At 36.9% G+C, this 72,089-nt stretch overlaps 2 protein-coding genes across 5 annotated transcripts in view; one reads left to right on the plus strand and one right to left on the minus strand.

The window, feature by feature from the left end:
* Window positions 1-11,754: 11,754 nt before the first annotated feature.
* Window positions 11,755-34,171, minus strand: LOC109063508 (kelch-like protein 25). Of its 4 annotated transcripts, none has more exons than XM_042752614.1 (4): window positions 33,976-34,147; window positions 31,568-31,672; window positions 27,519-29,366; window positions 11,755-13,773 (listed from the first exon to the last, which is right to left on the minus strand). In XM_042752614.1, exons 2-3 carry the CDS (start codon window positions 31,629-31,631, stop codon window positions 27,553-27,555), a joined length of 1,878 nt encoding a protein of 625 aa, XP_042608548.1. In that variant the 5' UTR covers window positions 31,632-31,672; window positions 33,976-34,147; the 3' UTR covers window positions 11,755-13,773; window positions 27,519-27,552. The 4 variants fall into 4 exon arrangements, with proteins under 4 accessions (XP_042608548.1, XP_042608549.1, XP_042608551.1 ...); XM_042752615.1 differs by having other exon boundaries at window positions 34,052-34,096; XM_042752617.1 differs by lacking the exon at window positions 31,568-31,672 and having other exon boundaries at window positions 34,052-34,171.
* An 11,771-nt stretch (window positions 34,172-45,942) lies between these two features.
* The window catches only part of LOC109069815 (cytosolic carboxypeptidase 4-like), a 151,104-nt gene continuing 124,957 nt past the window's right edge, over window positions 45,943-72,089 (plus strand). Inside the window, 6 exon segments of the mRNA XM_042752827.1 lie at window positions 45,943-46,159; window positions 59,310-59,377; window positions 64,841-64,904; window positions 66,487-66,633; window positions 70,457-70,588; window positions 71,774-71,867. Coding sequence (XP_042608761.1) covers window positions 46,084-46,159; window positions 59,310-59,377; window positions 64,841-64,904; window positions 66,487-66,633; window positions 70,457-70,588; window positions 71,774-71,867 — 581 coding nt within the window. The 5' untranslated portion in view covers window positions 45,943-46,083.

Here is a 72,089-nt window from a genome sequence, read left to right on the forward strand (position 1 = left end):
CTGTGTGTTCAGACAGATTCAACACTGGAATGTCCTTTACTGCAGTTGAGTCATGCAGAAGCGCATCACAGACAAAAGAATGAATGTGATGCGTACTTTTATTAGCTGCGCGCCACAGGCCGTCTGATAGTGCCTAATGATGGGAGCAGATGCTAATCAGCAGGAATGTCTCTGCGAGCGCAGGGATCAGTGCTTCATTGATCAGTCACATAACACAGACTCAATGCTCTCTTCTCATTTGCCAATACGCCATTGATCTGTTTGTGCCTGCAGCCTTTGAAAACCAATAAGAGGGTCAATGGCGGATGAGATCGTCTTCCAGCCATTCACATGATACACCTCATTACACACGTTACATCATGCAGAAGCAGTCAGTCGCACTGCTAACAGAGAAGGTTGGCCAGTGCGTACAGTATTTCACCATATATCTTTTTGTTCTGTGTTGTCATTCTTTTTTTTAATTTTTTTTTTTTAAAGTACCCAAAAGAAAGAGGCTGCAGACTCAGCCATTCAATGATCAGGAAAATAAAATGAGGAGCATTGCATACGCATCCAGACATCAAACACGGGCAAGTCTCTTTAATAAATCAGATGTGCACAGAGTCAGAACTGAAAAAGTCGGCTGAATAAAATGGTTCAGCTATAAAGAAACGACTTCTTTGAAGTAGGGAATGTACCGTGGCAGTCAATTTCAGATCTCTCCAAGTTTCTTTGTCTGTCTTGAAGGGAAAAGTTCACCTCAAAATGAAAACCGTCAGGCATTTATGCACACTCATGTCTTTCAAACCTGTCCTTTTTTTTCCCTTCCTGTTTTTGAAAAAAGTCATACTGGTTTGGAATGACATGGGGGTCAGTAAATGATGGCAGTTTTCACTTTTGAATTAACAGTTCCTTTTATTTTGGATATTCTATAATACTGATAATATACTTTTTAATGTATTAATATTAATTAATATAACATTATATTTCTGAATATTAATATCAGTATCATGATATTATTGATATGCTTACAATAAAAATTTAATGTTACATGCTGTTTATAGAGATGATGATGATGATAATAATAATAATAATAATAATAATAATAATAATAATAATAATCTGCTACATGAAGCTGTAGAACATACGCCGTTTCAGGTTCGGTTTCGCCTCCTAGATTAAAATGATGCAAATCAGACTGGACAGGTTGGAGAGCCTGATCCTGGATCAGCACCCCTGCAATGAGATTAATGTGTGATACGGATCCAGGCCCTCGAGGGAGGCCGTCCTGATAGCTGCATCAAGTTGGCTCGGGGCTCTGCAGATGAGTCATAATGCAGCAAACATCAGCATGGATCTCTGATTCTTCCTCTTGGCTCAGTAAAGGCAAAAATCACTCAAATCTCCTTAGGTCCTTTGTATTACATTAGGGATTGCTGACTCAGTGGGATTTGGTTTCAGATCTGTCCCACTCCTTTGGTCGGGGAGCCTTAATTTACAAATTACAAATTAGATTGGTAATGGACTACAGATTTTGATCTTGAACAACGGGGCTTCCCAGGTGGCCACCATTGCTGTTGCTGTGGAGGTTTGAAAATCTCTTATGCTCAAAAGTAATTATTTCAAACTTTTGACTGGTTGTGTATATTTTTCTATTGGTAAGATTTCTTGAGCATCTTTTTTCTGTCTCCCATATTGATTTTGAAGTGCTCTGGGGCAGGAAAAGGCGCTGTGATGCTCTGAAAGCAGGCGTGAAAGCTTCATTGTTTTTATGTGTAAATTGCATCTTTAAAAATGCATGAATGAGTGCAGATATTGGCAAATCTGCCTGCCGATCCTGCGGGATTCATGGTGAAAGCCCTTGGAGGGTCATCCCGTCAGGCGGATGCTCATTTCCTGCTTGTCTCCCTGATGACATTATTTCAGTTTGACAGCAGAGAGGTGTGAAGGCCACAGCGGGCCCTCAGGCCCCTCCAACCAGACACTTCATAATTACACCACCTGCACAAGCGTGACAGGCTCAAAGAATTTGCTGTCTCCACACCACTATTATGACTCTGTCCTATAATTACAGCACAATCCACAAGGACAGAAATGTCTGCATTGCATATTTGGGATTTAGAGTGGTGTAATGTAAAAGTTGGAAGTCAGTGTATATAAGAAATAAAAAAAATATGTAAACTGTAGATAGAGGAAGCAGACTGGAAGCACAAACAAATACAAGATATGGAAAGTCCACAAAAACATGCAAATGTATATGCAGGTTTGTGTGATGGCTATTTATTTATTTGTTTATTTGCAGCATGTTGTTGTTGTTAAATTATTACTGTTGCTACTGTTTTATTTTTTTTCTGTATTTTTTGTGATTATATTAGTTGTATTTTTGAGCATTTATTATTATTATTATTATTATTATTATTATTATTATTATTATTATTATTATTATATTTACTTAGCTTACTACAACTACTACTGTTTTCATTTTTTGTTTGTTGTTTATTTATTTTAGTTATTTACATTTATTTTCAGCCTTATTACTTTTATTAGCGTCATCATCATTAGTTATTTTTTTGTTATTTATATTGAGCCTTATTACCATTATCAACAATATTTATTTATTTATTTATTTAAATTGTATTTATTTAAATTGTTTTTTTATATATTTATTTTAAGCCATTATCATTATTACTATTATTGTTGTTATTAAACCAGTGCATTTTTTTTATTACCAATGTACATTTATTTATTTATTTATTTATTTATTTATTTATTTATTTATTATATTAATATATTATGTTTTGTTTTGTTTTATTTTTTTTTTTTTTTTGTTTGTTTTTTGTTTGTTTATTTATTTTTTTTATTATTTTTTTTTTTTTTTTTTTTTTTATTATTATTATTATTATTATAGAATATACCAGCTATGTAGCAGTAGCAGCTTTGACATGTTCACAATGCATTTTGGTGGCACATAGACCAGTGACAGACTTGTTGAATGATCTGGAAATAAACAACACGTTGACTTCTAAAGGCACTTTTTGTGAAGTAGCTTTGAATAAAAGAATTTGCAGAATGACTTTTTGCAAAAGAAACTTCATCCATAATTAAAGACAATAAGGCTTTTTTTCCCTTGTTCTCTCTGGTTTCGTTCTCTTTGTGTCACTGCAGCAGGCCCATCTGCCCCTCACCACGTCGTCTTTTCACGCTGAGTCTAAGTGTGCTTCACAAGCCACCAAAATAGCTTTGCTTCATATGGCGTGAGGGTTTGAAAACCCTCTGCTCATGTCCATGCTCATCTGCTGGCAACCTGGCTTACATAACTCTCCCTCACACTCCCAAGACAATGGGAAAGACGCAGCAAACAATGTAAGAAAACAAACGCCTGTTCTACTTTTAAAAGAGCAGCGAGGCAATGTGAACACAGCTCCCTCTCGTCCCCTGGTCTCTCTGGCCCTGCTTCCCAATTTGCATATTCATCCTAAATAATGTGCTAGATTAGAATCAGCGCATTCTAATTGAAAGGATGTTGAATACAATATGCCAGGCAGGATGGTGCAGTTATTTTCAGTGAATTCCTGAAATTTGCCATAACAGGACAGGCAGAGAGTTCACGGACGGCCTTAATAGCCATGACAGGACAGTCTGAGAATTCAGAAACAGCCTTCTTAGCCATGACAGGATAGGCAGAGTTCACAGAGGCCTACATAGCTGTAACAGGACAGGCGAAAAGTTCACGGAAGGCCTCCATAGCCGTGACAGGACAGTCTGATAATTCAGAAACGGCTTTCTTAGCCGTAACAGGACAGGCAGAGAGTTCACAGATGGCCTCCATGACCTTATCAGGACAGACAAAGACTTTATTAGTGGGCACTCCTGTCTTAAAAGAATCTGAAGCAAACACCCCCGCCACCCAGGTTCTGCAGCGGATGCCGCCTTCTACTAAACTGGAACAGACTCAAGGACTGATTCAGGGGCTGGAGCTTGCACTAGACTCTGGTCTAGAACAGATATCCTCTCTGAGCCAAACTCGGGATCAGGAGCTCTCTTTGGGCTAGACTTGAGATAAGATTCAGGGAGTAGAGTGGGCACCACCACCTCGGGAGGTTCTGCAGTGAAGGCTGCCACCTCTGGGGAAACTACAGTGGTGTGTGCAGCCCAAACACAGAGAATGGCTGTAGCCATTACTGGCAGGACAGAGAGTACATTGTCTATTTCCCAGACTGATGGTGCTGTGCCTGGGGAACTTGGGTGAGTAGTGGCCAGCAAGCTTAGGAGTGTTGAAACTGTGTCACTAGAGAGCGTGGAAACTGCATGGCTTGTGAGTGTAAAGACCTTTGGAATACCAGCAGCTTGCACCGACACAAACTGAGAGTCCTCCACTCTGCATGCCACCCTCGAATACCTTGGGCCTGACTTGGTGTCTTCAAATGCAACATTTGTGATGCTCTTGAACACTGGAGTGGCATTCGTGATGGCTGAAGACTGTGGCCTGATATCTCTAAAGGCCGGAGGCTTTGGCGTTGCGGCCCTGGCGTGAACAGGCTCTGGCTTTGCAGACTTGAAGTGAGCAGGCTCTGGAAGGATCATTTGAGACGTGTTGAGACTCTGGAAGTTCAGTTGAGACATGATGAGACTCTGGAAGATTAGCTGAAACATGCTGAGACTCTGGAAGTTCAGTTGAGATGTGACGAGACTCTGGAAGATCAGCTGGGACGTGATGAGGCACTGGGAGATCAGTTGAGATGTGACGAGACTCTGGAAGATCAGCTGGGACGTGATGAGGCACTGGGAGATCAGTTGAGACGTGATGAGACTCGAAGATCAGCTGAGATGTGACTAGGCATTGGAAGTTCAGTTGAGATGTGACGAGACTCTGGAAGTTCAGTTGAGATGTGCCAAGACTCTGGAAGATCAGCTGAGGTGTGACGAGGCTCTGGACGATCAGCTGTGACGAGACTCTGGAAGTTCAGTTGAGATGTGACAAGGCTCTGAAAGAGCGGCCATCTTGCAAAAAATCTCTGGATTGGCAGCCATTTTGAAAAAAGTTTCTGGGTCGGCAGCCCTTTTGGGCAGACACTCTGCTTCTCCCACGGTAAAAGGGGAACCAACTAACAAGAGTGCAAAATCCATGATGTCCCTCAAACTACCATTAAAGTCCCCTCCAGGTAACAATGATTTCTTGAGTCTCATTCAATCACTAGCAAAGTCAAAAAGTATATGTGCTACTTTTAAAGTCCTTCTAATGTGAGGCAGCTGAACTGATGATGAGATCTGATGAAAGATTGCAATTGATGATGTGTCCAGGTAGAGGATTATGGGAAATGGAGTCTGGGGTAAGAGGTAAAGGGTACAGGATGGGGTTCTCTAAAATGGGAGGAGGAGATGAATTGTTGAATAAAGTTTTTTTTTTTTTTTTTTTTTTTTTTTTTGCTCACAAAAAGTATTATTGTAGCTTTGTATAATTGCAGATGAGCCACTGATGTCACATGGATTATTTTACAGATCTCATTAAGTGTTTTCGTAGTTTTGTAATTATATAATATTATACTGATGTATGCAGGGTCAAACAGCTCTCAGATTCCATCAAAAATATCTTAATTTGTGTTCCGAAGATGAACGAAGGTCTTACGGGTTTGAAACGACATGAAGGTGAGTAATTAATGACAGAATTTTCATTTTTGGGTGAACTAACCCTTTAAGTGGTGTATTCATGTCTTAGCTTCCTCCTTTATTCATAGCAGAGGGTTAATACATGCTTTGCCTGTCGGCAGACATACAGATGACATCAGGGGCCAGTAATGTTAGGAGCACCTGTGCCGGAGGGCCCTGTATTTACCGACACTGACGGCTCAGACTATGGAATGTTGTGTAAACACTGGAAAGAATCCGGGGGATCCCTTTAAACCTGAGGGTTAAGACTGTCCTTAGGCTGCCAACACCTTAGCGCTCAGCTTGTTTGAGCTTGAAAATATGCAAGGCGGTGATTTTTCTTTTCTTTTTCTACTTTGCCCTTTATGTGTTAAGTATTATAAATCCAGAAACTTCTACCACTGTGGTTGGTTTTCACACTCACTAGATTTCCATAAATGCAAGATCAAGTTTTATTCAGCAGGAATAAATGTGCATAATTCTTGACATGCATTTTTACATTTTTATTATTATTATTATTATTTTTTTGCTGTGTCTGCTAAATCCTTTCAAACGTCAAAATGCATCTAAACAGTTCAAAAGCCCAAAAACCTGTTAACCAGCTGATGCCAGCCAAGACTTAGTAATATCTGAAAACAAAACATACATTTCAGTATTGTTTAATTGCACTAAAGCATGACATATTGACAGGTATTTTTTATTTTAATGTCAAAATAATTGAAATTTACTTACTTCTTGCTGTATTACAGCTATTTTATTCATTTTATTTAAATGTAATATTTATTTTCACATTTTGGTGTTGATTTTTGAGGAGAATCTGTGAATTTATTTATTTAGCATAAAAAATTATAATTTTTTATTAATAATAAATGATTAATATAAAATATAGTGTAATATGGGAGAGAAAAAAAATTTTTTTGTTATACACTCTTAAAAATAAAGGTGATTCACGATCCCATAGAAACTTCTTTATTTTTAAGAGTGTATTGGGAAATATTATATTTCCCAACAGAATGTCCCTATTAGTGTAATAGCTGTCTGAACAAATAATTTTGAACAATATTGTTAATTTGTGAGCTCCAAGAATGCACTGCAGCATGAACAATTTGTGTGTTTATAACTGGCATCAGACAATAATATATAAATTTACCATTGCACACTTGTTTGGGGTCCAGTTTCGGAAACCTCCAAAAAAAGTGAGATGGAAATGAACTCCAAGTTTTCCCAAAGACAGGGATTTAGATTGACGGCGTCCAAGTGAACGGTCCTGACAGTGTTTACCCATAGCTCCATTTTCATACCAGCGCAAGCATGTTTTATGTTGTTTGGGTTTCTCATTTGATTCTAAAGTCCGCTTTTGTTGACAGAACACTGACCCGCAGAGTATCCTGTTTTCAGCATTTTTCGCTGTCAGCCTTGACCTGAAACCATTTTGAGTCTTTCTCCACCCTGTTCAGCTTGTAAAACTGACAGCAAAAAATCTCATATAAAAATGCCTTTTTTGAAATTGACATTTACATTCTCACAGGGTGTGCTTACAACATGCTTGTGCCAAATAATTGTTAAAAACCTTTGAATATAGCTGGATTTGTTGCCCTAAGAAGTGAACAGCCCTGCTTGTCATAAACAATGCAAGGAGAGACACAAACACTTCTAAAAATCTTTTAGAGAGTCAGTTCAAAGACTAATTCATGACCTCTGCTTTCGCCATAGTCTCACTGTGTGTGTGTGTGTGTGTGTGTGTGTGTGTGAAAGCTGCATACCACAGAGCTTCATGCCATGTTCAGGCTCTTAAAAGCAGGATAGTGCAGGCTGCTGTCGATGGCATCGCTGGGGAAATTAGCGGCTGATGTCGTCGGCTTATTCTGTCACAGACGTATTGGAGCTAATGGAACATATGGATCAGGCATGTCCACTTTGATTAAATGTAAATGAGTGATGAGCTAGTGGTATCCATGACGGCTCGGATCACATAGAGGGTGAATCCAGTGAAGACAGTATGAATGCTGCTTTGTGCCATTTTATCTCTGAGCTCTCATACTGTACTCGTAAATTAGCTGGGACACTGCCAGCGCTTCTAGGATATGTGTGGGTGGCTGTAATTATAATTGATATTATATAATTAAAGTTGTCTTGCGGATGGGAAATTCTTGCAACATGCTGTTGTCTCTTTCTCTCTCATTTAATAACACCCAAGAGAGTAAAAATACTGGGCCAGACATATTTTATATATTTTTGCATTGTTGTGGCTGGCATTATAAAATTACTTTGTCAACCTAATGGGCAACTGTCTGTCTGTCTATCTATCTTTGTTGCTTAATTATTAAAATGAATAAATAATAAAAATAATGTAATTATATTAATCAATAATAATAATTTATAATTATCTTCATTATTATTATTATTTATTATTATTATTATTATTATTATTATTATTATTATTATGTGCATTTGTGTATAATTAAATATTGACTTGATATATGATATAATGTGTATTGGCAAAAATATTTGAGTAGTTTAAGCAATACTGACAAGTTCTTCCAATACAGTAGAAAATAAAGCAGAATATTTAGTAAAAACCTATTAAAAAAAAAAAAAAAAAAAAAAAAAATCAGCCCGACTTCAGCTGTGAAAGCATGATAAAGGAAAAAAAAAAATACTTTGATAGTGAGAACGAGGAAGTGTGATGGCAGCAAATGATTATGCCTCCAAACTGTTGATATGTTCCCTAAAGTGAGAACGATGGTTTTGTGCTCTTGGCAGACCACTAATTGACTCAACTTTGGTCGGCACAACCTTGTTTATCCTTGTATAGTATTAACCCCAATTTTGTGAGGTTTTTGTGGATGAGGCAATGTCACGTAACCCTCAAGCATGGTAAAATGGGATGAAAGTGAGAACGAGATCTCATTGACACTGATCACCCAAGAGATGTCCAAAAATTATGATTCTAAAAGAATTTTTAATTTATTAATGTGCTCCTAATTTTATATTTACTTTCTTTGTTTGTTTGTTTGATGTTTTTTTTATTTTGTTGTTTTTTTTCTTTTCAGGCAGTAATTGTTTGTTCAGACTTTGGTCAGCACAAACCTTGTTTATCCTTGTATAGTCTTATTTTCTTTAACCTGCCATAAATTTGTTGATGGTTTTTGTGGATGAGGCAATGTCACGTAACCTCAGCATGTTAAGGTCTGCCTGCTGAAAATATTTATTATGAAGTATATTCTTTATTCTTGTCACCACAGATGAAAAAATTAAGGCTGAAATAATGTAAATGACAAAAGTAATGCTGAAATCTACATAGCAAATGCTTCATTAAATTTGCAAATAATTTAATAATAATAATTGTTTGTTTGTGTTTTTTCTTATGTTTTTTTTTTTTTTTATTATGGATTTTCAAATATACATGAGCGAAATGTTTTACAGACTCAATTATGCACCAGTTCAGACAGAACCGAGGCAAAACACATTTCAGCATTTCAATTAGCAAACTGTCTCTGCATGAGGTTGCCAATGCTGATCTTTTAAACAACTGCATTCAAACACCAAACATCTTCCATACACAAGGGGAGGCTAAACGTGCACATGAGTTTGAAACTCGTTATAGTGCACATGTGGTTCAGACTGCAATAAATGCTATTTTTTATATTCCTCAATGAATCATGAAACAAATCACAGTCAAACTTTCCACACAAATATTAAGCAGCACAAATGATTTCAGCATGAATAAGAAATGTTTCAAATCAATATATTAGAATGATTTTTGAAGGATCGTGTGAAACTGAAGACTGCTGAAAATTCAGCTTTGCATCACAGAAATAAATTACATTTTAAAATATATTCAAGTAGAAATCAGATATTTTATGTAATTTTTTAACAGTTTTTGTTTTTTTGATCAAATAAATGCTGCCTTGATTACCATAAGAAAAACAACAACAACAACAACAAAAACATTAAAGACCACAAAATTTTGAACAATATACTAGTCAAAGGTATTGGAATAACTTCAGTTATTTTTATAAATCCTCCTATTCTCACCAAGGCTGCATTTGATTAAAAATACAGTAAAATAGTATTATTGTGAAATATAAAAATATCTTTATATATTTTAATATTTTTTAAATGTAATTTTCAGAATAAACACAAGTAATGGCTGCTGAAAACTCAGTTTTGCCATCACAGGAATAAATAATATTTAAAAATATATTAAAATGGATAATTATTTTAGTTTAATAACATTTTCAAATTATTCCAAACTATTTTTTTTCCCATGTTTTAGTTTTTTATTAGTTGTGGTAGTTGTTGTTTTAGTTGTTTTTATGTGTTTGTCACACACACACACACACACACAACAGGTTTGAAATTTCCACAAGTACAAATCTTAATGTTTAAGCATATGAACCTCTGGTGTGACGTTAAATGCAGAACTTGAGCCATTAGAACTTGACATTAAGACTCATCACCAAACACCATATGGGTACATTCATTTTAGACACTTCCAAAACTGTTGAAACAGAGATGGAAATACAGTTTTTTTTTTCTTTTTTTAAATACATGAATTGTTTCCATCTTTGTTGCCAGTTTTGGAAGTGCCTTATCTGTTCTAAAGAAGGGGGTGTCCCAATACTTTTGTCCATATAGTGTATATACAAGTCATTGGTGTTAGGTGATGAGTCTTTGGCTCAAGGTCTGCATTTAAAGTCACACCAGAGGTGTTCAGCTGGGATTAGGGCTTTGCTTTCTGCAGACCAGTCAATTTACTCCACACTGACTGAATCAATCATTTGTTTTTGAACCTTGCCTTATACACAGAGGCATTGTCATTTTAGAATATAAAAGTGTGCTATGTCCAAACTGTTGCTATGAAAACTGTGTGTATATATAATCTTACTTTTGAAATTTAACCTGGACTTCCCTGGACTGACTGGCTTCTTAAAATGTTCATGTCGTAGTTTCTTTGGTGTGTAAGTAGCAGTCAGTGGCTGTTATTTGAGCCCAGTCCTCAGGGCTAGCAGGTGGCCTGAAAGGCAAAATGAGTGGCAGGAGGGACTGGGTTCAACATTCTTGCCTGGCAGAGGATTTACCTTCCATTCACCCAGGGTTCTCCGTCTCCTAGCGCCTGTGCCCTTGTCTGTCTGTCTTTGGGGGCCTTCTCACCCCCTCCCACAATCCACTGGGCTGTCAGCCACAGTACCAGATTAGAAGCTTGAAAGGAAATTGCAGAGAGTCTTGTCATGATCTCCTATCTAAAAGGACAAAATTATTTAGACGTTGAATATTTCATGTATGTTCCACTGCCAAAGTAAGTGGTCAGTTTTTGATAAATCCAAATTGGAATATTCACACTGCTCCATCTCATTCCAAACCGACCAGTGAACACACTTGCTGCAGTGCACCAATGTATCCGTCAGATGTGCTAATAGCTTCTTACAGGCTTAAGAGTAAACATGAACTCGATTAAAAACTTTGCAAAGAGGTGCCTCAAGGAATCATTATGAAATGCCAGCCTCCGTTTCCAGACGACTGCACCATTTCCTGGACTCGGTGCCCTCTCCTATTTTAGGGAATAAAGCGGATGTTTAAAAAACAGCCACAATAAATCTGCGCCTCTCGCATTGCTGTTGAAATAGCCGACCTACAAAAGAGGCTCAATGCATGCCTACCAATAATCATATTTGATTTTGTTTTCTTCACAAAGATATATTTTGATCAGAACAAATGACATTTCTAGAGTCAACTGTATTATACATTGCACTTTTTTAATGGAAATATTGTAGAATGGCTATTTTGGTTTGTGTCAAAAACTTATCGTGTCTTTATGTCCTTAAGAAATTAAATCCTAACTAAAATATTATTTCAATATGAACTAAAATTCTACAATGCAACCACAAATCTAACACATAAATTCTCTCTGTAGGAGCAGGAAACCTCATGCAATAGATAAAATTACTAATTTAAGAGGCATTTCAAAAAAATCCATGTGGATTTAGCTTGAGCATTATAAGATTTGGCTAATAGCGTAAAGCTTGTTCCTGTTATGTCAAAAAACCTTGGATATTTTGTGGAGGAGTTTTCAGAGAGGAATCTAGGCACTTCTTTTAAACCTCCAGGGTGCTTATGAAACCAGTCTGCAAGCATCAAAAATCATTTATTCAAACCCTTCAACTGACTGAATGAGCAACAAACATCTACCAGTATTAGGCACCAGGAATTCAGTTCACAAGGACGCCTTTGGGATCTGCTGCATAATCCCAGAAAGTCCCCTTCAAATGGAAATATTTAGCAGGGAGTCATTTACTACAGAAGATAAACTCCCCCCAAAACACAATTCAAATTCAAGAGCTTTAAGACTGTAAGTGAGCAATAAAACCAACCTTCAACAATAATGGTTATTCTGAAAGAAATTTGCTGGGTTCAATACTAATTAAACTCAATCAATTAGGGATAAAAATGACTTGTCACTCCTTTTCTTTAAAGGGTTAGATCACCCAAAAATGAAAATTGTTATCAAATACTCACCCTCATGTGGTTCCAAACCCGTTACACCTTTGTTTATCTTTGGAACACAAATGAAGACATTTTTGATGAAATTTGAGAACTTTTTGACCCTGCAACTGCCACGTTTAAGACCCAGAAATGTAGTAAGGACATGCACGTGTCGTGACAGGAAAGAGAAGAAATCATTGAATTAAGTCATTATTTTTGTTTTCTTTTCTTGTAGCTTCATAAAATTACTGTTGAACCACTGATGTCACATGGACTATTTTAACAATGTCCTTACTAACCTTTTGGGCCTTGAACGTGTCAGTTGCATTGCTATCTATGCAGGGTCAGAAAGCTCTCGGATTTCATTAAAAATATCTTAATTTGTGCTCTGAAGATGAACGAAGGTCTTATGGGTCCTTTGGGAAAAAACTTCTAACTCTTTAAAAATGAGCAAAAATGGATGTTACAGTTAGGCATTTAAAATGGGGACTAGGTGTATGGATGTAGAAGCAGAAATATGCGAGCGTATTTTACCATATATGCACACATTTTATTGTTGTTAAAATGTGTATTTAACTAGAGCAGTTTAAATTGTTTTTTTTAGGGCTTTACAAAATTCAACAAAGTTATTTACACAAATCATTTTAACATGCACATTTACGTCTTGTGACTGTACTATTAAAGTAGTGAGAATTTTAGTGTTTATAAAATGGCCCCATTGTAAGTACCTCACTGGAACCCATGCAATTGTTTTGCATTTTTTAAACCGAAAGGTGAACTAGTTGAAATTCATCAACATTATGCCACAAAGGCTGTCGACAGAGAATAACTTGTATTAAACCCAGATAATTTCTTTTAAGATTATCCAGCATTCAATTACAAAGGAAAATGGTATCCAACATCAACACCCTCATCATCCATCATGTACTCATCATGTGCAATTTTTCCCTTTACTGCTTTGTTTAGTCACAAACACATAAATTAAATGCATTTATCAAATGTTTAAACCTTCAAGAAATCTTAAAACGAGAGGAAGTCCTTGATAGTACATTGTGCTGTAGAATCTATACAAGTTCCAGGTTAAAATCCATTTCACAGATACTTAAATAGAATAACCACAGGCATTTTACATCCTGCTTGAGTAAACTTGCACTTTCCCATGGGGATGTTCTGCATTTCTGTAGATGTTTCAGATGTTTTGTTTTAAACGCAGTGTCTGTAAGGCGTTTTGGAAGCAACACGAACATGCTGTACTGCCAATCAAAGTGAAGAAGAAAGTTTCACGAAGTGAAATCATGCTTTAGTTGTCATTTATCATAGTTCACTGGAATGTTCTTGACCTCGATGGATTGCAAAAGAGTTTCCAAAGAGTAGTTATTGGCGTAAGAGTGTATTGTGTCCTTTTGCCTCTGATTTGGCAATGAAAAAGCATGGCATGAGTTAGCGTTGTGCTGTAGGGAGAAGGCCTTTGTGGCCTCTCTTCTGGAGATTTTTCAGTTCATCTCTGTGGCTCCTCTCAGCAGTGGATAGATGGTTTGTTTTCGAGAGTGGCCGTGACCGACCGCAGCCACACCACACTCACCCAGCAGAGGTGTTTCAAGCCAGCCAATGACAATCCAGCCCTGCTGTCGTCCATTCAGTGTGGTTAGAAGACCAGGTCACCTGCAATGAGAGACGGCACAATATAAAACCAGGGTTTCTCAGAGCTCAAAGCCAAACGCTGTAATTTGAACCCAGCCAATGCAGTCCAACTTCATGCAAATGTAAGAGGCTGTTTACATTGACTTGGGAAATGTCAGGGATGAAAGAATAGCACATTTCTGGTGCCTCTCTACCTTATTATCTACTATCACCATATTGGGCTTAATCAATCCAAGCAAAAAGTTGAGGAATGGAAACTAAAGCATAGTTTGATTCATAAACTATGCATGAAGAATGTACTCTAATTCACTAATTTCTCTGAGTGTTTTTTTTTTTTATTTATTATTATTTTTTTTTTTAGTAAATCAAAAAAATACAGCATAACCAAAGTAAACTGGTTCTTTAGATGACTCCTATGAACTGTATGGGTGTCTAAATTAATCGTTTTTACGATGCATCGTAATGCAGACGTGGACTATTCGGTATCGGTTCAGTAATAGACCATAACTGATTATAACGTACTGATGCTTTTCTGAAGTCATTTGTCACATAAGTGATTTGTCTCGGTAGCATACAATGGCGGAGGGAGGTGAGACGCGAGTAATTAAAAATGCTCCAACTACTTTAAAAGCTAAAATCTGGGCACAATTCGGCTTTTATGAACAACCTGGTAAGCACGACCTGGAAAAGACACACACTGTGTGTAAATCATGTCACAACCAAATAAAATATGCAGGAGGTAAGACCACTAACTTGAGAAACCACCTCAGCAAGTTTAACCCTGAGCAGTTAACGCCTGTCAGCGCCAAGGTGGACCCAGCTCAGCCAAAAATGGATCAAATAATATCAACGTTGCCTCCTAACTCAGAGAGAGGGCAGAAAATTACCAGAGCAGTGTCAGCTTTTATTGCAAAGGATATACTGCCCTTTTCTGTGGTGGAAAACCCTGGGTTTAGAATACACTAAAGCCCCCTCACGCAGCCACATTTCAGAAAAGATTATGCCAGAACTCTACCACGAAACCAAAGCCCAAATAATGGCATCAATGAGACAAGCTCATCAAGTTGCAATAACGTGATTCCTGGACTTCGGTTGCGAAAGAGTCGTATGTGACTCTAATGGCACATTACATTAGCGAGGACTGGAAGATTTTGCCAACATATAAAATGAAAAACTTAAATGCTCATAATATTAACAGTAGCTAAAATGAGTTAAAATGTAATTCATTATTATTATTATTATTATTATTATTATTATTATTATTATATATTTTTTTTTTTATTGAAACTGAAAAACTCTTATAATCCTATTTGAACTGGTGGTGTGTACATGAGGTCATGTTTCTTTTCCTCTCACAACTGTCAAAGCGATACTTGTGTATCCCAGGCACAAGCGTGTCTGCAGAGCGAGTTTCCTCGACAGAGCGAGTTTCCTCCACAGCAGGAGAAGTGGTCACTGCTAAAAGAAGCACTCTTAAACAAAGCATGTGGACCAGTAAGCGTTCCTATAAAAACCTTCAAATTCCCAAATGCTGAGCAGTAACTAATGCTGAGCAGTTTGTGATGTTTCAGGAAGTTCCCTGTGCCCAGGGCTGTTATTTTATATTTGTTATTTGCTTTTATTTTGTGTATTAAAACACTGCTGAAGTGCAAATTTAGTTTTTTGAAGATTGACTATATTCACAAGTAGGTGTGGCCTCTTGTTTATTTTGGTCTAGAATTTAATGTTTATACATTTGTTTATATTTAAATGTTTTACAATAAGTACACTGCACTTCTATATACAAGTTCTAAAGTACTAAAGTTTATTTTCATGTATAATTTAATTTCATGTTTATACATTTGTTAATATTTAAATGTTTTACAAGAAAGTACACTGCACTTGTCAGTTAACAACGGCTCTGTGTAGTAACAGCTGCTCTTCGTGAAAATATGCACCTGATGGAATTTACCGCTGATTAGAGAACCAGCTTTACTGACGAGATGCGCATTAATTATTGGCCGATATTTATTGTGCACCTCTATTTACTTTCGTGTATTTGTTCTAAATGCTCCTATTGTCTTCTGTGCCCAGACTTGAGTTTTGTTTGTTTGATACATTCAAGAAGCACGTTTTCTTTGAGCAGGTAAAATTACAGGTTCAGTTCATATCTGACTGCTTGTATTTATTTGACAAAAATTTATACATGTGAAGTAAAACTGAACATTGAGGATGCAGTGCATCGTCAATGCATCGTGATATTGAATTGAACTGAATCGATAACATGATAATCGTAACCGAACCATGAGACCAGGGTATGTTCTCACCCCTAATGAACTGGGTCTTATATATGGACATAAGCTATTATAACTGAAATATATTTAAATGAATCAATCAGACTGGAATAATCAAGATCTTGTGAATCAGAATCAAATCTGTAGTGATACCCAGCCATATGTATTAGCTGTTCTGTTGCAATAGGTGAAAATGTGGGATTGTTCTGAATGCACCGAAAACAGTTTTAAAATCAAACAGAGAAAATGAGAGAGATTATAAAACCAGAACTAACTTGGACGAAGTAGCTGAACCAATTGCGAGCATCTTTGAACCTCGTCTGTTGTTGTGTCCGTGGAGAGCGGATGGGATTTGTAATCCAAAAGCACTTAAAATGAGCCTTCCCCCTAACGCCCTCTCAACATCCCAAATGCTTACAGAAGATTTAAAATCAATCGCTTACATCAGCTTCACATCCCACCAGTGAAGCTTGCCTCTAATTCAATTCTCATCACCTCCACCACATTGTAATTTAATGCTAATGCCTCCCCCTTAAAGGGTGTAAGTGTGTTAAGCCACAACAATGAAATCGTTCCATTGACGTATCCATCAAAACTGACTGCTGTTTTTTATAAACCAAAAACGAAGTAAATATTTTGCAGATCCCAGCCGTGGGTTTCACCTTAAATGCGTCCATCTGCTTTATGATTCATTAAGTGTGAGATTCTGATCTGGCAGAATAGCTACCACATGCACTTGAAGGGAACACGGAGATGACATTGGTTTTAAAATACTTTTCACATATAGAGGATAAAACTGTCTGGTGAATTACATAGAAATTATGTGCTTATGATATGTTGGCTTGAAAAGCTCAAGGTAAACCCCTGAAGGGAGTGAATAATTGAGAGTACTGAGAAAGTATTGTGCATTAAGATACATTAAAAGTCTAAACAATTCTTGATTAAAAAACAAAAAATCTAATTATTCATTACCACCTCCCCCCTCAAAAAAAAAAAAAAATAAATAAAAGAGAGAGACTAGAGCAAGTCTATTTTCTAAACAAACCTACAGATCAAATGGGAATTGCCAAATTACAATGCTTTATGTAACTTTAATATTAAAATGCATTTTATTTATAAATGAGAAATCTATAAAAATGCACAATTTATATATACATGCATGCACTCACACACCAAAGCTCCATTCTTCAGCACAAGGGAAAACACAAACCCACCAACATAACTAAAAAAAACCTTTCCCTTTACTCATAAATGCATACATAATAGCTTATTTCAACATTTACTCTCCCAATCCACTCCCATGCAAAGCATGCTGGGAACTACAGCAATGCACAGTTTGTTGCCAGCAAAAATAATTCATGCAGGCCCAACACAAAAGGATCAAGTTAACTTCTATTCAACAAATTTAAGTGGATTGATTGATTAAAAATGAAATTTAAGTTACTGTGACAAGACGTTCAATGACCGTGTTGCTTTTTAAATTAACTAAATAGAACAAGCACGAAGACCCAAGCCAAGTTTAGTCTGATTAATGTCTATACATGGATTATATGCATTATCTTTTTGTTTAGTTTGTTAGTCCAGACCATTTCTTTTGGATTAAACCATAAACGTGACTTTTTTAAAAAAAGAGAAATGATTAATTCAGTCCAACTGAAATGCAAATGTACATGTTTGCTAGGGAAATGCTAATATTTGGACAAGACCTTTACAGTAAAATGGTTCAACATTTCCTCACAACTGGCACATAGTCAACTTCAATAACACAGTTCTGTGTTGATCTGTTAAACATGTTGCTAACACTATAGGCTTATGCTTATCAAAACCAGACTTGATGGAGGGGTTAAAGTAGACATGGCATTACTAATTCGGTGATGCTAAAGGATAAATTTAAGGACTGATTACAGTGAGCGGTGCCATTCCAGGAAACGGAGAGCTGCTGCCATAACTGTGTGCACTTGAATGTGCAAATCCACAGCTAGTTTATACAGGGCACATGGACCAGGCAAAGCTTATCCAGCCTTTACCCAAATGTGTCAATGCTTGGCGGGTCAGAGAGGATGAGGCACAGTTGAAATCCGGGCTTTTGATACCTGTATCGGCCTGTTTCCTCCAGTTTGGAGAACTGTGGACACTGCCAAAACATCATGTTTCCTGCTTTAGTGACATGCATGCCACAAAGAGAGCTCAGATTAAAACAGTCCAATCCGATTTATGGGCTCTGCAACAGCAAAACAATTAGCTGGTTTAGTTTTTCTAAAGGCCCCTCCTTTACAGGTTTGGGACAGGAGGTTGTGGTGTTTGGCAAAGGGTCAGGACTGTTCCAACTGGCAAATTACCTGGATTAGTTGAACACAATACTGCCCAATGAAACTGCACTGTTGGCAGAAAAAGCAGTAACTAAGTCTTATTGAGGACATATGGTATGCGCTAAAGCAAAAAGTCAAAAGGGATGTCATTACAAGTCAATGCCTGGATATTCCCTATTATATTTACCTGAAGCTGGCTGTAATTAAAGCCCTGGAAAGTCATCAGGTTTGATGCTACTTTTAAAAATCATTACCAACGCATACTTTAAAAACAACAATGGTGTTGTTTGGGCAATTTCTGACTGTTTATCCAGTGGCCACTCTAAGGAAAACACGAAACTGCGCTAGCACTTTCCTTCTGAAATTACACACGCAAATGCTTGCTGATTCCATCAAACATGGCTTAGGGAGATTCCCAAACAGAAGTGGTTTGAGAAGTCCAATGTCAAGGTGTTGTGCAGAGAAAGGCCTTTGTTTAGGTGAAGTGCCGGGGGTGGGATAGTAACATAGAGGAAATGGCCTGAAACCTTACTAATTATGTTCATGTTACAGTGGATTTTGTCTGTCCTAGCATACATCTCATAATACATACAAAATGTAGACACTTTAGTCCAACTGGAATCATTGGAATTGTCTAACGGTTTCATTGTATAGCCATTGTATAGTTAAAGCACTTACGGTGTGTGCAAAGCAAGAGCAAATTTAATTATTACTGTGAGCACATTAAATACAAAGACAATGCAAAGACAGGAACGGGCACAAATTCACGATGGGCAAAGCGAATGACAAACTGGGAGACATAGTTGCAACAAAAGCATGATATACACCTGAATCGCGTCTTCTGCTCAGGTAGAAAATAAAATCAACTCCAGTGGAAAATTCGCATGACGCGTTGACACACAAGTGAAGAGCTTATTTACACATCCATTTGTATCAGAAAACGGGCAAGTGATGTGAAAAAAAAAAAAACATTCAGCAAGTAATCTAGAGCAATAACGTGATGCAAAGATTTACTTTGCTTTTGGTGTGCATACACCATTAAAAAATAAATTAAAAAAATTGTGTTCTGCAGAAGAAAGTTTGGAATAAAAATTAAGGTGAGTAAATTATTTTTTGGGGGGGGTGAACTATTCCTTTAAACCTTGACAATAATGTGCAGTTTATAAACTATACCATTTAGAAAAACATGTACAGTGCCGTGAAAAGGTTTTTGCCCCCGTCCTGTTTTTAATTTTTTGTTTTGCATATTTGTGGCACTTAAAAGGTTCAGATCATCAAACTAATTTTAACATTACACAAAGATAATGCAAGTAAATACAAAATGCTGTTTTTAAATGATGATTTAATTTATCAAGGGACAAAAAGCTGTCCAAACCTACCTGGCCCTACGTGAAAAACTAATTGCCCCCTTAAATCATGAAAGAAATTTTACTAGCCACACCCGGTCCTGAATACTGCCAGACCGGTTGAATCAAGAAATCACTTAAATAGAACCAGTCTGACAAAGTGAAGCATGCTTAAAGAGCAACACATCATGCTGCGATCTAAAGAAATTCAAGAACAGATGAAAAACAAAATAGTTTACATGTATCAGTCTGGAAAGGGTTATAAAGCCACTTCTTAAGATGCATTCACACTAGCAGTGACTTTTGTCATTAAAGTTCGCTCTTCATTTGCATAAAGTTGGAGTCTGAACTTTGTCACGTAGCTGGACACACCCCATCCTGTTGCCAACGGTCGCTGTCGCTCGTGTCACCGGAAATCGCCAGCTCTCCATTGAAATGGGATTGTGTCCCTTCATTGTTGCGTGTCACTTGTAATGTGAATGGGGCTTAAGGCTTTGGGACTCCAGCAAACCACGGTCAGATTGTTTTTTGAATGGTGGTTAAGGCTTTGGGAAGTGGTGAACCTTCTCAGGAGTGGCCGGTCTACCAAAATGATTCCAAGAGTGTAACAACGACTCATCCAGAAGGTAATAAAACAACCCTCTACACTGTGAGTAAATCACTCGCATATGTGACTAAATCTTCACTCTGGGCAACTAAATGATGTCTAATACGAGCCAATGGCTAATAAATTCTCAGATTTTACTCGCCAGTGTGCGAGTTGGAGGCTAGTATAAGTTTAGCACAGATATATTTTCACTCGCTGAACACACTGACTGAGTACTTCTTCAGAGTTTCACTCTCCGTCAGGCGATCTGTGCTATTTTTCAGTTCATCTCGATGGATGCGCAGCGCACCTGTATTTGACGTACCGTAAACCCTAGTGTGAAGATGCACACCTCGCCGTCGCTTTGTCTAACACACACGGAAAGAGCTAGAGAAAGAGAGAGAGAGAGAGAGTTGACGCGCTACATGTAAACGATATTCTTTGTTGTATTTTAATGTCAAAATAATGGTGTTCCTTTGGAATTTAAGCGTTTAAGAACTGCTGGGTTTTCCGGTAGTAGGTGGAACTAATGCGCAAATGACAATCTCATTGGCTGGCGCTCACCTATTATTGTTCCTGTTTTGATTTCAGCAAATGAGTTCGAGTGAACGCACGAAACCTGATTAATATTCATGAATCCAGTAGCTCAATAATCCTTAGTGCTTTTTATATTGTTCTTATACATTATCATTATCTTATCCAGTATTTTTTTTTTTTTTTAATTCTGCACTCTGTCAGATAATCCTCAAAGGGAATGTCCAGCCATCAGTTTGTGACCTTAAGCTCAAGCGCACTTGGGTTATGCAGCAGGACAATGATCCCAAACACACCAGCAAGTCCACCTCTAAATGGCTCAAGAAAAACAAAATTTAAGGTTTTGGAGTGGCCAAATTAAAGTCTGGACTTAAATCCGATTGAGATGCTGTGACATGACATAGTCTATTTATGCTCAAATCCTCCAATGTGGCTGAATTAAAACAATTCTGCAAAGAAGAGTGGGCCAAAATTTCGCCACATCGATGTGAAAGATTCATTGCCAGTTTTTGTGAACGCTTGATTGCAGTTGTTGCTGATTGCTGCGTGTGCCAAAATTTCGCCACATCGATGTGAAAGATTCATTGCCAGTTTTTGTGAAATGAAATCATTATTTCAGAACTGCATTTTGTATTTACGCGGGTTATCTTTGTGTAATATTAAAATTTGTTTGATGATCTGAATCATTCAAGTGTGACATATGCAAAAAACAAAAACAAAACAAAACAAAACAAAAAAAAAACAAAAGGAAGGGGGCAAACCCTTTTTCATACCACTGTATATAAATGTTTTATCATGCGTGGTTTAAATGGTAGAAAAAAAATAACCATTTTGGGGAAAAATGTGAGATACAAGCTTTACATATACCTTGCTATCAATCTCTGAAAGCTTTCCTTTATTTTCTTTTTTTTTTAAAGGGGTCATATGATGCTTTTTTAAATATTATTTTGTGTATTTGGTGTAACAGAATATGCTGATATGCTTTAATGTTCAAAAAACACATTATTTATCAAATATTGTACATTATTGTAGTTCCTCTATGCCCCGCCTCTCTCAAACGCGTCATTTTCTACCTCCTTCCGACAAGCACAGTCTGCTCTAATTGGCCAGCTGACCCAGTGCATTTTGATTGGCAGAACACTATAAGCACACGTTGGAAATGTAACGCCCCTTTCCATAATCACAAGCTTCAGTTTTCAACATAAATGTAAAGACAGTAAATAATGTTCTTAGTTTTACCATCAGTTCAAGCTTGAAAGGGGAACAGAGTCGCATGACAGACACAGTGATGATGCTCGTATGTATTTGCAGTACACAAGCTGCGATTAAGAAAGCTGACTCCACTGCTGTGATGTGACCCTGTCTCTCTCACGCGCATACACACATAATGCAACTCTACACAGCGCAAAACTCTGCATTTGAACAGTCAATAGCAAATACTTAACTATTAAGAATATATACAGTAGTTAATCCAGAATAAGCGCCAGACTGTCATAGCAAAGTCGGAATTGACCCATTTTTTTTTTTTTTTTTTTTTTTTTTTTTGAAATAGCCTTTGCACAGCCAGCCTTGAAGGCTACTCTCCTAGGTTTACAAAACTGTTGTCCATAAAATGTGTTGCACAAATTCAAACATCTGGGTTGTGCTGTTCTGTTGTAAATAAATTTTAACCAATGATTCCTCATTGCATCTAGTTTCAGAAGGGCAAATAAAGTGCTTTTGCTCTAGCAAAGAAACACACAGCGTCTCCCTGACATGGCTGCACCTACATTACTATGGATTCTGAAACCACGCCTTCTTTATTTGCATGAACATTTGGGCGGCATTACACAAATATTTCCACATCGTGATGTAGACATGTGGGGTGTGTCTGACTGAGGCGTTTTAGCCCAGTCTGGATCAGCCTTATCTTTTAGATAAAATAAATCATTTTGTGGGAGACTTTGAGCTTTGTAACTATACATGCATAAGCAGATCTTATACATGCACAAATAGCTGCATAACACACTAAAAATTTTTAACAAAAAAAATTAGAAACCGCCATCATATATCCCCTTTAAGGGCATTAAGCTAAGTCTCCAAAAAACTGATAACTACCGTGAAACGAGATGGTTTTCAGCAAGGCTGTCTGATTATTACTAATAATGTCAAATTTAGACTCTGGGATTCAATTATCCGGCTGTCTAAAATGATACACAGCTTTCTGAAATGGATTACATTCAGGTACTCCTCTGCTTCTCCCTGGCTGCTGCAGATTTTAAAATATTTATAAGCTGAAAGTGGAATCCCAACACTGTACAGTACTTTAAATGATTTATGAATCTCATTCTTCTCTGTTCTGTTTCTCATAATGACACACGTCATTCCACCATGGAGACCAACAAGCATTTTAAGTGTGAGACCATAGAGCTGCTCACCTCTATTAATTCTTCATATCTTTACTCAATAAGAGTTCAAAACATAGCAGCCTTTGCCTTTATAACTCACTTCTTAAGTTACTTTATCATTGCGGAGAAGGCTGCCAGGCTGAACAGGGTAAAGAGATAAATAATAGAGTCTAGGAGGACTATTATAATACTTGAAGAAATTGAGATCTACCTTTGCTCATGTGTGTTAAGTTCTGCTGTAATATTTTTGAGCCAATCACGTGAACTGTAAATAATCACTCAAGTAGCATAATGATCTCAAATGAGTCTGTTGAATGCCAACACGAGAAATGGGACTTGAGCCCCAAGCGGTGACATCAAAGACAGCAAATAGAAAAATGTTAGCTTATATACAATTTTAAGTACTCTCCAAAAAAAACGTCTACTGTAACATGAAATATTCACATTTTAAATGTTGCTATTTTGCCAGAATACAAAAATATTTTTGAATGCTCGTCAATGGAATAATACTTTGCAGCCAGATGGTGTACTTACAACGTCTACCAGAGTCTAGCGGGGCCATGCTAACCAGCTAAGTTGGAACCCGGTTAACTACGTTTTTGCACTTCCTGTGGCCGTTTCTGGAGCGCGCCACTGCTGCCAACATCCTTCGGCAGGCCTGCCAGGGCGTCCTCCAGACATTCTGATTTTGCGCCCCCTGGGGCTAATTATAAAACCCAGCTTTTGCTGGGCCACCTGCTTCACTGTGAAATGAAGTGCTTGTGGTGTGAACGAAGTCGCTGGCTGATGAAGAGTGTTAATGATTACTCACAGAAGTAATCATTTTCTAATCACCAGGGGATGCAATGAGATGACTCTGGTCCCTCCCCAGGCAGTCTAATTTAAATGACACAAGTGAGATATGTTCAGCTGACTGTTATGACGTATTTTTAGAGGCCATCGACACAATTGTAATTCCTCAGCATTAGGTTTAAGCAACTACCTTTGCTGTATAACATACACAAATCGATATGCACACTTATCATTAAACTCTAACTTCATGCAGATAAGAGGCTTGCTGACTTCTGAGAAAGGCAGTTTATGCATATGTTGTTAGTCTGTAATGACCCATTATCCCTAGTCTTCATAAGTGCTGACAGACAAGATATTATGATAGCAGAAATGATGATGAGTCTAGGATCCCTATAGAAGTAAAGTTATTAGAACAAAGTTTAATGCATTTTATATAGTCAATAAGCATTAATTATTTACAGTTCAATGCAAATGATAGGTTAACATTTATATACTCGTGCTTTTGTTTTGTTTGACAGTAACATACAGTAGTATGCCAAGGAGCTTATAAATGGAAATAAATGGGAGTTTTCTTGTTTCTTTGGAGAGTGAAATAATTATTAAAAACTTAAAGCAGACATAAAAAAATTGTAAAATACTATATAATGATGGACTGAAATTTTAGCCAAATATTAATTCAAATTAGTCTTTGCTTGGAAAAACTAAAATTCTGTTTTGTATATTTATTGAGAGGCTCCATTACCATTTTTGTATAGTAAATCTACAAATTTAAAGGGTCATGAAACCCCAGAACACATTTTTTTTTTTTTTAAGATTTGAACAGATATGTGCAGACTGTATTTAAATTAAAACACTAATAGCACTAATAAATGTTATCAATGGAAATTGGTTATTTTTGTATTTTTCTGAGCAATTTTGTTCTTCCGGGTTGAAAAGCAAAGTCAAGGTTACGTCACTGGATGTGACGTAGAGCCGGCCTTTGGAGTGTGTTATAGATAGACTGCAGGATTCTGGTGGGGAGAAATCCTCCATTTCCAGACAGCTCTCAGAACTGCTGTAACTGCTGCTTTCAGTATCATTATCCATCTTTGTCCAGCTGTGTGTGTGTGTGTGTTTGCAACAGCACTGCTGGTGTGTTAATTAGCTGACTTTATATGCTTGATGACACTCCCCTTTTTATGCAAACCCTTCCTTCTTTCCACACATTACCCACCCACTTTTTCACAGCAGACCACACCCCCTTTTGGAACCCTTTTCAAATTGGAGGTGTGAAAAAACACTGCTGAAGCAGAAGGGTTTCATGGCACTTTAAAAGGCCCTGATAGACTTTAAACGAAGTTTGTATTCGTTCTTGTGTTTGGGGGCAAAAAGAAATTCCAAAAGGCAGAGCGACGGTTTCTGAACTTTCCAACACCCCCCGCGTTGCTGGAGGCGTGGTGTAGAATAATGTAAACGTGTCGCAATGCTCATGCGTGTCCCCTAAACACAACAACGATGAAATGAAGAAGTTTAGGCAATCTATGTGTGAGACGGGCACCAATGGTCAGAATATTATAGACACAAGAATAATGATCAAGTCAAGTATCATGTTTGCAATACAAAAGAACCATTCCATTTCCATAATCAGTCCTTTATGGGAAGTGTGAATGGCTCATAGCCTGAAAACTTTAGCATGATGTGGCATGACTCAGTTTGTTACTTTATCAGTGTTCATTTATTTTATTAAACTGAATAAATGGTTACACCTTTTTATTTTTTATGTGGTGTCATGATTTACTTTTGATAAACAAATGTTTATTATTGTATGTTCGTTTGGCATTTCATTTACTGTATACCCTTTAAATTCACTTATTAAAAGAACAACAACAGCAGCAGCATTATGGTGTAACATTTATTTGAAACATGTAGTTGGTACTTGCTACTTTATATCTTTACTCTTTCCTTTCATTCTTATCATGGCTTTGGAAAACTTGCCTCGGATGTTTCTCTGCGTTGCTTTTTGCATAACTTTGAGTCGTCGACACCAAGCTTCGTTGCAATTTCTTACTAGGAATTAAATGCTTTCTTGAAATTTTTAAAGTTTGTCCGTGAGCGATCGTACACGTGCGGATATATTTGTGTCAGCTCAGCTATTCGACACTCCAGTGTATTCATGTTGCGAGTGACTGGTAGATGTTGTTCTCTTGCCTGACCTCCGTTGAATGAGAAACGAACAGAGAAAAAAAAAATTGCACGTCAAAGGTGAAGTTTCAGAACACACCCACTGACTGCGTAGCCGCCACAGACCAATGGAAGCTCAAAGGTGTTTAGGAGCCAAAACAAACAATGAGTTTGCTTTGGTCAGCTGTTTTGAACTGCTGAAATGAACTCAAAACGAACTTCATTTCAGCTTGATTTTGTTTGAAATGACGTCATATCAGTTTGTTCTCCGATTTCGTTTGAAGTATATCGGGGCCTTAAAAACTGAAATTTGGCTGATAACACATCTGTACCTTGTCCAGAATACAGATGGCAATGCATTTTCCATTTCTAAAACAAATGTGCTAGGTTCTTTAAGTAACAAACTTTTTTGCCTGCTCACATAAGAAATAGTTCTTCTAATGAAATGGGTCTTTACTAATGCACCAACAGCCAAAGAGACTGATTGCTTCTGGGCATGTGGACTTCCATGCACAATTGGAAAATGCAAATTCTGCAAATTTACAATTGCATTCCAATTGTGAAACAGCTTCTGTTTCCATAGTTCTATGGCCACTGAAAATATTCAGCAAAAAATACCATAAAACACAATTTTCAGTTGAAACTTTTCAGTGGTCAAAATTTCAAGAGCTTTCAAGGTACATTTGATTGGAAACAAAACACTGTGACATCTGTTCCAGCAACAATATGCACCCTCTCCCTAAATCTCTCCACATTGAGTCCCTCATTGCAGTCTGTAATTACAGAGATTAAGCCACTTTGTGCTCTCACTCCACCTAATAGCCAATTGACAGAAAAAGCTTTGTAATGTAGATTACAAATCAATATTTCAATGGCTCACTAGTGCTGACACATCACTCTGATCCTAAGTAAGAACTCATGAGACGTTTTAAGCCTCAACCTTCAACCATCTTGAAGTTGTCCTTCAATGACAGCCACTGCTCTATAATACTGCTAGACATCCAGATGGTTTAACATGCCAATTTTCTCTTTGCTCAACCACTCTCAAAACCCTCAATAAGATGGGAGCACTCGGCTGCTTTCAAAGAAGGCTGCCAAGCTGAGTTTAGCATTTTGGCATGCAGTTATCTTGACAGAAATCACTGTTTATGTGTCAAATGTCGACAGCCTGCTGACTTCAGTTGCTCCTCTGCTTAGAATTATGATTTAAGCCGTTTTCAAAGGAAGCACCTACAGTACAAAATGATTTGGTTGTGTGTGTGTGTGTGTATAGATCGGATAAGGTAATACAAATACTTACACCTTCAGAAAGAATAATAAATTACAGTCTTTAAACTCACTGGAGTACATCAAAAATGAGAGTAAAGCCGAAAACTTACCCAGATCAGATCCATACACTTCAATTGGAGGCATCTAGGCAGGAAGATGTTTCCAGGTACTAACAAATGCAGTTGGAATCAATGAATAAGGCACGGTAGTGATACTGTTCCAGCTATCTGATGTTGGATCATAGCAATCCAGGGTTTTACACCGCTGTGTACCAAAGTATCCGCCAACCACGTAGAGTTTATTACCAGAGGCCACAGCATGGCAACTCATTCTTTTAGAAGTCATGTCACCAACACGTGTCCATTGATTGGTCTCACAATCAAATCGGTAAGCGGACGCTGCGGTGAACTCTGTATCACCACCCATTATGAATATCTGACTGCCAAGGACAGCGGCGGCGGTGTATCTCCAAGGTTGTGGGCATTCGGCAGCTATAGTCCAACGGTTCTCAACAGGGTCATAGCACTGGACCTTTGAAGCCTTGTCCCTGTGTATGGTTGTTCCACCAAACACAAAGAGTTTTAGCTTGGCACTGACCACTGCTGCATTGCTGACACCATCCCTAAGTGGTGCCATCATTGTCCATTTGTTGGTCAGAGGGTCATACCGCTCAACCTGTTTAAGAGATACTGATGGGGAGGCTGGGAAGACACCTGCTATAGCAGTGTGACCCCCAACAACATAAAGGCAGTTTTCAAGTTCAGCTGAGCCATGTCCAAAACGTGCAATTAGCATAGGGGCACCTTTCGACCATTCTTCATGTACCGTGTCATATATCCAAACATCCTTTGACACCCCATTTTCCGACCCCCTTCCTCCTGTCACATAAACTTTGCAGCCAATGGCACATGCACTGAACTCCTTCCTGGGACTGGGAAGATCCGATTTAGGGATGATCTCTTTTGCTTTATGATCCACTTGGTAGATCTTATCACACATAAATGTCTGACCGCCAAGAATGAGCAGCGTGTGCCCAGCTTTGCGAGGCCTAGCGCATGGGCTGGTGACAACGCCGTCATTCTGCAGAATCTTTTTCTTGCACTGCATGGCCTCATCCACAATCTGTCGGCTCCTTTTATCTGACATCACAAGTTCCTCACATGCCACAGCCTCAATGAGGCATTCTGAGGGTAGCAGTGCAAGGCGTAGTCCTCGCAGCAGTTCAGGAAGGTAGTCTCTGCGGCTGTCTAGGTCATACCTAACCCAGCGCATGACTGCATTGAACACAATTTGTTCATCTTCAACCTCCAGCTCATCGCTAAGGATGAGATCCAAAAGCTTGTCTTTCGAGAGCCCGCAGAAGTCTTCAGTGTCTCGAAGAGTCTCAAAGTGGATGAGGCACATCCTCCACGACAGTTCATAAAGGCGCTTGCATTGATGGGCGTCGGAAAGCAGCATCATCCCTAAGCAGTTTGACGCATGCAAATTCTTCTCTAAAAATTCTGCTGCTGCATCACGGATGTCATGAAACTGCAGCATATCTCCAGCCTCTAAAAGTGACTCTGCGTTCTCCTCGTTGATGATGACACGTGAGGAGTAAGCAAAGTCCAACAGCAGCTCCAGAACTTCTGGGTGAACACTGTCTCGAAAGTTAACCTCATTGTCAAGGCTCTCACGGAGGCCACCGCTAAACATGGCTTCAAAGTAGCGACTGCAAGCGGCAAGCACAGCTCTGTGACAGGGAAAGGAACGGTCGCCTGCCCATAGTGTCACATCAGTGAACATGCACTGTTTGCGCAGGGTATTGAGGTGGGTGAGCACACTGTCTGGATGAGAGGGCTTGTGGAAGAGCGAAATATTCATGGAGCCTGTGCTTGTCCTGGACTTGCGGTTTTCATGGACGCTGACTGACATCTTTTCCAGCACGTCCAAATTTTCACTGGTTCCAACACCCCGAACTAGGAAAATACAAAAGCACAACAAAAGAGGTTAGCATGTGCTCTATAAAGGTATTTTCAGTATTTGGAATGACTCACTGCTGTACATGTTTATGCTTGGTAATAAAATCACCACAGAGAAAGTGGTTATGTACGGTGCTGTATCAACAAAATTTAGAGCTAAACAGGGGAAAGTCATGGCCTAATGGTCAGAGTGTTGGACTTGCAACCCAAGGGTCGCGTGCTCGAGTCTCGGGCCGGCAGGAATTGTAGGTGGGGGGAGTGAATGTACAGCACTCTCTCCACCTTCAATACCACGACAGAGGTGCCCTTGAGCAAGGCACCGAACCCCCAACTGCTCCCCGGGCGCCGGAGCATAAATGGCTGCCCACTGCTCCGGGTGTGTGTTCACGGTGTGTGTGTTCACTGCTGTGTGTGTGCACTTTGGATGGGTTAAAGAGCACGAATTCTGAGTATGGGTCTCCATACTTGGCTGTATGTCACGTCACGTCACGTCGTGCCACTTTTTTTTTTTTTCAGCTGCAGACAACATAACTATTGGTCTTAGACTTTTTGATGATTAGCATTTACTTAAATGTGGTAAGTAAATGCTAATCTTTGTGTGGAAATGGCTGAGAATTTATTATTTTTTTTGTGTGTGTGTGTGTGTGTGTGTGTGTTTAGTGAGTGTTAATATGTATTGCCTGAATGACATTTTCACATTCTTCATAAGAAAACTTTTCTTGACATTTGCTAGATATACACAGCTCCTTCAGTAATCTTACTTCAACAGTTGAGTTCCCTGTACTTTGTTCAGAGGATCTTATAACTGTAATCCTTCTTTACACTGTTAAGCCAACGCAAAGAGCACAATTAATCAAGTCTAATTCTCACATTTTATGCTGACAGATTGTGATAAAGTTTGGCAAAACCTTGAGATAACTATGCAAGAAATCCAATCAGATCATTAAAATGAATACCTAAAGAAAACAAACATAAGAGTATCCTATCTACACTAATCAATAGTAGTTTTCTAGATTAAATGTGAGACATGTCTGATGAATAAAAATGCAAGAATTAAAAAGAGAGCATCTACAATAAACTGAGAAACCTAATTATTCATATTCTGTTATGATTCTATTGATCTTGTGTAGAGCACATTTTTTTTCCAAGTAATACAATTATGTCTTCATAATTAACTTCCAATTAAACTTTTCCTTTCTCTCTTACATCAGTAAATTTACTTGAGGACAGTAAGCATTGTTACAATTCACTGATATGTTCATTCATGCATAACTGGGGTGACAACAACTAGTCCAAGCAGTAATACACTGCATGCAATGCGGCAAAAATAGAATGCTCCTATTATAATCAACAAAGTGCAGATTGTATGAATTAGACAGGTTTGTTGATTAACATTAAGTTATACTGCAATCAACAGCATGAAAAACAAAATGTTTTTTTCAAATTTTAAGAATGAAAATGAGAAGATGCCAATTTCTGCACTTGTTTTATGGTGCAAAAAACGCAATTGGAAAAGCAAAGAAAATGGTATGCAGTTACCCTACAAAAATCATTTCAATGTAAATTATATTAATCAAAATGAATAAAGATCACAAGACTGAAGGGAAATAATTGATTTACTGCATCACTTTTTTGTTTCATGCAGCTCTACAACAAAAACAAAAAACCTGATATTTCAACATTTAATTTGTTGGGTTTAAAGGCTGTGGCAGGTAATTAAAGGTTTAAATGTACAATGCACAGGTTGTATGGCTTGATATTAATGAAATTTCAGGATTTCCCTGATTGGCTTGCAGCTCATGATTTGGTGAAATCCAGACAGTTTTGCTCGTTCTATCTGGTGTTTGAGAACTAAAGTTTCAAGAGCAAAGGTTCAATGTTACAAGTGACTCATTGTGTGAGTAAATGTGCTTGCATGTAAACTGGATCCTTTAACTGAAACAATTTGAGGTTGTGACGAGAGAGGGGTGCAAGCATGCACAAATATCGGCGGGGTCTTTATGGATCACACTCTCGGGATGACATGAATCACAATGCAATAGTTTGACCACAAAGGATGCAAGGTCACAGCTATCCGTGCAGAAAGCTATGCAGGGGGATAAGGGCAGCTGGGAGGCTGGTATTGGAGGGGTTGGATGCAGGGCTGTTGATGGGTGAACAAGAGAAAAGGGAGCAAGCAGGTGTCTAAAACCACTTACAGCGGCAAAAACTGCTGACCCACGCACAGGCACTGACAGTGAGGAACTGAGGAGGGGGCTGCATTGGTCCCAAAAAGCGTCCCAACAGGCCAGGCCGAAAGAGTCCTTTATGGGGCCAGGGGAACAGAAAATGCAAGAGAGATATTTTTGTCCACATACAGTACAAGAAGAAAACTTCTCCAGTCATTTCTTGCAAGATACAGCTTTGTGACAATTTCTCAAATGTACAATTCCAACAGTGGACTTTTACAGGTTTGTGGCTGAATGAAAAGGAGAGAGCTGAAAGCTCACAGCTTGATGAAACTGCCTTGGAGTTCCTACATGGTTCATCCCATCATCCATGGTAACCATCACTCAACAACAGCATGAGCCATGCCAAAGTTGCTGAATCATTCAATGCGAACAAACTAACTACCTATCCATGCGGATATTCTCACCAGCATGAATGACACCTTTTAATTGCAACGCCACTGAGAGGCTGAGGAACAAAGGTCTTTATTTCTTTGAATGTTCTTCCTGTGTAAACATCTAGACTCCACTGACTAAATAGCCTTTCCAGGTTCTTTTCACTAAGGATGTTGGTATTCCAGAGCTGTATTTCAGTTAGGCAACAGCAATGGAAGGTGGGAGGTGCTTTTTGTGTGTTTGCGGAAAGTCAAAAGCTGGCAACCTCGCTGATTTGAAAAAGCTCAATGAATCACCGGCCTGCATGAAGTCCATCATCTGGACTAAGTACTTCTATCAGCACTCAGGCTAAAACATATTTTACACAAGTACGTGAATGCAGACATTTCTCGCTGCGCAAGCTCTATTTCATGCACCACTGCTTTCCGAAATGTCGTAATACACAGTCCATTCTCAGTGAGCTGGCATGTGGAGCGCTATAGCAAATGTATTTTGGCTTGAAAAAAAAAAAAAAAAAAAAAAAAAAACGCAAAAATTGTACCTTTAGGGGTACAACAACTTGTCAATGAGGCAGTACCCCAAATGGACAACTTTGAATTGACCCTTTTTTTTTCAGGGAATGCTATATTCATTTAAAATATCCTTGCTGAACACTTCACTAAATAGTTACTACAGACAGTACTCGCTGCCATTGTTACAGAAAGTTATAGTAGTGTGGCCAAACTGGCCATATTTTGGCTGAAATGAAGAAGAAAAAAACTTTAGTGAAAGCATGCTAAACCTTCCTATGTTTCGTTCCTTATTTATTATTACAACATAAAGCAGCTTTTTTCAACCCTGCAAGGATGCCCAAAACTGCACATCTGGACATCTCCCTTATTTGACACCCATTTCAGGACATGGAGCCCCCTATAAATGAGCTGACAAGTTAAACCAGGTGTTAAACATCCAAAATGTTACAGGAACAAAATGGAGAACAATTGGTAGTATAACGTACCAGGTGAGTAATTAAGGCAAATATAATTGTAATGGTAGGGTCATGAAACCTTTGCAAAAGTATGCAACAGCCAATATGCGGTTAGACAGGCGTTTGTTTACTTGAACTGTGACCAATGCAGAAATAACTGGAATGAACTTCAAATTGTACATGAACCCTGAGGCCATTGATACATTCAGACGCAATGTCCTGACTTTTATATCGAATAAACACAGTTTTAATTGTACAAATCATCACTAGGAGCAGGTGTTCTGTGGCTCGGGCTGGGCTGGGCAAAAAAGCAACAAATACAATATTCTGTCCATCGTTCCTTTAGTTAATCCCTCGTCTCAATACACTATGAAAAGTGGTTGTATGTTAACAAGTGTAGCCAATATGGAATAAAAAAAACAACTGATAAGCAATAAGATTGGCAAGTTCGTAGTAAACGGCGACTATTTTCTGCGCCACGGGACTTCAGAAATGCGCACCAACTACAGCTAGTTAGCCAGCTCGCTAGTGAGCTAAACAATGTAAAGAGACACCTGATTAAATGGATAACTTACACTGAGGTAAAATGTAATTGTAAAATTAAAAGTAACCACAGTAACATCTCAAAAATGACAGATTTATCTGCGCTTATGTTTACGGCGACCGCTCAGTAACGACACTGTGAATGAGAAGAGCTAATGCTGTTAGCGGAGAGTTGTAACTCAGTGTATTGACATGCAGAAGAAAGCCTGACAAACTCCTGGCGATTAGAGACACGTAAAGACGCTGCTCTCCCTGTAAGCGATCATTATCTTCCGATTTACACCCATTTCTCCTTCTGGAAGAAGCAAGAGGTAGTCACCAATCCCTATCCAGCTCACATCTAATCCTGACTGAGTGTATTGGCTTTTCCAGCCCTGCCAAAAACAGGAAGAACAGTGCAGATGTTGGTTAGAGTGTTAATCAGCTGAAGCTTTTTTTTTTTTTTTTTTTGCTCATATACAAGACTATTTTTAGAAAGACATGGCATACTTACAGTATTCTGGGCGCTAGTGAGAAATCCTGATGTTGTGCAGTTTAGAAATTAGGGAAAAAATCATAGTTTTGTTCACCTCTTGTCTGGTTACTTGGCTGTGTTACTTTGTTCACATTCCAGTCCTCACTAATGAAAAACTGTGGAGTCTCCTGAGGTAATATCCAAAAGCAGGGGAATCGGTTGATTGGCGTGCCGTCGACCAATCACGCACTGAGAATTTATGCAAATATAAATTGTAGCCATTAGGAACCTTCCAACCTGAAAGCCTGCGCTGTTTTCAGTACAAAGCAACCAATGGCGCAATAGTGGGAGGAGTGTCGCGGAAGGCGACGACAGCGCGTCACAACAATTAGCAGGGAAGTATTATGACTTTTTGTGCACATATACGCTTTTTAAGATTGCTACAAAGATCGATCTTCACCCACATTAGCAGTATTTTGGCAAATATGTAATTGCTTTTGAATAATAGCCATTATTTTTTAATAGAATTAAAAAAGACCGTATTTTATTCTTATAATTGAATTAGCGCACCGTTGTTTGTTCATAAGGCAATGGGTTAGTGCAATCTATAGTTCTATCCTTTTCCAGCTATTTTTATTTTATGTGTGTGAATGTAACAATTGAGAATGTTTTAAATGCAATGCTTTTAGCTCCATCTAGTGGAATCGTTCTATTCATGGCTATTATAAAGCACAATATAAACCTTGAACTGTTTACCTATCTGATCATAGATGTAGACCCATGTTCTAATGCAAACTCAATGTTTGATGGACCCTGCTGAAGTGAACGCATATAATATCTATACTGAGTGCATTAAGTACTGTTAATGTTTACGCTGAAGTGTTCTTCAGGCCACAGCCTACTTGAAGATCTTGTTTTATGTGTTAACTAGAGCAAGAGTTTTGAAGGTTTTTTGGAATAAAATGATCATTGTGAGGGGATCGTTTGTGCTTCAAAAATTGTAAAGTCATATTTTAATTCATGAAAACCACAATCATGCCAAGTGTGATACTTTAACATGTTATTTCCAATATTAAATAACTGACTTTTGTATTGTAACTGTTAGAAAGCCTGAATGGTTTTAAATAACTCTGAAATGTATTAAAATGTTTAAAGATATTTAAATTAACATGTAAACATGTTTAAAGATATTTAAATTAACATGGTCTATCTATCTATCTATCTATCTATCTATCTATCTATCTATCTATCTATCTATCTATCTATCATCATAAATTCTTAAATTGTGCATCTTGTGGACTGAGGGTCTGTGAATTTGAAAACCGCTGAGCAAGATAGATTCCACAAGAAAATGCCTTATTTATTTATTTAACTTTAATGTCTCGCTTGTAATATACTTCAGATTGTTTCTTTTTTTTTTGTGCAATATTAGGTTAATTCATTAACATCAATATTTTAGGTTAAACTGTTATATTTTATATTTATATTATTAATTTAGTTTTCTTTAGAAATATTGGTTTATTATCACTCATCATGAGTCTTTAGTTGCTATCTGATTTTTATTCCACAGTTTGTGTTAATGGTCTCTCTGCAAATGATAACTCTCTGGCATTTCATCTCTGGGTTCATCACTTGAGCCTGTGAATTTTCTAGTCTGTCCCTGTGTTGCTGAACCATGTGTAATACGATCAAGTTCACTTCGATTTGAGTCTGAATGCATTTTCTGGGCCAGTGCATTGAGACCACTGCCTTGTCCTTGGCTTAGCTAAAGAGATGGTTGAATTTCATTGGTGGCCATAATTAACTATGTTCCATCTGCAAAATTACCAAGGGAGTATCCTCTATTAGTTGTCTAAATCTAATCCGGGACCAAAGGCTCTTTAAGTGTAGAGAAATGTGCTGATCTTTACTGCGTTAATTCATGCAAGACAGGCAGAGTTTTGACCGCATATGCTGCGGTCATTAGGAGTCAGATCATGAAATTGTAGTACTATAATAAAGCCACAGACTTACTGCAGTGCTTACAGCAGCTTTTGCTGGGGTAAAAAAAGGTTTAGGACTTAAAAGGCACGCAATGTGAGACATATCTAATTTTAAATGTTGAATAAGTGCCATATAAACCAGACAGGGTAAGCCAGGTGCCAAAAGAGAGGATTATATAGATTAAATAATATTTGTACATGTCAAGTCAGATTTATTTGTGTAGCGCTTTTCACATTTCAGAGCTGTTTTACAAAAAAATTTTAATGTTTATAATATGTTAACGTTTATCTGCATGTGTGCAGTTTTACTTTTATATTACATTTTTGTCAATCTATATAGTTATATCTGTCTGTTTATCTGGCTGCTAAATATAAAAACCTTCAAAAGCATTCAGAACTGATAAATCTCAATTTTTGTTAAAAGATGGATCATCTTCATAGGGATTACATTTCATGCGGCTTCCACTTGATGAATGACCCTGATGAAAAGATGGTAATGTCCCTCATCATTTTAATCTTTATGCACCACAGATATGCAGCTGGCCACTAAGAGGGCCACAGGAGAACCCATGGGTTATCCTGACATGACAAATGCCCCCTAAAATAGCAAGGCCATAATCCTAATGATATTTGAAGATCACTGTAAACTTTCCAACAGTGCTTGGTTTTATGTAAATTGCACTACCCATGGTGCACTTGTTGCCAAACAATAAAATTTGACCCACATGACGTACCACTGACGCTCTGAATTTCGAATGATATGTTCTCGCCGTGGAACAGTTTGTAGAGAGGTTTCTATGCAACAGAGGTTAAGTGTGCTTGGTCGTAACCCCTGATCTGATTGAAGGCCAGTTTATTTCATTCTAGCCAGGTTCTCTTTGCAAAAACGCAAGCTGAACATGGAAGACACACGGGAAGAAACGTCTGGACCTGAGGCCCCTGCACAGGTCACCCAACCGTGGACGTTTTCCAAGTCATCTTTGATAAGAAAGCTGAGACAGCACTTAATCAGTTGTAAGTATATTATTATTATTATTATTAATAGTCTTTCATGCAATATAAGAGTGAGAATTCATTTAATTATTTTTTGTTTTTGGTATTTATGCATTAATCTATATGCAATTATTTACGCATTTATCTATATGCATTTATTTATGTATTTATTTATGTATACGCATTCATTTATGTATTTATCTATCTATATGCATTTCTTTATCTATATCCATTTTTTACGCATTTATTTATGTATATGCATTTATTAGGCATTTATTTATATATATTCATTTATTTATGCATTTCTTTATCTATAATGTATTTATTTAGGCATTTCTTTATGCATTCATTTTTATCTACTTATTTTTTGTTATATGCATTAAATATGTAATGGTATTGAAAAGGATGCATTCATTGGATGCAAATATGGCATTTTACACTAAAAAGTACAATAATTTTGTAATTTATGTAGTCACATTGATCATTTTGCATTCATTTTACATTTTTTTAAATTTTCTTTTTACTTAGACTACTTAGTTATGATCATTGTAGACTAGATGTTTTATGAAATTTTAGATATTTATTATTGAAAGGCAGTAGACTAGTTTGCAGTGTACTAATCTAAGTGTAACTGTGTGAAGCTTCAGAGCGTCTGGTATCTTTGTTGCCGTCATCTGCATGTCAGTTCATTTAGGTGAGATGCTAATGGCGTTGCGTCTCTCAGCTAAAGATGATGAAGCATATCAAGCATCTGATGAGCCTGTTGTGGTTTTGCAGCCCCATATTTAGACATCTCTAAGCTATCTGTGAAACTGAATCATGTGCTGAGGACGCAATGTGTTCTGGCACCAGATTGTTATTTCTTTAATAAATAAATTTAGGAACGTGCTTAGTGGATCGCGGCAGCTATAAAATGTTTTTGTCATAAATCTTTGGTTACAACTATGTGGATACTCAAACCACATCCCCATATGTGCTTGTTGATATCGAAACCATGGGCTCCTTAAGGAGTTGAGCTTCCTTCATCTTCCACTCTTCTGGAAGGTTTTCCACTGGATGATGGAACATGACTCCTGGGATTTGTTCCAGTTTAGACTCAAGCATCAGTAAGGTCAGGGACGGATGTTGGGCATATGGGGCCTGGCTCACAGCTGCTCTTCTAATTCATCCCAAAGGTGTTTAGTAGGGTTCATGCCTGGGCATTGTACAGGACAATCAATCATGTTTATGGAAATTGGGTAGTGTGCTTTCTTTGCCTCCATTTGCTTCCAATTTAAAAAGTGTTAATCGAAACATTTACTAAAGAACTTCTGTTGAACACAAAGGAAGATATTTTGAAGAATGTTGGTTACTAAACAGTTGATGGTAGCCATTGACTTCAATTTTTCCATACTATAGAAGTCAATGGCCACCATCAACAGAAAAATAGTATTGTTAGTATTAACTGAAGAATCCACAAAAACGATTGTTTTTTTAATTTTGCGCAGCCTTCTAATTTCTTCTGCTCTGATGTTAATGATGTTGGTTTGCGCTTGAGTTATTACTGATGGTCAGCCATGAAAGCAGAAGGTTTTGAAACCGAAATGCAGAAATTCATTTCACTCTCATAATTTATTTTCCCTTTTATCTTTCATCATCCAGTAAGGGTGAGATGAGAGTTAATGAGGAGGTAATCTGATGAGGATAGTTTTCTGCCTTTAAATCTTAACAGTGCTTGCAGCAGTAGGCCTTGGCTTTATTTATTTATGCATGAATTTTGATGTATAAACTTTATTTTGCAACCAAAACTTTTAAAAATTGCAAGGTTATTGCCAATGATTTTAATATACAATGACAAAATACCCAAGTATTGGGCTGAGTTGCTGATATGGGCTTTTGTCACCTGGCTTGTGAAGCAACTTGATGCTATTTTTCTTTCTTACAAAATGTAAACATTAACTAAGCTCCTTATGCAGTATTTTATGTGAGGCAGTGTGTGTGTCTGTTCTTATCTTTTCCCCAGAGTCACAGTTCAAGTGAAGCACCTTAATTATCGTAAATGAAACTCTGTTTGAACCCAGTGGCTGTAAATTCGAGACCCGGTCTTCCCATTCCCTACGAGTCTCTTGTAACTCAATGTGTCCTGTCTGCATATATCTCCTCTGATTACCGCTGATGTTAATTGCCTCGCTTATACTGGCCAGAGAGTTCATAAAATCTTAACTGAGCTGGGGTTGAAATACAGACCGCTAAATCCAGTTGTGTATTATGTATAATACAAGTACATAGTGCTTACATGTTAATGCCATTTCCTGTCAGGCTAGTCAAGAGTGTGCGCTATTAGCTGTCATGACCGTGTCAGTAGCTGTCATGACATCCTTCTCCTGTAGTTTATGAGTATGAGAAGTGCAATGTGACCACAAGAGGGAGATAACAAGCCATGCATTGTAGAAAAAACTAATCGTGTTGTAAATCACTGTGGCTCTCAGACGGTTTTGCTTCAGGACACAGACTGTCAGGGGCGCTGGACTGGGGGTAAAGCCAGTACTGATTACCAGGGCCCCAAAGGAAGATAGGGCCCTTGAAAAGTCTGGAATATATTTTATTTTACCTGGATGTTTTCATGGGGGCCCATCAAGACTGCCTATGCATAGGGCCCGGGATCTTGTGCAACGCCCCTGCAGACTGTACGCTAGATATTAAGTTGATATTTAGAATCAAGACCAAAATGGTTTATAGTACAAAAAAAAAAAAAAAAAAAAAAAAAAAACCCCGAAATGTATTAATGTTATGATGACCTACACAGGCTGAGCAATGTTCTCTCTCATGTTAAAATAATTAACATAAAAGAATAGTCTCTTAAAAATTAAAGATTTCTTTTAAATATGTGACCCTGGGCCACAAAACCAGCCATTAGTAGCACGGATATATTTTTAGCAATAACCAACAATATGTTGTATGGGTCAGAATGATTAATTTTTCTTTTATGCCAAAAATCATTAGGATATTAAATAAGATTATGTTCATTTTAGATTTTTTTTTTTTTTAATTTTGTATATTTATGAAAACTTAATTTTTGATTGAAAATATCCATTGCTTAATTAGGACAACTTGAAAGGCGATTTTCTCAATATTTTGATTATTGTTTTTTTTTGCACCCTCAGATTCCAGATTTTCAAATAGTTTTATCTCGGCAAAATATTGTCCTTACATCAGTGGAAAGCTTATATACTGTATTTAGCTTGCAGATGATGCATATATCGCAATTTAAAAAATTTACCCTTATGACATGGTTTTGTCGTCCAGGGTCTCTCTCACACACACACACACACACACACACACACACACATACATATATATATATATAGATATATATATATATATATATATATATGGAAAACCTTTTGTTTTCAATGGGAAAGTTACAAAATCTAAACACACGTCTGTTTGTGAGGGTTTAGATTTTTTTGGCACTTTTTATTTTACACCTTAACACACGCTAGATGTCAATACATATAAAGCATACATACATAATAATATTATGTGTGTGTGTGTTCTGAATTAGTGCACCTTATTGTCATAATTCTGTAAATGTGTATGTTAATACAGGTGAATATAGGTTTAAAAGAAGTTTATTTGAATATTTAACTATCTAATTAATATTTTGTATAGAATTTGACCCCCCACCCCCACCACCAAACAGACATTTACTCACTGTGTTCCTGCAGCTGCAGTAAATGACTGATGGAATTTCAGAAAGACCCTTTGCTTCCCCCCCTCCCCTTTTTTCTTTCTCCGTTTACTTTTTTGTTGTGAGGTTGTTGGTGCAGGATTTGAGTAGGCGGGTGGACGGGATAAGGATATTGGAGTGGGGTGGGAGAACTGGCAGCCCGTGCTGAGGTCAGATTTCACTGCCCTCTCTCTGCATGTTTTATGGAAAGTGCTATTTCAGCCATCCCCAGCATGTCAGTGCCAGCGCTTGCTCGATTGCTCATGTTACAGCCGCCGTTTGAGTGACAGTCAGACTTTCTGGCATACAAAAGAGCCCAGTGGAAAATCCTGAGCCTGGCCGTGGTGGGATACTTCCACAGCACAGGTCCTGTTGCGTTGGGAACAAAATACAAGACGCACATCCCATTCAGGTTGCAGGACAGGTGGGAAAAGAGTCTAGTGTCCACTGTGGGCCTGATGAAAGGGGGAGATACGAAATTGGCAGCGAATACGTGCCCTCTGAACACGCCTCGCTCCAAAAATACCATTAATGGCAAGAAAAGATGCTTAACGTGGTATTTTAAGTTAGTGGACCACGAGGGAATGAGTCATCCTCTTTAATTTGATGTTGAGATTTGCAGATGGCGATTAGACTCATGATCAGCAGTGTATTAAGCATTACTGGCTGATTTCAAGTAAACATTTTGACAGATTTTTCTGATACATTCAAAAAAGTTAGTTTTAAAATTAGGCTACACTTTTGGTGAGTCCTCTATTTTCCTACCCATAGCTGCTTCCTTTATTTGTGTGCATTAAACTCACAAAAGAGCCCCATGTATGGAAGCCCTTTTCTGCCTTAAAACTGGTAATTCTGAGATAAAGTTTAAATTCAAATCTCAATAATAAGAAACAATTGAAATATTAAGCCACAGTTATAGAAAAATAAAACTGCAACTGTGATAAATAGCTGCAGTTATATATCTAAAAGTTGCAATTATATTGTAAATTATAATCCTAAATAACTGACTTTACATGCTAATTGGAACTTTTTGATAACCATAATTTTGACTATGATGAATAATTGTAACTTCAAGAGGCAATTGTGATATACAGATGTCACAATTTAGGTGTATGTTTGCATATATTTTAGTTATATACATTTAAATTTATTTACTTTGAGTTTTGAAAGGCCTTTTAAACCCATGGTTTCTCACAGAATCATGTAAGCAAAAGACTTCCTTTGAGATAAAAAATGAGAGCTAAAGATCCAATCTCCCTTTTATGATTTGTTATGATTACTGCTATATTGCTTGCTCGTTTTTACCTTGGTTATCAGATGAAAATAAACAATCATCCATTCTTAAAACCCGAGAGAAATTTAATCTTATATCTAATGGGAGCCAGCAACTCGAGATGGCTGTCTACGTGCATTTCATACCGAGGTTATCTTTTGCTAAGCGCACTAGATGACAAGTATGTCTGCTTAAGGGTCTCAGTATCCACATTTGTGTAATTCCCCTGTAAGAAGGTCTGAGCGTGGAATGAAAATTGGTCTCAGATGTGAAATTAAAAACACTGTTGTCATCACTTAATCAAACCCACCTCCTTCAAAAGCATGATAGTTAAATTTATGAACTGTGAACATTAAAACAACTTGTTTTATTAATTCAAGGGGTATTCTTTGTGTCTTTATACAGTATAATACTGTTTTCTGTAACACTATTATTCAGCAGACGCTAAATCAACCGCAGCACATCACTTCTATTAAATCTACAGCCTGACACGTTTAGTATGATTCCTGAATGAATGACTCTTATTAGCCAGGAATTTAAGTATATAAGAAGAATCATTTCTTTGGGATTTGGACTTTACTGGTTTGGGTTATTTTAGTGTATCTCAAACATATTCAATTTAAAGGGATAGTTCACCAAAAATGAAAATTACCCCATGATTTACTCACCCTCTAGACATCCTAGGTGAATATGACTTTCTTCTTTCAGACGAATACACCGGTTTTTATATTAAAAAATGTTCTGGCTCTTCCAAGATTTATAATGGCAGTGAATGGTGGTTGAGATTTTGAAGCAAAATAAAGTCCATCCATCCATCCATCCATCCATCCATCCATGGTGGTTGCCATCCATCCATCCATCCTTGCTCCATCCATCCATCCATCCATCCATCCATCCATCCATCCATCCATCCATCCATCCATCCATCCATCCATCCATCCATCCATCCATCCATCCCATCCATCCATCCATCCATCCATCCATCCATCCATCCATCCATCCATCCATCCATCCATCCATCCATCCATCCATCCATCCATCCATCCATCATAAAAAATGCTCCACATGGCTCCAGGGGGTTAATAAAGGCCTTCTGGAGCAAATTGATGCATTTGTGTAAGAAAAATAGCCATATTTAAAACTTTATAATCTGTAATCTCTAGTTTCCAGTAACTATCATACATACATTCATGTGAGAGAGTGGTGTTCCAGCGGGAGACATAGGTGTAGCGAATTCCAACTGAATTTGTCTGAAAGAAGAAAGTCATATACACCTAGGCTTGAGGGTGAGTAAATCATTGGGCAATTTAAATTTTAAGGCATGTCAGACTTAAATCAGTGTAGTTCATGACTGAATGTTTAAATGATAGTGTTAATGATACTTATTAAGTTTTATCAGTAGTGTTTTATTGAAATGTATGAATTTTACTACTTTTTTGCTTTATTGGAAATAATATCATTTGGTTATGGTATCATTTTTACCTAAAAAATAATAAAAGATTTAGAATCCTTATGATTCCCATTCCCTTTTTAAAAGCCTTTTTGGATCCACAGCTTGGATCCAGGGTGGACTGAAATAATTTATTTTGGCTTTATAGTTTCTAGCGAGTCCTTGGTGAGACTTTCAAGGACTGCATCCAGCCCACACAGTTTATCAATAATTTCTTGATGCCCACTGTGTACTTGATTTTCTCATTCACTTATTGATTTCAACAAGCGAATGCTTGTATGAGCTTTCTTTTCCTCTCTGAACCACAGTTTGTTTGTGATACTTTTTCTCAATATCATGCAGAACATTGTAAACCGCGGCATAATTTGTGGAGTGTTGTACTAAAAGGGTTGAGGAGTCATGAGGCCGGATGTTTATTTTTGCTTTTAACCTGGGAATGGTTCACAACAAGATTTAAAGATGGATTGTTAACTGACAGCTTTGAGTGCCGAACACTCTTCCCGGCATCCTCAGCTTTGCTCTTATTTATTTATGGGACTCTGAGGAGCTTGGCATAGAAGTCTGTCATAGGTGCCCTGCATCACTTGGGTTGATAACTTATTTAACATGTTTGTGCTCAGAATGCTAGAAGAACAAACAAAGTGTTGTTCCCTGTGTAAAGAGGGTTATGCCACAGGGAAGGTGAGGGAGAAAGAGGAGGAGTGCTCTCTGTTGTTTTAGAGATGAAGCTAAACCTCTCTGTGAGGGACTTGATGGACTTGATGGGGTCTCCTGAAAGCTATCCCTAGAAAACATGATCACACTCTGCCTGCTTTGGCTGGGATTATAACTGTCCATGGCTCCCAGCTGGTTACTGGAACCATGGTTTCATAAGCCCCTTGAACCTCTTGAATGTTCTCGAAACAGCTTGTGCACCTTGAGCTCTATATATATTTCGCCCCACTCAAAGATAAACAAAAGCTGCAAAATGTGCCTCAGGTCCCAAGCTTGTACCATTACATTGCCTGTCAAGGAGACCATCTACTGCTCCCATTGGTAGGTCTTGAAGTGGTAAAAACACAACTTTAGATTATGCCAGGTCTCATTTGATTTGGTACAAGAGCTTTAACATTCTGCACTTATAAATGTAACATCTATCTATCTGCCTGCCCGTCTGTCCACCCACCCTAAAAAACAATTTAAATGAATTTCAGTGTTCAATTCTTCTTTGCATTCATCTAAGCTGGAATTCTGCATCTTGTCTGCTACCCCAATTCAAATTCAAGAACTGAATTGCAATTTCTTATAACCTCTGTAGTAAGGATCAAGCATTCAAGCATCTTAAACCCTATTGGGGACAACAAAATATTGCTGGTAAACCTTACCTGTCTTTTCATGGGAAGCTGGTTGACATATTAGGTCTTGCTGCTTAAGTTATTTAAAGGCATTATTCACCCTGAAAATAAAATGTACATTTACTCACCAAATCTGTATGCCTGACTTTCTTCTGTGGAACACAAAACAACATATTTAGAAATTCAATGTGATCTAATCAACATTGGAACACAATGGCTTTCACTTTAAACAAAACAATTTGAGACATTTTTCAAAAAACATCTTTTGTGTATCCATTTGTGCCTTGCAAGTATCTTTGCTGGTGTTTTCCGGGTCCAGAGCTGAAGATGGGTTTCAAAAACACAAAAACTCAACTGAAAACCTATAAGCAAAATGTAAGGACTGCAAGTAAGTGGTTTGGAAAACAGGACCAAGAGACCAGAAGAGATTTGGCCCGCTGCCAAATTCTGCAGCAGACAGAAGTCCCTCTCCCAATGTAAAGTGTTAATTAAAAGGTTGGGAGACAGCCAAGCAGTCATAAATTTGTAGTTGTAGGCTGCCGCTTTTACAAGACATGCTTCTCCGAGCTTCCTGTGCATGCCTAGCTGTGGCGTTCAACAGTTTTGTTCATTTTCCATCTTGGCAGGCTAATGTTCTTGCACCGTGTGAAGTTCCTGTGATGTTTAGTCACAACAATCACTGTCTAAACTTGGCAACCAAGCGGACGCTAATGGGGGTGTAGATGGTGATTTTACAGCTGTTTTGTTCTGGTGCAGTTTAGCAGCACTCAAGGGAGAATAACGACCTGAAATGTGGACAACATGGATAGGGTAAATATGCACACTTGTGCTGTGGTGATACTTGCTAACTTTTGTGTCATGCCGATCAAAGGGATCTCGTTGCATGCTTGCATGAATAGGGTTTATTTTCACTTGTGCATTCCCGACATAACATGCTATTCATATTGTGTGGTGTGGATGGACACATCAAGAGGCAGGGTCTAGTTTGGACATCCTCCATTGGCAGGTTCTAAGTCTACCCCTCATGCAACACCACAGACACATACATTTATAAACCCTGCCATAAGCTGTCTAAAGAAGCTGCATAAAACCACAACACCAACCTCCCACAGAAAGACACCACACCACCCTAGACGACTTCTGCACCCTGGACTGATTTACATCCCATTGGCCTCTAGGGTACACTTGCCCCTGTTAATTTTTGTCAGGCCAGAATCCAGTTGGGGAGTTCACCCAAGGGGAGGGAGGGCCTTTAAAAATGGCCAGGTGTGACCCTTAAATTCAGGACTCAGTGAGTGGCCTAGAGGCAGAGGGAGGAGGTAGAAGCAGACAGGAATCTATACTGGACATACTTCCACTTTGTGTTACTTTTGGTCCTATATCCTGACCCTATTGACCATCCCAAGATGTACAGCTACAGTAAACCAGGTTACTTCACCTGGACAGCGACATTGAGAGAGTGTGGAAGCCTCACTAATGGGGGTAAGTGAGAAGATGAATCTCTGCAATGCTCTGAATGCACATCAAATCCTGCACTTGGCAAGAGCGTGCCATGTGTAAAGAGAGCTCCTACCGGAGCTTGCACATGTAAATGTCTTGCTTTGCTTGCACACAGGGATCTTTTGCAGCCTTTCACAGCTTTTGACCAGGTTGCATGAGCTTGATGCATCTAGCAGTTTTAAAAAAACTAAGTAGAGCGATCAGTAAAAAGATTTGTTGCAGAGGATCGCATGGGTACATTTACAAGATTTACCAGAATCAACCTTTGAATGCATGCTCGATTATCAATATAATCGGCCCGATTGATGCAGGCATACTCTTGTTGATGAGCAAAGATCTGCATGTGTGCTTAGGCACTGCTTTGTGATTGGTGAGCCAACAGGATGGGCGGAGCTCTTGCCTTTGGCATCCTGATCTTGGCACATCTCATGGATTTTGGGCAACCACATGGAATGCCTCAAGCCCCACCTGCTCTTTGCTTTTAACTGAGCTTAAGACGATATGAGTTATTTCCATCGACTCAAGACATTTCACAACGGTTGTATCGGGTTTTGTTTCTAAAATAAGCTCGACCTTCTCTCTTCATGTCACAAAGTGCCATGTCAGTCCTGTCAAAATTACATTATTTTTATCTTGCAGCCTCAACAGTGAACCCACCGGTTGTTATTTGTCCTCCTTGACCCCTTCATATGGTTAACAATCCATGAGTTTGCCTCTCAAATGTTGGGATACTTATGGTATTATGTCGCTAAACAAAGACCACTGCTGAGTGACAGTTACATCCCACAATGCAGCTGTACCAGGATAATTCCATTGAGAGACAGCGAAAGTGCTAAAGCTCCTCTGGCGTTAGGAAGTCCATGTCCCACAGGTGTGGGTTATAATTTATAGACTCTGTTTGTCCGGATTAGAGAGGGATTCAGTGGTATTGTGTGATGAAGTCACCTTGCCGCTTCTGGGGATGTGATAACTGCAACATTTGACGCTATTTCTTAGTTTATAGAACTGAATGTCCACATGCGTTGGTGTATGTGTGACACTATAGATGTTGTTTACACTTTTCAACAATATTGGTAAAAAAAGATACGTTCCCCTCTGTGTAATTTTAGCCATGGCTGTATTCACTGAGGCATTTAAATATTTGTTCATCTGCCGTGCCATTAGAGGCTTTAGGGAGATTAAGCCGAAAACCCAGCGGGTACTGCTGATGTGTCACTAACGCTGAACACTGCTAGGGGCTTCAGGGTCAAACTTTTTTTTTTTCATTATTATTAGCACATTATTCACAGAGCCAGAGTTGTTTTTGTGCAGAATGTTTTCTGATAGTGGTCGGTTTGAGCCTAGATAATGATGTCGGACTTTGGCCTCTTGAAGACATTAATTATTTTTGAACAAAAGAATAATGTGATAATCAGCTCTAATACCTGCACAGATAGAATGTTTGTTTTTTGATGTAGTGAATTAGCATTGTGCTAATGCCACTTTTCAAGTGGATACAATTAACCAAACGACTAAAATACAAGGTGCAGTTGTTTTATTATTATTATTATTTAATTATTTTTTGAAAGCAGGTTTCTAGTTTCCTCCTGAAGTACAAGGACAACTCATGTCATTTTCACCTATTCTTCATGATGCTTGCTTCATCAGAAGCTGTTGCCCTAATGGAGACGGCTTGGATTTGTTGGCTCCCAAAGGCATAAGGGAAGCTATTTGCCATTGCTGTTTATTTTATCATTGCAATTTTTTTTTTTTTTAAGACCTCACAAAAATCCTACTTAGAACAGGAATGTAACACATCATAGCCCTGTTGTCTTTTCAAATATGAGCCAAATATCAGCCAAATGCTAATGAAATATTGTAGAGTAAGTTGATTAACATGCAAGAACCAGATATGGAACACAACTTATATGGTTGACCTATAGAGAAGGAAGCCAAATGAAACCTTTGCAGTTCTGACCAAGCATTTGACCCCATCGTGAACTTTTATCATTGTAGCTTGAGCTGGGAGTGTTACCTTTCAGCTATTAATTCTTCTAATGATTTGCCAGATCACTTTTTTTTTTTGGATAGAAGCTCAGGAAGTCGTGCTTGAGGTGGAACTTTAAGTGACTCTCAGTAACCACTAGCTTGGCGTCTAAGGTATCTGGCTGTATTTCCCACAGCGTTAGGAATCATTTACTAACGACTGAGAGAAGCTTTTATAGAATGAGCATGGCAGTGGTATGGCACAAGCTATGCTGTGCACAGAGAGCTTTAAAAGTTTCTAAAAATTATTTGGCAGAACTTGACATGCGATCACGATTAAGGCAATGATTAAGGCAATGATTATTTACAGTGATAATTATTGAATTAAACTTTATTTTGACAACTTTTTCACCTTTTTATGCTTGAAGGTAAAATCCAGGCTGTCAAAATATGAAAGTAGTGTTTTATATTTATTTATTCTGACGCATGTTTTATCAGATGTGACGGTTGCTAAGCAATGAATTGTTGCCCAGGGAACAGTCAATTTGGGAGAATGAGACACTGGAAAATCTTTTTTCATTTCATAATAATTACCGGATTTGAACTAAGAAATGCTGTTGTGCTTTGAACTGAGGAAGGATGAATCAGATATTGCAAAGCATTTTGAAAATAGATCATTTGTGTCTAAAGTTAAACTTTTGGTTGGGAAACACAATTTTAGATAACAACAGTAATTTGTCTCTTAAACATTTTGTTTACCAGGTAAGTCCAACAGGAGTTTGTTAGTAGCAGGGTATTTTTTATTCTTCACAGCTGTAAAACCCCCCATGTATCCAAATTGGGAGTTTAGGCTCAGTGTCTGTTAGTTTTGAGGTCATCTATATGCTAATGTATTTCTAGCAGCTTTTGCAGATATACACATTTAAAATCTACAGAAAAATGACATTTGTCAAAACATTTCATTGAATCTTTAACTAGCTCTTGCCTTTTACTCCCCTTTAAGATGGCAAATACTGTAAATACAGGCAATGTGACCTTATTTTCTTCTGAATCACAATCTTAATGTCACTTAATAGCAGTCAATGACATAATAATGTCTTCATAATGTAGCTGCTATTTAATAGGAGGAGATTAGTCTAATTTTTTATGTAAAGGGCAGGCACTAAAATGCCCTATCAGCTGTTTATATGAAAAGGCTAGTTTTAATGTTATATAATTATAGTTTTCACTATATATCTGACTTGTTCATTATTACAGAGACCTTATAATCACACTCTTAGATGCTGCTACTGAGGATTTTCCTCTATTATTTATGCTGAATATAAGACATAATTGAAATAGAAGGGCCTTTTATCTAGATGATTATGATCCTCGTTTGGAAGAAATCTGAACAAGGGCTGGAACAGTTAAATTCAATCCAGGTATGCAGTGTAGGCGTCTTTGTTGAATGACCTGTAATAAAGTTATATCTGGTTTGAGCAGCTGGCCTTTTTGAGCAGGTGCATTTCTAAGCTTTTGACCAACGGTACGCCAGCATCCAGGGTCAAAGGTCAAGCATGGCTGCCTGTAACATTCATGACCTGTTGATGTTTGAAAACATTAAACAAAAACATTTGCACGTTCTTGTGCAAACTTGTCAAATACCGAAATATACATTACACAACTATTTACAGACGTACAAAAGTGCCAAGAACATAAATCATATATTAAATAAAAAATTAGAAAATAGAAAAAGAGATCTAGCAAGTTTGACAAGTTTTTCTCTGAACTCCGAGTTTACATTTCACAAGTTTACATTGTTTTGTTCCGACCATGGAATAAAAAATAACGCAGTGTGGGACTTTATCTCACACTTGTGTCTTTTTTTGTGTGTGTGTTTATATATTGCAACTCTCAGAAATTATTATGTTGGCAGATAGGAGTGTTAAAGGGGTCATATGATGCGATTTCAAGTTTTCCTTTCTCTTTGGAGTGTTACAAGTTGATTGTGCATAGATAAGATCCCTGAAGTTGCAAAGACTAAAGTCTCAAAACCAAAGAGATATTCTTTATCAAAGTTAAGACTCTGCCACACCCCCCTAAAATGGCTCAGTCAAACACGCCCCCACATATCTATGTCATGATGTGGAAATATTTGCGTAATGCCGCCCAAATGTTCACGCAAAAAAAGAAGGCGTGGTTTCATCAACTGCAGTTAGTGTTGAAGCAGCCATGTCAGGGAGATGCTGTGTGTAACTAGGCGAAAGCAAAAGCACTTTATTTTGCCTTCCGAAAGTAAATGCATTTAGGAATCTTTAAGATTACTTACAACAGAACAGCAATGCATTTTATAGACGACCGTTTCGTGAACCTAGGAGAGGAGGTAATTCTGACTTTTGTACGACAATCTGACACTTCTGAATCAGCTACTGTAAGTACGTTTTGTTATTAGTTGAAGTATCTGCTACTGACTGTTCAAATGCGGAGTTTTGCACGTGTGTGTGTGTGTGTGTGTGTGTGCGCGTGCGCATGTGTGAGAGAGATAGAGAGAAACAGGGTCACATCACAGAGTCAGTTATCTTAATCGTCCGTGGCTTGTGTACTGCAAACACGTATAGTATTCATGATTGTTTATTTTGTGTGTCTCTGTTCTCTGTTTTCTTTTTTGGATTGATGTTATGATTAAGGTTATTATTTTATTTATTTTCTTTTATTTTGTTTTGTGAGATGAAGCTTTATGGAAAGGGGTGTTACATTTCAGACGAGTGCTTGCGGTGTTCCGCCAATCACAATGCACTGGGTCAGTTGGCCAATCAGAGCAGACTGCGCTTGTCGGAAAGGAGGGACTTTGTAGAAAACGACTCGTTTGAGAGAGGCGGGGCATAGAGGACCTACAATAATGTACAGTATTTGAAAAAATATGTGTTTTTTTTGACCATTAAAGCATGTCAACATATTCTGTTACACCAAATACACAAGATAATGATCTTTAAAAAAAGCATCATATGACCCCTTTAACATGAAAATAAGTGTGTATCTTCACTATTACTTCAGAATACTTAACGTATCTCTATCTAATAAACATACATGAACCTATATTGAACCTGTATGTAAACTTGATTTTTTTTTTGTTTTTTTGCATTATTAATGCAGTAGTGTAGAGAAATGTCAACAGATGCAAAGGTCAATAACGCCTCTAGCTCTTTTAGTTTTTTGTTGATGATGTTATTGGTTGATTTTTATTGTAGGAGAGGTTTTTTTTTTTTTTTTCTTTTTTCTGCAGCTGATTGGTGACTCCTAATTTATCATTCTGGTCAGAAGTGAATAGCCGGGTTTCTTCCTTGGATCTCAGTGCTGAGAATGGAATATCAACTCTTTATGTTGTGATTTGTAGTGTAGTAACCGAGTCCATTGCCGGACTATTTTAAGAAAACATATGCAGTTACTGACATGTAATATAGGCCTCTACCTTTGATCCGGTGTGGGCCTGGAATTTCACTGACTTGATTAATGTTATCGATGAGAAAGCTGATTTTCCATAAATCCTCTGTTGATGATTTATGATTGACATGCAGAGGTGCTTTGTGTATGGGGTGTGCTTGAGTTGCATTATGCATTTGTCAATATAGAATATGCCGGTGTGGCTGGATGAACCTGTGTCCTTTAACTTGACTCAATGCCGAAGTTTGGCCGTGGTTCTTTGGAACTCGCTGTACTCCCAGCAGCTCCGGACAAGCTATACAGAGAGCCTGTGAACTTCACAGTGCCCTTTTCATTACAGTAGGAGATGAACTGATAATCCCAACCTATCATTTCAGATTTGTCTGCATGGCAGAGGTGCCAACCAGAGCCTCCCTAAGCACTTACTGAGAGAAAAGTCCATCTTTGTTGAACACACATTCATCAACATCAACTTTTGACTGCCCATAAGTGGCTCTAAATAAGAAGCAGTGTTGGGGATGTAATGCATTACAAGTAACGCAAGTTACATAATAAGATTACCTTTTCAAGTAAGTTAGCAGTTAGCAGTTTGCAATGGAAGGGGTTTTGTTTCTTGTCTTAAGCCTCTTACTCTTTAGCCTAGTCAAACATGAAGATCAAAAATGTTTTTAAATAGAGCTCCATACTCGAGAGAAATGTTGAGTGATGCTAGGGGGGCAGGATGTGAATAGAGAACATCTCGCACCATCATCTAATTAGTTCAGTCTTTTGCTTTGGATGCGTCAGAGTTGATGGCAAACTGTCCAGCTTTCTGAGAAATGCTGCACTCATTAGATATGAGTTTTCCTGTGCTGTGACTACAACCTTTTTGATGCATGATAATTTCTTTTAAATGTGTTTCATGCTGTTCTTGTTATCTGTGGAACAACAATATTGACATGACTCGGTACATTTAACTCCATTTTGATATAATGTGTTGTCACTGTGGCATGTTAAGTCATGTTTCATATACTGCCCTCTAGTGTTTAAACATCATATTGTGTGTGTGAGAGACGCTTTTTCACATTTTATTATTTATTTTAAATTGTTTGTAAAATCACCATTGCAAACTCAATTTATCAGCATTAGTTTCATGGCTAAGTTGATGTTCATACATTCAGATGATATTTTCAGATGTAGAAAAGCATTTGCATGCCTCCTCTTTAATAAAAACTTCCAATGCGTTTCGATGGGAGTTGATTAACAAATTACACCAGTTTGTTTTACACATGGTCGGGTTACAAGACCATATTCCAACATGGCTTTGATTGTTATGCCAGTCTCATTGCTCTCATTATAATGGCTCATTTTACCCAGCTCCCATTTACTGTGGCATGGTAATTTTACTTCAAACTGTTCTTCCAAACAAGCTTCCATTGTGCCAAATAGCCAAATTACTACACAAAGTGTCAAACTGTAACCCTTTGCAGTGCTCAGGCAAGATTTTTTAAATTAATTTGGCACAATTCCTCCCTGTAAACTCATATCAGTTCAGATGAGAATTACTTTCTAAACAATCCTGGTGTTTATCCAAATCTCTAAACTGCAGAAAGATTGTTGTCATAACCAATTTCCTCTCATGGACTTGCACTAAAATAAAATCCTAAGGCCTTGATCACAGCTGCAATTAGCAAGAGCTGCTAATTCTTATTTTAGCCTGGGAACAAATGGTGGGGTGGAAACTCACTCAGCTCTGAAACCCGAACTTGTGAAATACGTCTCAAGTCGGATAATGACTGACCGGGTCACTCGGAACAGGACAGAGGTGAAGATGGATGCTGTACCAGGAGCTGTTGTTAGCATGTCGTGCGTCAGCTCATCGCTGTACGTCTGGGAAAGAGTCAAGGTCCCTTCTGGGTATCAGGCTTCTGTTACCCAAAACACAGAACCCGAGTTCTGGGATCACTAATTTTAGTTTTAGTTTTAGCAATTAATAACACACATCTGACTGGGTTGAAAATACTTACTGTAATTCCACTTGAATGTGCGAAGTTGTGTGTTGACGTTCTCTGAAGAGTGTAAACACTGTGGCACTTTCAAAATTCCTGTTTGTTTTAACATACAGACGTGTCAAATAAGTGTTCAACCGATAGCATGAGTTTAGTAGGATCACCTGTTTCTCTGGCAGATTGTTTGTGTGGTTGAAGTGTTTTGATTTTTGTTTGATTTTTTATTATTATTCATCTTTATAATATAACTATTATTATTATTATTATTACAATAATAACTCTAAATTGTATTTTTGTTTCTTATATAATTACAATTTCTTTAGCATGATTATTTTTAATAAAAATTGTTTCTTTTATTTTTAAAGATTATTTTTAATAAAAAACATTGTTATTATTATAATTTTCAAATTTTTCTTATAAATAATTAAAATTTCTTTAACATGATTATTTTTTAATAAAAAACATTATTATTAATATTATTATTAATATTATTATTATTTGTCTAATTAAACGTTTAGCATTATTAATATTACTGTTATTGTTATTATTGTTATTAATTACATTATCATTATTGTATTTATTTCTCATTATTAAATTTGCATGATTAAATGTTTGTTTATTATTATTATTATTATTGTTGTTGTTGTTGTTGTTATTACAGCAAAAACTGGTCTATATTTTTTTCTTTTATTTTTTTCTATTTTTTCTTCTTAATTGTAATTAAATTCTCATCATCATTGTCGACAACAACAACATTATTATTATTATTACTACATCATAAACAACTCTATTGTAGTTATTAATATTGTATGTATCTTTATATATATTTTTTTATTTCTTCTATCTTTATTTTTATTAATTGTATATTAAATTTTCACCAGCAACAATAATAATAAATATATATTTTTTTATATTTGTTTTTTTTCTATTTTTATTCTTAATTGTAATGAATTAGTTCTCAAAAACAATAATAACACCTCTTCAGCCAAGTAATATAGATCATTTTAGGTTTCAAGTGTACCTGAGTTTAGAATCAGTTTTATTATTAAATGTGTGTTGTTGTTTTTTATTATTCATTTCAAATTTAAGTTACTTTTATGGCAGTGTTAAAAAAAATGTTTATGGATAGTTTATGGATTTAAGCGAAAAGTTGACGAAGTTGAAAAATGCTAATGCAAATAGTCAGCTACATATGGTATGCCTTCCCTCTGCAAAGATTACTCAGCTTTTTTGTATGCTGACAGCCGTCTGTTTTGGCTCCTTAAACATAAACAAAATCACCCTGACTGTAGAGGAAGGACTCAGGTTACTGCCAGTGAATCAGCTAATGAAAACGACGCACATAAGCCTTCATCAGCTGCTGACTATAAACATTCTTCTTTGATTGGAACATTAATGCAAAACGGTTTGATGACGCAGAGCAAATGAAACGGCATGACAGGTGCTGCGCAAGTTAAGACCTATTCAGAGTTCATCATGAGGTGGTCAGGTAAATTAGTTTTTCACAAATGTACTTTTAATCTCAAATTGAATCTCGAGTTGAAAGTATCCAAGCAACTGAACTATACAGATGCCCTCTTTTACTAAATGGAAAGCCTACCCATTTAGTGGTCAATTCAGGCCAACTTTTTGTCAGTCTGGTTATAGGTTTGCAGTGTTGCATTTGTAGGGTGCCTATCCTCGCTTTGATTTCTCTGAACAACATCTTGATCTCATCAGTTGCACTAGAGCTGTCATCGCCCAGGATTCATGTCCTCTACTTACGTTCAGTTTCCTAAAACAGTGGTATAAATAGCTGTGTGTTTGCAGCCGGACACAATATTCTTGCTTTGGCCTGATGGGACATTTAAGTCATCTTCTGCATAATAGTGTAGTTGGCAGATTAAATTGTGCACATGATTGAGATAATTATAAGGTCTGAGAGATGAAGGGCGGGTGTACATTTGTAGAGATACTGTGCTGCTTTATTCCCATGACGATTTAGCCCTAAAGAGATAGATAGTTCACCCAAGAATAAAAATTGTTGTCATACTTACTCAAATTAAATAATTGTGGTCATTGTTTTCTTTGACGTTACAATGGTGATGGACACAAAAGCACCTTATTCTTATTCTAAAACTTATTCTATTCAACTAGTTACATTATAGGTCTTTTGAAGCCATACTAATATAACTTTTAATTATGATACAACTCACGTTAAATCACTGCGTTTGAGTCATTGAGTTGAACTCAACACCTCCAGATTCAAAAGATTTGACTCGAATTAAAAAACAAATTAAAAATTAGTCATCGCTAGTTTCCCTCATGAATATTAAAAAGATTTTCATTCAGTTATGATGTAAACTTCTGTAGCTATGTTCCTCAAATTAAAATTGTATTATGACTTAAGAAGATTACATGTGAGTCATATGGGCCACTTTTATGATGCATTTATGATGTTTTTTAGTCATTTGGAACATTATAGCCCATTTTAATTATGTGGAAACGAGTGAGCAAGATGTTCATAAAAACTATTTGAAAGCTAGCTTTATGTTTTAAAACGCGTTTGCGTCAGTGAGTTGGATTCAAGAACCAAGGAATCATTTGGACCGAATTTGTGAGCCATCTGATTTGAAAGATTCAATTCAAAAGAAAGATTCATTATAAATTTGTCATCATGGCTTTTTCTCATTAACGTTAAATAGATTTTCAATAAATAATGACGCAGATGTCTGTATGTTCATCACATGAAATTATGGCTTCAGAAGATTACAAATTGGTCACATGGACCACTTTTTTGATCATTTTATGGTGCCTTTTGGACACTGTAACTTCATACAAGCCACTTTCATTGTATGGATACGAGTGGACATTCTCCACACAACTGACATAAACAAAAGTTAAACAGGTTTTGATCTATAAGAAGGTGAGTTATGACAAAAATTTAATTCCTTTACATAATATTGGAAGTGCTGTGTGCACATGCGTCTTTACTTGGAACAAATGGCCCCCAAAAAAACCTTCCTACCGAGACTGAAGGCAGAAAATTTCTTGGCATCGATTACACACACCGTCCTTCCGCACACTTTCACCACATGTAGCTTTGCCAAAAAGCTGTCACTCACGAGCTTTGGGATGGCTTGGCTTGCTTTTTTCCAAACCGTCAGCATTTTGTCCTTGCATGATCACGCGCTGAATATGCTAATTCATGCGGTAGCATAACCTATAAAGAGAGTAGGTGTAGTGTTTAGAGACACAAAACTGTTACAAGTACCAATTATCCTCAGTAGTCATTTTGTAGTATTATTGTTATTATAACTAATTAGATTATTATTTTATGACATTAGAAAACAGGCTATTAACTGAGGTTTCCATATGAGAAAGCTCCATTAACGTGATTGCAGTCTCTCTTAGTTTGTATATCTATGAGTCGTCCAACAGCTACTCGTGTATTCATGTGTGAACGCATGTTTGCGTATTTATTCCATGTTAAAGCACTCTGTCATATGTTGATGACACTCATGGCACTGCATGTGGAAAATTATAGCTGTAACATAACTCGAACACAAGCAACTGTACTGTAATAATGTCTGAGCCCACGGAATCTCTATATAGAGACGTTATGACCTGAACCTGCTTTATAGACTGAAGCAAACTTGCAGGTATTGGTTTTCTATCATTATTTTGTTTTAGTTGTATGTGCACCCCTTGCAACCGAAGTTTATGTCTTTTTCATATCTCAGGAGACTAAATTTCTAGGTTTTCTTTCTTAAATTCCTTTGGAGCAATGCAAATAGAAACAAAAGTGACTATTGGTGACATACCTGTACAGTAATTGTGGATTGCATGACCCAGATAAAATAAATATTATAGATATATATATATATATATATATATATATATATATATATATATATATATATATATATAAACAACATTGCAATTGTGAAAAATCATATATTTTGTATTGTGAGATATGTCATAATTATTAAAAATAGGGCACAATGACTGTGTCAAGGTTACTTCTGAATGTATTGTTGTCTTCTTATTAGGAGAAAAATCTTGATTTGCTTTGCGTTTATTCTCATTGCAGTTTATATAACAGGTCTCATTTGCTATACCCCCCCCCCCCCCATTGGATTTGTATGTAATTCATTTTTTCCTTTACACCAAAGCAAACAAGTCAATTATATTTTCTTGTAGAAGATTGTCCCCTTTTGAAGTTTTTGAAACTTCTAGCCAATCACATTTGCTTTTGCACGTATTAATCTGCTAAATGTAACTTTAAGCCAAAACAAGATAAGCAATAAAGCTGCTGTAGGCATTTTGCGTTTGGTAACACAAAAATATATTTCATTGTTTGTTCCTGGCATTAGATGCCCTTTTGTCTCAGCTAACATAAATATGTTTTAAGAATGTTTTGATGATGTCTTCATTTGGTTATGACAATGTTATTTCTGAATGTTCTCTAAAAGTTTAAAATGTTACTTTTGAATGTTCTCTGTATGTTCTGAACTAGTAGAAAGTAGTAACAGAAAAAAAGTTACATTCAGATGACGTTCCATAAAGTGTATGTATACTGTATGTGTGTGCATATATAAACATAACATTTAAGGTTCTGTGAACACTTTCATTAAGTAATTGAAACATTTTTTTTTTTCTTGGTTATGCGAACGTTAGAAAACATGAAGGGAATTTTCCATTTAAACCTTTTTGCAAACATTATGGTAGCATTACTTTTGAATGTTCTCTGTACTGTTTAAAAAGATAAAGTTCTGAAACAAGTAGTAACGTCAAATGTCATCCAGAATGTCTAACCATCTAAGGGAAGTCATGGCCTAATGTTTAGAGTGTTGGACTTGCAATTCAAGGGTTGTGGGTTCGAGGCTCGGGCCGGCAGGAATTGTAGGTGGGGGGAGTGAATGTACAGCGCTCTCTCCGCCTTCAATACGACGACTGAGGTGCCCTTGAGCAAGGCACCGAACCCCCAACTGCTCCCCGGGCGCTGCAGCATGCTCCAGGTGTGTGTTCACGGTGTGTGTGTGTGTTCACTGCTGTGTGTGTGCACTTTGGATGGGTTAAATGCAGAGCATGAATTCCGAGTATGGGTTACCATACTTGGCTGTAGGTCGTCACTTTCACTTTTTTTTTCACTTTCACTAACATTCTAGTAATGTTAGAGGGAGAGCCTTTAACTTTGACTGAACCTTGCCAGAACATTAGCCGAAGTTCTGACAACATTCCCTGTTAGCCAGGATGGCAACAAAAACACAGCTGTGAGTGTGTCTCCCACACTAATCACGTTCATTTACTCCGCTGAGATTCATTTCAGGGGATAGATCATCTTTATAATGTCAGTGCCAGGCCATGTTTAAGCACAGCTTGACTATATTAGCTCTCTCACGCATGCACACACACTCTCGCTTACTTCTCTTCTTTATCTCTCTCTCTCTCCCTCTCACACACACACACACACTAGAAGATTCCTCAGCCTCTTGATATCCCTCCAGGCCGTGTCCTCTCTCCTGTGAAATGCTCGGCTTGGTTTAATCCCTGTGTCTCGTCAGGCCCTTTTAATAGGAGCCTCATCTCAATGTCCGTGCACAACTGGAGCAGCCCGCGGGTTTATCTGAGGGAGATAGAGTTTCAGGCGGCAAGCTGAACCCCTCTCGGCTTTAACTGTACCCGTCTGTCTTGTTAAAGCACAGAGGGAGAAGGTGCTGCCTCTGTGTCACTCTAAACCCTCTCTTTCATTTCTCCTTCCTCTTTCCGTTCTTCAGCACGATCGAGGCCCACCATGGCGGTGCCGAGCTCCAGTGGACTCGAGGTCCTCATCAGCACGTTGCAGGTAAGCGCGCATTGTTTGTGAACAAGTGCATCTGGATTCTCTCTCGTTCTTTGACATGTCAAGCATAGGAACGGCCCACAGATGCAGGCAGGCGCACTGGGAACACTACACACACATGCAGGACACTTTCCATGTGATGACTGAAAAAGATAAATGACATGGTCTCTCAGTACCATAAAAAGTACCCGGCGGTTAATGTAAACATGTTTATCCCCTTGAGGCGACTTTACGTTAATGTGCGCAATGGAATACATCGCTTTAAATTTTAGATAGCATTTGTGGAAATTACTAAGCAACTTTTTTTCAAGACTTAGTTTTTTGTTTTGTTTTAGTTTGTTACACTAGACAAAATTGCCATGCGCATTGGATTATACTAATACCTAGTGATTAGAGGGAGCATCACGCAAACTCTTTAGGTGCATTGCCATTTAGAAATATCCTTTGCAGACTTCTATGAATAATATAATACCATAAAATGTTCAATTATAGTGAGATTTCGTCTTGTCAGATCTCTGAGTTTAGCCGCTCCATATAAAATACAACAGCTTATTACTACTGACATCAATTTAAACATGATGGTATTTGGAGCAGAACTTTTTCTCAACAAATATTATAAATAAATGGACCAAACAATACTTACACTGTCAGTAAAAGAGAGAGGGAGAGAGAAATTCAATTCTGTTTTATATTTTTTACATTAAAAATTTAATTAATATTCTTTTTTATTAAAGCCAAGTATGAATATCATCAAGTTAGTGTTTTTGTGAATTTGTTTGGTAGATAATAACTTTGTTGTTTACTTTTTTTTTAATTAGTCTTCCCGTTAACGCAGTATATTGTTCATTCAGAACACCGAACACAAAAAGCATATTTTGTCATATTTTGCAATATTTGCCTTGTTTTGTTTTTGTAATTTTTTTGTAAATGTATTTTGTACAATTCACTGCAGAATGCCACGATCCACATTTGTCAGAATAAAATATTCTAGAGAGCCATGTGATTAAGTTAAATGAATAAATTTGATAATGTGTCTTGTATATGCAGATTTGATTGTGCTGTTGTGTATGCTGTTTTGTGTATGGTTTAATTGAAACCATTGAGAGAGAGTAATAGCATAACTGCAAGCATCAATATAATCGTTCTTGTTGGTTTTAAATGAAAGATGTGTAGAGAAGTTTTTGTTTATTGTTTTCCATATCTGTTTTGAGGATTTTTTTTGCTCTCAAAATTTTTATTATAATTTTATTGTGCATTTAAATGTGATTTTTATCTACTTCCACAGCTTGCGGTGACTGATTTCATATCAGTGATTTGTATATATCAGTTGCTGCCAATGAGCCGCTGAGGCCTTATATGCTCGCAGGAGGGCGACGTGCCGAATTCCCGATAACTTTCTACCTCTTGCATGAAAATCAAACTCAGAAGGGCAGAAATTATTTAGTGTATGCGTCAAAGCGCTTAATTGAGAGTGAAAACCATAATATGAGATTTATTCCCCCTATGCCGATAAGAGCGTTGTAAGGAAAAGTGGAAAAGCAGTTTGGAAGGAAACAAGTGCAGCAATGAGCTCAGTGTGATTAAACGCAAGCTTTAAAAGGTTTCTGATCTCAGCAGAGGGAAAAACGTATACTGCTTTGAAGGGACAGAGAACGAATAACATTATAGACTTGAGTGCATGTCTAAATGTTATTGTTAAAGCGAATTATCTTAATCATATAATCCTATAAAGGATCACTAGTTATTTTATTTTATTTTATTTTTTTAACTAGTATATTGTTCGGATCCATTACATTGTAGTCTGAACTAAAATATAAATTATATATTAATATATATGTGACCCTGGAGCACAGAACCGGTCTTAAGTCACACGGGTTTATCTGTAGCAATAGCCAACAATACATTGTATGTGTCAAAATTATTGATTTTTCTTTTATGCCAAAAATGATTAGGATGTTAAGTAAAGATCATGTTCCATGAATATATTTTGTAAATTTCCTACCATAAATATATCATAGATTTTTTTTTTTACTATCATAGATAGACCATAGATTTTCAAATAATTGTATCTCAGCTCACAGTCAAATATTGTCCTCCTAACAAACGATACATCAATGGAAAGCTTATTTATTCAGCTTTCAGATGATGTATAAATCTCAGTTTCAAAAAACAGAGCCTTATGACTGGTTTTGTGATTCAGGGTCACACTTTATTTTTTGTTGTTGTTTGTTTGTTTGTTTTTGGAAAATACTGTAATATTCTTTTTTTTATCATTAATTTCAATACTAGACATTTTTAGTATTTTAAATATTTAGTATAATTTTTAATAGTGACATTGTATATGTAACTGATTATAGAATGTTTGTATTGTGTGTGTGTGTGTGTGTGTGTGTGTGTGTGTATATATATATATATATATATATATATATATATATATATATATATATATATATATATATATATATATATATATATATATATATTATATATATATATATATATATACTTCAATACAATGAAGTGGGTCAAAACCTTTCATCAAAGTTGTCCTAAGACAAGAACACATTTTGTTCTAGATTTTAGGACAACTTTGATGAAAGGTTTTGACCCACTTCAAATGTTGATATATATATATATATATATATAGATATATATATATATATATATATATATATATATATATATAATACATACATACACATTGTTGTTATTTTTGGTTTTTTATTGTACCTTAGTTTGTATTTTATGTTGAAATTTTTATCGTTGCGGATGATTGGCTTTGGTGTTTTGGCATAGGATGTGAATAATTGTGTCCTTTATTTTAAGGTAGACTGACAAGGGTAGCTAGTTATGTATTTAGTGTTAGTTAAAGTCAGCGTGTCGCCTTCCTCCAGCCATGACTGGCATCAAATGTAGCAATAAGTCCCAAATTCACTGTCCTTGACATGGAGCTGTTGGTGCCTGAAATGGGATTCCTGCTAATTCAAATTGAGACTGACACAGACGCTCAGGGTGCCGTGTCGGAGTTAGTTTTTTCTTCATATTCTTCCTCTGCTTTTCCCTTCCTGTTTTATATCTCTCGTATGACTTGCAGAGGCAGGTCCTGCCTTTGGTGTGTAAGATGTACTAAATCATTTTGAAGCTGTGTCAGAATAACTTTTAATAGATTTCCTGCGCTATTCAGAATTGTTTGGCCTGAAAGGACCGGCTCCCAGCCAAAGCTCTCCCGGCTCGCTCCTGCCACCCTCCTAAAAGTTAATGGTGTGCACTGAGAGGTAGTCAATACTCCTCATTAGAGTATTAAAAATGAATGGGAATATGAAATGTTTCACTTTCAAGTGGTTCCTGAGTATATTACCGCACTTCCTTCTTCCGACTGGCAGATGGGAAACATTAGTGCTTTCTGATTGTAGTTTGGCATAGGTGTTGCCGGACTAAAAAAGATGCTATTATTAATAATTTCAAGTACTGTTGGATTATTCTGTTAAAAGATTGTTGGGCAAATAATGCTCTAATGATGTGCCAGCTGGCTCTCTATGCTAGTCACACTCATTAATGTTGAGTAATTAACATGGTTGCATGGAATTAGCCCAGATGGTGATGACGGGGCCATCGATTTTCACACGCTCAGTTCTACTAGTGTAAAAGTTCATCCTTGTGAGTTGTGGTTTCTTCATTAAAACCAGTCACCTTCAGGGGCAGAAATTAATGGGGGTATATGGAGCGAAAATGCCACAGAGTGTGTCAAAAATGCCCTAGAAGTAAAATGTGGAGGGCTAAAAATGTCCTTACAATGAATTCATTTGTTCTTTATCAGTAACATTTCAGATTTTTCTATTTTATGTGTCATAGTTCTAGAGATTTTGAATAAAACATTGGTTTAATTAAGAAATTTGGCATAAATGTGTGTGCTTTTATGCTTTTAGAAAAAGTATGCCCTCATAAATGTCAAAAAAGCCCCAGAAATAAAGTTCAAGCAATAGTTCCCCCAAAAATCATACTAATCCTCAGGTGTTTCCAGGTTTTATGATTTGTTTGATAACATGTCTTGATGGCTTTTTAGCTTAAGGAATAAAACAGCAAAACAACAACAACACTGTTGTGCTCTAAAAAATGACCAAAAAGTACCATAAAGTTATAAAAGTGATCCATACCACCCATGTGCTACCTTTAGACTCTTCAGAAGTCTGAAATTTAAATCAGAATTTGATCAAAAATAAAAATAAAAAATAAATATTCTCCAAAATTGCTCTCATTCAACATAACACTGATGTAACACTCTTGGTTTGGTGTCCAATGCATGAAATATCATTTATCCCATAAATAATCATTGATTACAAACCTGTTCCATATTTGAATGTGTGTGAAAACACAAGAGATTTGGGAGCTTGTGTGAAGTAGCATTTAATTAATGAATTAAAAATATAGTGGCACTGCTCATCTAAAAGGCTTAAATAATATATTATAATATAATATATATTAATATAAAATGTATTTTTATTTTTAAATAATGTTTTCCCTTAGTCAGGTTGATCAGGAGATTTTAAACAATTTAAAAACAAAAAATAAATCTAAACTTGCAGTCATTTTTTCTAAAATAAAATAAATCCAGAGCGATTTATTTTTGGTAATTGATTGATTTGATTGATTGATTTGACTATTATAATAGAGGCAAGCAATATGCCTCCACACCCACAGAAACTAGCCCTATTGACTTTTAAAGTGTTCCTGTGGTTCAGTGGTAGAGCATTGCGTTAGCAGCGCAAAAGGTTGTGGGTTCAATTCCCAGAGAACACACATACTGAAAAAAAAAAAAAAATACATAAAATGTATAGCCTGAATGCACTGTAAGTCACTTTGGATAAAAGCGTCTGCTAAATGCATAAATGTCAATGTAAAGTACATGTATGTACTTTTATGCTCTGCTGACACTGCTCTCTTTTGTCAGTTGACTAATGTGGGTAAGAGTGACAGCTCCCTGGCAGGACACATCTCTTTGCGGTGCAGTTGGCTGTGGAGATCCCTAATAGGATTCAATAGCTACTGTCAGAAAGACACGGCCAGCACAGATGCAGGCAGGACAATGTTGTGTTCTCTCTCTCTTTCTGTCGTTTTTCCCTATAATGAGAGCTGAAGCTTGAATCCCCAGCTGTGGAGTTCCTTCTCTGAGGATTACAGCCCCCAACCGCCTACCCATCAACTGCTGCTGCTTTTAACCACGCCGGGGTACCAGCCCCAATGTATTCTGATAATGCCGGAGGATTTATGCTGTGCCAGCCAGGAAGCACTCAACACTTTATATCTCACATGGGGCGTGAATAGTGATGTCATCTGCGAATGCTTTATTGGAGCGCTTAGATTGTTTTGTGGTTGTTGAGCCAAATTTTGTGTGGACGCTATAGGAAGTCTTAATGCAGAGGCCAGGTTGAGCTTTTAAGCGTGCTGCACTTTCTGTTCTCTTTTCAGAACGCTGGAGACAAGGAGAACATGCTAAACATCCTCAACGTCCTGGATGAACTGTTGTCAGCAGGTGAGACGCCCTTTTTTCTACAGCCAAATGTTTTCTGTCACATCTCTGCACTGATTGCAAGTGTGCTGGAATTTGTTTCATCAACCAGGAGGAGTGAAACCACTTGGTGTGTCAAATAAAGCCACAAACCACTTATATATGGGTGTTTTCAACTTTGGGCCCTTGCATGTCCTAGGGATTGATTTGTATGAAGCTAACATATATTTAAACTTTTGTTGAAATATTGAAATATTTATTTGTCATCATTTGTATAATATTTATTTTATTTGTTTTTTATGAAGCTTAATTATATTTTAAATTTTGTGATGAAAAGAAAAGGTTATATTTTTATTTTATTTTTTATTATGATGATTTTTATATATGTTTTTATTACTTTTAAGCATGCCTTCACCTATTTATTTTTGCTCCTTTTTTTTGTTCTGAACCCAGATTTTCCCAAAATATATAATGTGATGTCATAATATTTTATTTATTTATTAGAATTTTTTAAAATAAATTTTTTAATTTTAAATTATTATATAGATAGACATAAGGTCAGTTTTATTTTATTTTATTGTATGTGTTGTTTTATTTTCTAATCTATGGTGTGGTTTCATTTAAATAAAAAAAAATGTTTGTTGTGTTTTTTTTATTTGTTATTGTATTTGGTTATTAAGGATTCTAAATATAACACATAACCTGAAAAAAACAACAACAAAAAAACAACAATAAACAAGGTAAATGGCACTTTTCCAAACATCCTGTTGAATATGCAAAATGTGTGAATATTATGTTTGTGTGTATTTATACTATACAAAATGCTAGTTATGAAATTAGGCCTAGCAAGATAAAGAAACCGTTTTAGTTAAAGTAGTTGTTAAATATTGTTCTTGCTACATAATACGGATAAGACAATCACAACTATATAGATAAGACAATCACAACACTAAAAATGCCCTGTGAAGAAACAACCATGTACAGTTAAAGATTACTCTCTACTTGTTCATGCACATTTCAATTTGTGTACTGCGTGGGCAATTTTTTTTTTTCCTCATTTGTAGTTTGCTTTAGATGAAAGTATCTGTTAAGTGAATACATGTAAATAAAGTACTTGATTTAAGTCAGGACACCTTGAGAAGACGGGAAAAAAAATTGTTGAAAATCCACAATAATCCAGAGGCATTACCTTCAAAACCAAATCTTTTAAAGCAGTCTTAATAACATTGAAAATACTGGTGAAAGGAGACGTGACGTCAATTCACATTTCTCCCAGGATCTAATTATATAAACTCAACTGTTTCAATGCTATTTATTTCCATATCTTGGCCTTATTTTTGTCTGTTATTCACCAACAAATCTACTGAATAATACTCTTGTAGAGGTGGAACAGCATACTAATCCTGTAATTTGAAATTAATTCACTGCAAAGTAATTAGCCAAATTTATTCAAGTTCTAATCAGCACAAATTTTCATAAGTTCTGAAAGAAAGTCGAAAATAAACCCAGACATCATCTTGCGATAGAACGCCAGTGGCAAAATTGGCGTACGAGTTATCAGCCTAAATTTGACATTTTGTGAAATGATGGCGGCTGTTTCCTGTAGGCACGGACAGACGGATTCATCACATGATATCAAAAGGAGGCAGCGAGGCCCTGCTGACGGCTCTGGTGAACTCAGCCCGCAGCTTCACTCCCAACTACACCATCCTACTGCCGCTGCTGCACCTGCTGGCCAAAGTGGGCTACCGAGGTGAGTGATGAGGAGGCGGGGCTAGGAGAGAAGGGGAGGAGACAGACATTTTTCTTTTATTTGAGTATGATGGTGTTATTTTGCTTGTGACAAAATATGTAAACATTCTCAGGTAAATATTAGGTGCGGCTCAAATCACGTACTTGTGCACGATTCTATGACATTTTGTAGTATGAATATTGAGAGGAGTGTGTTCACACTAAAAAAATTTCAAAAGGAAAAAGTGCACTTGAAATACCCAGATGATGCACTTAAATACTGCACACATCATGCACTCAGCTGTGTCAGTTTTAATTACGTCACAAATTCGTACACTACATGGTTTAGTATTATTTTTATACAATCATAGAATTTATTGAGATTTTAGCTTTTATTTTTATATTTATGTAATACATAGCTTTTTTTCAGTTGATTTTAGTACTTATTTCAGTTATTTGCCAAAACACCATTTCTACTTTACATGTAATATTTATGTTTATGTACATGTTAATATTAATATCAATATCATACCTAATGTCTATTTTTTTAATCTAATATTTCTGTTTAGTTTTTTTTAATCTCAGTTTTAGTAATTTTAGTATTTCAACTTATTTCCGTTAGTTGCCAAGGCACCATTTCTACTTTTCATGCAATATTGATATTTATGTACATATTAATATCATATCTAATGTCAATTTTTTAAAATCTAATAAATGTAAATCTAATATTTCTATTTGATTTTCTTTATCTCAGTTTTAGCAATTTTAGTATTTCAACTTAATTCAGTTATTTGCCAAGGCACCATTTCTACTTTTAATGCAATATTGATATTTATGTACACATTAGTATTAATATTTATATCATATCTAATGTCTAATTTTTTAAAGCTAATAAATTTTAATCTAATTGTTCTAATTAGTTTTCTATTTGATCTCCTTTTTAATATTTCATCTTATTTCATTTTGTTGCTAAGGCACCAGTTTTACTTTTCACAGATTTTTATATTCATTTACATATTAATGTTTGTTACATCTAATATCTAATTTGTAATATAATATTTCTATTTAGTTTCATTATATATATATATATTTTATTTATTTTTGTTTGTTATATTTTATATTTTGTTTTTTAATATTTCATATATATATATATATATACTAATATCTAATTTGTAATATAATATTTCTATTTAGTTTCATTATATATATATATATAAATTTCAGCTTTATTTCACTTACAGAAAATACTTTTTAATATTTTCTCCACTTGCAAAAAACAAACAAACAGAATATGGGTTTGTAAAAATATGAGGATAAGTAAATAGTAATGACAGCATTTCCGTTTTAGCTGAAATATAATTTCTGATTGGCTGCCATTTTCTCCTTTTGCCCAATAATTCAGCTTTCTTGTGGACTGGCTCCATGAACTTGATTAAGTGACAGTGTAGTGTCCTCAGATTAGTTCAACTCTAATTCTGTTTCACGTTTTCCTCTTCAACTATTCATTTTAAGTGGTTCACACTGCAGGAGACAGTTGTATTTCTCATAATGATTTATAATTTAATCATCTTTAGTGCTGAGTATTTCTGAGTTCATTGCTGGACTGCTATAAATAGCACCTCGCCAAAAATAGACGTCTCTAATGTGCAGAATGCCCGCAAGTCACATCTCATCTGAGGGTGCAGACAGCATGTGTAGGGTCGCTGTCGGGTCAGGTAAAAGCCCTCAGTCCCCAGGGGTCAGAGGTCGCCGTCTGAGCACAGACACAGTCAGTGTTTAGATGTTGTGTAACTTAAGGAGCAAGAGTTTGATCCCTCGCAGGATCTCATGTCTGTCAGCATTCCACTCTTGCACTTTGACGTCTGTCCTAATGAACCCCGGCAACAGGGTGAACCAGTCAAACCAGCAGGGTGTGTTTTCCTTCATCCTCATGTCTCTCTTTGCCATTTACACAAAACACGTCTAAAAACAAACTCCATCTGTTGAGAGTGTAAACTAGTTCACAAGCGGGATTTTTTTGTGCTCAAGCTGTTTTTGTAAGTGCTTGTGTTCATGGTGGGCCTGCGGGATGTTGAGTTTGAATGCTTTCTGTCGCATTCCTCTCTGGGCAGTGGCTTTTTACGGACAGCATTTTCCACCCCACATCGACTTTTCAATAATCCATTTGCATTTACAAAGTAGAGACCACTGTCTGTTTCAAATGGTGCAATGATCTAGTTCCAGATTCATAAATAGTTGATGAACTGTATGGAAATACTGTAACATCCTAGAGTGTTTTCGTTACTCTGCTTTTTCTCATTTTACAAGGATAGTTCACCAAAACATGAAACTATTGTCATCATTTACTCACTGTTATGCTGTTCAAAATCTCTATGACAGTTTCTTTTGTAGAACACAGAAGGACAAAATGGAATAATGTACTGGTTGCTAATTAATGCCCCGTTTACACTAGTGCATTTTTGTTTTAAAACGGCATTTTAGATTGAAAACGATCCTCGTCTACACTGGCGTTTCCGCTGCGTTTCAGAAACGATCTCCGTTTACACTACACAACCTAACCCGCATGTCACATGACCATTCATGCAGGTACAGCCATAGATATGAAGAGGTAGATTCCCTATTATTTAGATCGTGGACGCGTCTACGTGCTTGGAGCGATCGAATGGGGAATCTACCTGTGCATCTATGGATACAACAGTGCGCATGATGTTATTGTTTACACGGTCGTCAAGGATACCCAGAGCGATCGTGGGCAGCCACGCCATCGTTTTTAAAAGTCTCCGTTTTGGTCAGTTTACACTGAAACGCAACCCCAGAGTTTTCAAACTAAAACGGGGTCTGCAGCATTTTCATTAGTCTCCTTTGTCGACGGTTGAAATTGCCGGAGTAGTGTAAATGATAAGCGTAGTAAAAGTTATGCATTTTAAAACGAAAACTCACTAGTGTAAACAGGGCCTAATTCACTTTCTAGCTTCAATTTCTAGCTTTCAATTATATTGTGCCATAATCTGATCCATGCTTGTAGTTAATCTTCAAAAACACTAATAATTTAATAACACTTAAATGTTGGATAATCTTCAGTCGTTTTCAAATTTAAATCTGGTACATTTAAAATGTGATGCCTAAATCAATCGTAACATTTAAAGCGATGGATTTTAGTTTTGAGTGTTTTATTTTTAATTTCTTTAGACAAATTACTATAGAATTATAATATTAGCCAAATGTTATCTCTCATAAAATGTAAAAAAATAAAAAAATAAAATATATTGGCTTTTGGTATCTTCTAGAATTGTAATACTAACGATTTCTTACTGAATAAAAGTATTAATTTCTTTTTAAAAAAAAAGAAAAATTCAAGAATGATTGTAATGTATGTGTGTAAATGTGTGGATTTTTTGTGTTTTTTTGTATATTACTATTAATAATTAATTTAAAATTATTTATTAATTTATTTGCTTATTTACTAAATTTGTTTATTTACGAATTTTGCACAGTAAATCTAGGAATGTGCATTAAAAAGTAAATATGATTTTGTGTTAACTTGAAACTTTTGATCTCGTGTATCACTTGGGATCACAGTTAGAATAAATCTGATTTTATTTTTTTTAAATGTGATTTTGAAAGTGATTTTGTCCCTTTGATATCCCAATTTCCCCTATTACACGTCCCAGCCAATGTGGTTTTGATCTCCAAACCAAAGCAATCAGTTTCATCGCAGCTGCCAACAGCAAAAAAATTTTGCCTTCCCAGGTCCATGTAGTGAGCAAAACACTGTCAAAGCAAGACGTTACAAATGTACATTTTCTGAATGTCAAAGAGTAACATCATTTTCTTATTTCCCTCAGATCGCCAGATTGGTCTGAAGGCACAGAAGGCAGATGCAGTTCTGGTGGTTCTGGGTTTGCTGCGGCAGAATACAGAGAACTCCCGGAGAGCCGCGGCCTGTCTTTGGGTTCTCAGAGTCTTCTGCTCCTCTGGTGAGTCAGATCTCAGATCAGTTCAGTTTTGCCTTCCTAACCTACACACTACTCTTGATTTAAAGTACATGAGATACAGTCAAATAAGCTAAATCATTTTTCTGACTCAAAAACAGTTTTCAATCAATTTTGCATGTATGATTCTCACTTGGGGTCACAGTATAAATCTTAAAAAGCTAACTAAACAAATTGTTCTTTTCTTTTCTTTTCTTTTCTTTTCTTTTCTTTTCTTTTCTCTTTTTTTTTCTCTTTTTTGTCATAATTAATATTCATCTTTCTTTTCTTTTCTTTTCTTTTCTTTTCTTTTCTTTTGTCATAATTATTTTATATTCATATATTCATTTTTTTGATGCACGTCTGTTCTCTTCTTTGAATCTGTAGTTATTTTCCCATCTTTCATAAGACATTTTCAGCTATGAAGTGTTCAGGTGAAATTGCAAACCAAGCGTTAGCACTTATTGTGCCATTTGCTCTAGAACGCCACTATTACCGTATTTATGCACCTGCTGTATATTGTGATTTTGCTCTGCATGGGGCAGAGGGAGATTGGCCTCCACCTTTGATTTACTCTTTGTATGCGATTCCACCAGTGGAAAATGTGATAACGGGTAATCGGCCATAAAATGCAAATCGACCTTTGCTGGTTTTTATTTCAAATGCAGTCGTGTTTTTGCTGTATGCAGTGTGAGGTCTGTTTATCAGTCATGTGACAGCTATCCTGTGAACGATACCGGCACAGGAAGTTCAGCTCTCAGGTTGTGACCGTGAGAAATGCACCGGTCCGAAAAGGCATCCAAAAGTCTTTTATGCTTTATCATAAAAGTTGAAATATATATTTTTTTTGAAACACTAGATATACAGTCTGCGTACCCTGGGACGCTGAAGAGATTCCGCTGCAGCGACCGTCAGTGTTTATGATGCCTAGCCTTGTAGCAAGCACAATGTATTAATAGGAGAAATATCATCTGGGCACATGCCTTGTTTATAAGGGTGAAGTTTGGACTTCAGTGGTCTCTTAAAATTCCCCCTTGAGTCTATCCTTGTGGAGAACGATCGCCCCTGCACAAGATTGACGGGGGATCCAGTATACTGCGCTGTGAAATGCAATCTTTTCAGTAGTGTTGGGTTCAGCAGTTGTTGCAAAGAGTTTTTATTGTTGTGTTAATCACATATCTGGTGTTGTAGTGACCACGGCCAACCTGCTGGGGAAGAACCGAGGGCTGGATGTGGTCTTCAAGCTTATATCTCCACACAGCACCAAGCACCTACGCACCGTCAAGTGAGTATCACATGTCGTGAGGGTGCGTCATTGGCGTATGCTGATCTTGCCTGACAGTCAGAACAGTTCTGTTTGCTGAAAGCGCTTGTCATTACATTACTCACACACTTGCTTGCATTAGTCTAAATAAAGTATGCAGAAAATAGTCTGCTCTTATTTCGATATTAAGCTGATTACAATTTATTATTGTAAGGTATTAAATATAATATACTTATATAGACT

The sequence above is a fragment of the Cyprinus carpio genome, chromosome B25, assembly GCF_018340385.1.
Source record: "Cyprinus carpio isolate SPL01 chromosome B25, ASM1834038v1, whole genome shotgun sequence".
Classification (NCBI taxonomy): Eukaryota; Metazoa; Chordata; class Actinopteri; order Cypriniformes; family Cyprinidae; genus Cyprinus; species Cyprinus carpio.

Bases quoted from the DNA above. Each gene is read 5' to 3' on its own strand.
- LOC109063508 (XM_042752614.1), bottom strand. From the start codon at position 31,631: ATGCAGCCCCCTCCTCAGTTCCTCACTGTCAGTGCCTGTGCGTGGGTC. The intron at 29,367-31,567 runs GTAAGTGGTTTT...GTATTTTCCTAG, and splicing joins GGTCAGCAGTTTTTGCCGCT to TTCGGGGTGTTGGAACCAGT.